The 72,089-nt window shown below is 43.6% G+C and overlaps 1 protein-coding gene across 1 annotated transcript; it reads left to right on the top strand.

Moving 5' to 3' along the window:
• Positions 1–12,647: 12,647 nt before the first annotated feature.
• On the top strand, positions 12,648–55,646 carry Klhl6 (kelch like family member 6). The gene is made up of 7 exons (XM_051150697.1): positions 12,648–13,015; positions 27,299–27,464; positions 38,627–39,076; positions 46,838–47,075; positions 51,672–51,874; positions 53,076–53,289; positions 54,702–55,646. The coding sequence occupies exons 1-7, from the start codon at positions 12,729–12,731 to the stop codon at positions 55,001–55,003; spliced, it is 1,860 nt and encodes a 619-aa protein (XP_051006654.1). The 5' UTR covers positions 12,648–12,728; the 3' UTR covers positions 55,004–55,646.
• Positions 55,647–72,089: the final 16,443 nt, after the last annotated feature.

Raw genomic sequence — 72,089 nt, 5'->3', positions numbered from 1 at the left:
CATCTACTGTAAGAGTAAGGTGTGCAGATAAGTGAAAGTCATCCGAGAGGAGGGAATCTCAATTTAGAAAATGTCTCCATAAAATCAGGCCGTAGGTAAGCTTGTAGGGCATTTTAAAAGTTAGTTATTTATGGGGAAGGGCCCAGCCCGTTATGGGTGGTACCACCCCTGCACTGGTCGTCCTGTGTTTTATAAGAAAGCAGCCCAGCAAGCCATGATAAGAAAGCAGCAAGCGGTGCCCTGCTCCTGCCTGACTTCCTGCCTCCAGGGTCCTACTATGATTGAATTCCTGTCCTGACTTCCTTTGATGATGATCAGCGATGCAGAAGAATAAGTCAAATAAATTGCTTCCTCCCCAAGTTTCTTTGGATCATAGTGTTTCATCACAGCACTAGTAACCCTAACTAAGGCAGGAAGTTTCCTGATGATGGCTGAGCAAGACACTGATTTATGAGTGTAATAGAATGCTGTTAGGAATCATCTTATTGCCATGCTCATTTTGCAGAACAGTAGTATTTTGCTTTTCTCTAGAGCCATGATCTATCCAGGGTAGGTTCTTGGCTTCGTGAGCAGTGTCAAGAATGGGTTCCATCTCATGAAGTGGGACTTAAATCCAACCAGACAATGATTGGTTACTCCCACAACCTTTGTGCCACTATTGCAGCAGGTGTGTCTTTACAGAGAGGTCACAATTATAGATTGCTGGCTTTGCAGCTGTGATGGCATTCATGTCTCTTCTCTGGTGCCATGCAAACTAGTCAGTAGGGGTGAAAACTCTAGTTAGGTAGCGACTCAACTGCTCCATGGTCAATGAGTTGTGTAGGCACTGGCTTCAGCAGTAAGGCTTTTCCACTAATTTTTCGAGAGCAATCAATAGCTTTGGTAATTACTTGGGCTCTTTGGTGGGGGTGCGGGGTTACATGGGACTCTTTTGGCCAACAGGTCAATTAGATGTAACACATTCCTAGAGCTTTCATTTGGTAGCAAGAGATGTCTAGTTGGGCTTTGTCTCCTCATCATTTGGTGATTCCATGTAGATTTCTTGATAAATAGCAGCATCAGATGTTCCCATGCTGTTATATCATGTAATCTTAAGCAAAAAACCCAACAGTAATTATCCTCCATAAATTGTCCATTGGACTAAAATTTGTCAAGTGTATACTATGAAGGAAAAGGACTAATCTCACATTTATGGGAAAGTATTTCTTTGATGAGTATGTCAGCTATATGAAGTGGGTACAATTACCATTAGCTCTATCTTATAAATGAGAAAGCCAAGATGTGTAGAGTTTCACTGACTTGTTGAAGGTTGTACTAACAAGTGATAAAAATGAGTTTCAAACTTAGGCATTCTATCTCCAAGTGCTTCTCTGACCCATTGTACTTTATTATATCTCATAGGAACTGATATGTGTGCGTGCGTGTGTGTGTGTGTTGGGGGAGGGGGTTCTGTGGATAACTGAACACACTCACGGGATTATAATTGTCCTCAGAAAGATTGCTGTTTTCCCTCTGTGACCCAACTTCCTTGTAGGAATCCCCCAGTTTGTCTTCCTGAGGATTTTCTCACAGGCTAACTCAGCAGCTCTCTGCTAATTGTGTTGCTGCTCCGAGTGTTCACTTGCTGAATTTTTATTGTTCTGGAAAAGAACTAAACTGAAGAACAGTATAAAATGTTAAAAATATATCATTAAAAATCGTGCCTAAAAAGGATTATAGAAGTTTGAACTTTATTCCCCCCTGTGTTGTTTGCACATTCCACATGCAAAGATTTTTTTGTCCACATGTTTGTTTTGTGAGGCTGGAAGCCTCCTTCAGTGAGAGGCTTGGGGAAAACGGTGGTTCATTTCTGTGTCTGTGTCTGCACTGCAGAAAGCACACCCTTGACGTTTTGTATATATGAATTAAGCTTAAATTTTGGAAAAAGACCAACTTGAAAATCCCCTTTGTTAGTATCCCCTTGGACATGACATTAACCCAGAAAAGATGACAAAGATGAAAACAGGGGCCGTGTGGTAAGAAAGTTGTATTGTCAAATTTAGACACAGAAATGACTTTCTATACTGATCTCTCCTCGGGGCTATTAAGTGAGAAGTTGTTATAGAGTGTCCTTGGCACCTGGCATAGTAACAATAAATAGCAACTACAGTTAAATAATGAAATTTCTTAGTCATATGCAAAGAAAAGCAGAGCTAGAAAATCCCTCCAGATACACTGAAAACCATTTTTGGTGCTGGCTGATCGACATGTAAATCACTTTTAACTGTCTTAAAATAATTTTCTTTAACAGAAAATCACACAGACCAGAAAAACCAAGCATTAAAAAAAGTTTAGCAAATCACCAAAGGCCACAGCCAAAAATCTCAATTATCCCTCTGAAAAGATAATAGCTACGTTTTCCAATCCCAGTTAGAACTGGAAGATATACCTTTTACCCACCCCCTGGCCCCACTTCACTGAAGAAACAATTTGTAAAATATCCATGGAGTGTTTAATGTTTAAGTCTCACCACCCTCAACTTGTATTGTGGAATTTGTACTTGAAACAAAAAAAATCAATGTGATGATGAACTAGCCTGGCTAATGAGCACAGTTTCATTTAGGTATATCCAAGATGCTAAGCATTGACACAAATTGGAGCTTATCTAAAAGACCTTCTTCTTTGTATCTGGGATGTGTTAAATATTTCTACATGTTTTTAAGGAGCCGCACAAGATTAGAATTACTGTATCATATTCGCTGTATTGGTAAGGTATCAAGTCTAGAAAGACTTTTAGTTAATTCAAATTCAGTCTCTCAGTAAAGTAGATCATAGCCCCGTAGATACATGTGGCGCGGAGAAGTAGGAAAGCACATCTTACTTGTTTCTCAGCTCTTATCTGAAGGTGTGCTGACATTCTGCAGCTTGAGATTAAATGGACTTGATCATCTTTCTTTGCTGATGTATTTTAAGGGAGAAAGGCCACCGTCTGTTTCACAGTGAAACTGGGTGGAAGTCCCCACGCCCCAGCTCCCAACTCTCTCCAGTGCCCTGGTCTTATCTTCAGCTGAGCATCACTTCTGACGCTACACCCAGAGGTAACCATTTCTGGCGGCTTTTGTGCTTAGTTGGGCCTTTTGGTAAGACTGACTAATTGGAGGTGACACCAAGCACTCCGTGTTGGCAATTTTGGGAGCCTTCATTGCTTTGGGTCAGTTTTTATGCTACTAAAGTACTAAAGTCTTAGGCTACTCCAGCATTACTAAAGGACTTTGGGTAATTTGTAAAGAAACAAGAATTACTTGGTTTGTAGTTCTGGAGGTTCAAGAGGATGATATTGGCGTCTGCCTTGCTCTCATTGGCCTCATGGCAGGTGCTATTGCTCTGGGGAAAAGACAAGCGAGAGTGGTGAGCAGTGCATCTGGAAGAGATTAGGGGCAGTACAAGACTCGCATAGAACAACTTCCCTTTGGGGCATCCTGAGAGAGTGTGAACACATTCTCGCAAGAAAAATACTACTCTTTCACAAAGACCTAATCGCCATACACTAAGACCCACCTGTTTATTTTTTAATTGTTTAAATTTTAAATATTTATTTATTTACTTTTACATCCTCACCACAGTTTTCCCTCCTTCCTCTCCTCCCAGTCCCTCCCCCAAACCTCCCTTCTTCCCCTCCTCCTCATCTACTCTTCCTCCATTTCTCTTCAGAAGAGGGCAGGCCTCTCATGGATAACAGCCACATGGCCTGTCAAGTTGCAGTAAGACTAGGCACCTCTTCTCCTATTAAGGCTAGATGAGGCAACACAGTAGGAGGAAAGGGAAGACCCACTTCTTTTTTTATTTTTATTTTTATTTTATAGGCATTGCTGTTTGCATGTATATCTGTGTGGGGATATCGGATCCCCTGGAACTGGAGTCACAGACAGTTGTGAACTGCCATGTGGGTGCTGGGAATTGAACCAGGGTCCTCTGGAAGAGCAGCCAGTGAGTGCTCTTAACCGCTGAGCCATCTCTCCAGCTCCCGGAAGACCCACTTCTTAAAGATTCCCTCCCTCTCAACACTGCTGGCCTATGACCAGTGCTCATTGGACTTTTGGGGGTAGAATTATACCCAAACCATGTTATTGTCCATGCTGGAGGTTTCCTTTGACCCTTACGCCACTCCCCAAACATTTTAAGTTTGAAATACTAAAGAAGAGTACAACGAATTTCCATTTATCTGCTGCCTTTTCCATCTATGTAACATATTTTCATTTGCTAAACCACTTGGAAATAAGGGGCGGTTGTCACGGTGCTTCCCCTCTGTGAGAATGTGCATCTTCCAAGAGGAAGGACACAAAGCACTATGCCATCATCACATGTTGGAAACACAAGACTGGCTAATATCATGGAATATAGTGCACATTCAAGTTTCCCATGGTGGTAAATGTCCTTACTAGCTACTACCTAGGCAATGTAATTAAACCTCTATGGCCACTTTCATTCATAAAACCATCTTCGGTGGCTTTAAATGTTCCAAGATTCAACTTTACCAATTTTTCTATTTCAAATCTAAGTCAAACACTATGTTATCTAAGGATATTTTCTTTTCTTTTTGGTTGGTTTTTTTTTTTTTTTTTTTTTTTTTTTTTTTTTTTTGAGACAGGGTTTCTCTGTGTACCCTTGGCTGTCCTAGACTCACCTTGTAGACAAGGCTGGCCTCGAACTCACAGCAATCTGCCTGCCTCTGCCTCCCGAGTGCTGGGATTAAAGGTGTGCGCCATCACGCTCAGCTCTAAGGATATTTTCAATGATACAACATTGGATGTTAATACTTTTGGAACTTTTGAATACCCCTACTTAACACTAAATATAATTAACCTAGAAAGATCCATTCTTTAGCTGCTTTGTTTTGTTTTGTTGTTAAAATATCAGCATTTTGACGTGTGTATTTTAGTAGTGTTAATTAGTTTCACATTGTTGAATAGCCAATCTCCAGAATTCTCTACATCTTGTGGAACTTAAACTCTGTACCCATTAAGTGAGAGTTCCCATGTCTTCCTCCTCTCAGCATCTGGTAGCCAACACTCTCTAAGAACTAAGAATGTTCTGTCTCAGGTGCCTCATATGAAGAGAATCATACAGCATTTGCCATTTTGTGAAGGGATCATCTTTCTAGGCATAATGTCCTCAAGGTTTATTATCTTAAAGCATATGTCAAAATTTTGTTCTTTGAAGAGGTCTAGCAATATTCCATTCCATGCATATGTTAATTTTATTTATCCATGCACCTGTTAGTTATCACCTGCTTGCTTCTACCATCTGGCAACTGTAAACAACGCTGCCATGAACATGAGTATTGTTTCCCTTTTAAAACTCACGCTTCAAGTAAGAATTACACATCCAATATTCAAGTAAGAATTACACATCCAATATTCAAATAAAAATTACATATCCAATATTCAAATAAGAATTACACATCCAATATTCAAATTCAAATGTGTACTCAAATTACACATCCAATATAAGCACCATTCCTGCTAAAAATCAGTTGGTGATGAATTTTGTGGGTTACTAGAGACTCAGCCACTATTCACAGCACAGTGCTGCAGCTTGTGCACAGTTGAGTTTGAGGAGCAAACAACATGAACTACATTAACTGAGGGCAGGCGTTGCTGAGCACAACTGCTGCCTCCTATAAGAACGCAGCCTCCCCTTGTGTTTCCATCCTTTCTGCATCTTTGAATGAGGGTTGGTGGGACAACAAAGTATAGCTGCAGGTCCAACTTCTCCCATTCCTCTTCCTATGTGAGCTCTTCCTGGGGAAACATGAACAAATGTCTATTCGCCTCAGATAGGGAACCACTACAGACCAAAGTAAGGATCCCACCAAAGTCTAATTGGTGAGCTAATGAGCTTAATTTAGGAGAGGAGTTACTCACAGGAGCAGGAATGACTCAAAGACAGGTGCACCACCAAAGCCCACTCCAGCGTGGGTGACAGCTCACAGAAACGGGAAAGCTGGAGCCCACTGAACAACCTTCACTCTGCTGAGCAGGCTGGAGAGTAAATTTTTCCAGGCAGCTTGATGGATTCCTGTGTCTGCCAGGTCACTCGGCTGGTCTGAGAGTCTGTCTCCTAGGAAACTTGGCCAATATGAAAGTGTATCTCAGCTATCAGGGACACAGAGGTGGTGCCCAAAATCAATTATGAATAGGGGTCTATCAATGACCTTCTAGATTGCCAATTTCTAACCAACTATCTGATACCACTGCCATCAATACAAGGCAATTTATGTGGATTGTAGATCAGGGTTCCATGTTTGTTTTGTGTATACTAATGTCTATAATTATTCTCTTCAGGGTTTCTCTGTATAGAGCTCTGGATTTCCCAGAACTCACTTTGTAGACCAGGCTGGCCTCGAACTCACAGAAATCCATCTCCTTCTGCCTTCCAAGCACTGGGATTAAAGGTGTGCACTACCATGTCTATAGAGTGCCTCTCTCAAAAGCCAACTACAACAAAGAAAGGCTGATACTTGAAATGGTGAGTGTCAAGCCAAAGCTGAAACAGAAATCACAGGATGTTGGAGATGACAGGAATATGGGGGATTTATGGAGGAATGTGCTGACAAAAACTGTGGCTAGTCCAAGAAAGAGATCAAAGGTACCATATTGGAAATAGCAAGCCCGTAGAAGCAGAAATGCTCAAGTCTATTGGGGTCCAGAAGATGCCACTGTATGCCTGGATCCTGAACACGGAACTATAGGGTTTAACATTGCTCTGCTGGTATTCTTTTCTTTCTTTCTTTTTTTTCTTTTTGGCCTTGCTTTTATTCATTTAATTGCTTTCTTGCTCTTCCTCTTTGAGATGATAATGTTTACTCTGTGCCATTTTATTTTGGAAATAGTAACTATTCTTTGCCATTTTTCAGGTGCTCATAGCTAAGAGATTTTTTTGAACCTCAGAAGGCATTGGACTTGGACTTTTGAGCAAACAAGTTAAAGAAGAAGAAGAAGAAGAAGAAGAAGAAGAAGAAGAAGAAGAAGAAGAAGAAGAAGAAGAAGAAGAAGAAATGGCTATGAGCCTTTGGGACCAAAGGTAGAACATTATGGTTTAAATTAATATCCTCCATGGGGCTCACGCTATCAGTACTTACCACCTAGTGGTGGTGCTATTTCGGGAGGCTATGGGACCTTAGGAGGTGGGACCTAACTGGCAGAATGAGGTCTTATGGGAAGCCTTTGAAGATTATAGCTCAGCCCCTGGTTCTGTTGTCGTCAATTGCTTCATGGCCCCCATTGTCCCATGCTTCTACCACTACAGAAAACATACCATGCCCTCTGTGCTATGACAGACCGAAACCTTTGAAAACTATGAGTCCACATCAATCTTTGTTTCTGTCAGATATTGTGAACAGAGTGATGCAAAAGCAGCTACTACAGACCTGTAGGCAGAAGCCAGCCCCCCAGAAGTACCTTCTGGGGGTGTGAGCATGGTGGGCACTCTTAGGCAGGTATAGAAGGCTAGGTGAGCAAAAGCTGTGTCCCTTCTTGTGTGTTACTAGAATTCAACTTGGTTCAGATATCAGATGGCTCTTCCTTGATCTTGGGAAAGGTAGCTTAATGGCAAGAAAAAAAAAAAAAGAATCAAAGTTTGCCTAAGCCAGTTATGGCAATTCATTCATATACTTCTATTTTCTAGTGATTGGTCTGGGATGGTCATATAACCAAGAGAATTCTGATAAAGATATCTGGAAATATAATCTTTTAAAAAATATATTCAAAAAAAGTCTGGAATATCCATTTTAATTAAATTGTGCTACTGGACTTGAATACACAGGATAACATCAATCCATTAATAATAGGTGATTTCAATACATTACTTTATCTAAGAGATAGGCCAACCAGACACATAATACAGAAACATTAGAATTTTTGACATACATCAAGTATCTTTAACAAATATCTCTAGAGTATTCTACCCAAACACCCAATAATACACATTCTACTCAGTAGTAGTAGCTTTTCTAAAACAGACAACATCCTGAAACACAAAACAAATCTTTACAAAATCAAAAAGATTAAAATCATCCCTCATATCCTAGATGACCATAATTCAATAAAATAAAATTGACAGCAAAATATCTCTGGCAAATACACAAATTTATGGAGATTAAACAACTCATATGATGAACGAGTCAAAGAAGAAATTAAGAATTAAATAAAAACTTCTTGAATGAAATGAAAATAAAAACACAACACAAACAAACATCTGGACACATTGAAAGCAATGCTGTGAAGTAAATTTACAGCTTTATGTATGTATATTAAAAATAAGAAAGAACGCAAATAAATGGTTTAATGACACAACTGAAAACTTGAAGAAAAAAAATCAAACCCAGACCCAAAGGCAAGAATTATAAAACTCAAAGTAGAAATCACCAATACAAACAAACAACACAACACAAAGAATCAGTGAATTGAATATCTGGTTCTTTGAGAAGATAAACAAGATTCATAGTCTGTTGGCCTAATTAACCAAGATAAACAAGGGAGGACAAAATTAACGAATCAGGAATGAACAGGGAAGCATTATACCATGCACCTAAGAAATTCATACTGTTATGAGGGGTATTCTTAACCCTGAGCACCTATGTTCTTTAGGGATATTGGCCTATGGCATCTTTATCTGTTTTTTATATTAAAGTGATACTGGCTTTGTTAGAAGAAGGATGGAAGTGCTCATCCAGTTTCTTTTCTTTTTAATGATTTAAGAAGGAATGGACTTTAAAAGGATCTGACGGATTAAAAGTCTAGTAGAGTTATGGTGTGATCATGGTGTGACAATTCTGGCCCTCCCTGGACTTTTTAGGCTAAAGAATTTTTATTACTATTGTAATATTATTTGTTATGGTTTCATTTAGATTGTTGACTTCTGCTTGATTTAAGTTTTGTGGGTTAGCATAATCTGAAAATTTACCTTTTGAAAACTTTTCCAGACTGATGGAAATATAGTCTTTACAGTAAAAAGAGAGATGGGGAAAATGTGTTTTTGAGTTTATCCATGATATCATTGCGTTTCTCCATGAAATGTGTACTCTATCTGATCTATGGTGGCTCCCCCATCTTACCTCAGTGATGTCACAAGTAACTTCCATGGCATCAAACATCATGTCGTCTCATGTCCCCAACCCCAAATCAAAGTTAATACCCAGAAACCTCTTGTTTCCTCCATCTCTCTTTTTACTGTAAAGATTATATTTCCTAGTCCAAGGAATCTGATGCCTTCTTGTGCACTGCATGTATGTGGTACACAGACATAATACAGGCCAAAACATTCATTCGCATAAAAAAAAAATAAATACATCTTTAAAAATATTTTAAAGCCATTGTCTCAGGAGGATCAAAGACACGCCCAATGTAATATAGGCTGTTGCCATTGCTCTTGGTTGCTCCACAGAACTTGAAGTTAAGACCGTCTTACTAAAGACACAACAGATTTCAGATCTAGGACTTGGAGGAATAAATCTAGAACTAATATGCAAGTCTTCCCCTTGAAGGGTAATTTTCATAGTACTCAATGGTGCTATGCAAAGTGCCAATTAAGAATAGCAACCGGTCTTAACCAGATGTAAAGCCTACAATGACTAGCATAGCAAGATGTCAAGGCATAGTGGCACTTGTGTCTTAGAAGTAACCAACGACCATCTAATTGGAGTTAAGACCTGATCAATAGATAGAAATTCATGCTTGGTACTATAAACCTAGCTAACTACCTGTAGGTGGTGACATCATAACTCCTAGGAGAACTTATTACTATCATCTTTCTAAATTTAAAAATACTTAACTTTATAGTTACAGATTAAGTGTAACTTTCACCTTTCATCAGAAAAGCTTCTTTTTGCTGTAGATGTGGACCATCACATAAATTTGTAACTGGGAAAAATGCAGAAAACAACTGACAGTGGAGTGTCCGATGCTACATCCTCAACATAGCCCCCATTTCTCAGGATCAGGAAACATCTCGGAAGCAGGGGCAGGAATTGTTAAGAGCCAGAGGATCAGGACATCTGTTGAAAAATGGTGTCTTCTAATATGGCAGGGAAGCTGCACCCATGAAACCGTATGGGCTCCTGAACCAAACCAGGACAATGACAACCCCAGTGGCCGTGCCAATGTGAGTGGGGGAAGTCTAACAGGACTTCTTTTTTTTATTTTTTATTTGGTTTTTTTGAGACAGGGTTTCTCTGTTTAGTCTTGGCTGTCCTGGACTCACTTTGTAGACCAGGCTGGCCTTGAACTCACAGCGATCCGCCTGCCTCTGCCTCCCGAGTGCTGGGATTAAAGGCGTGCGCCACCACGCCCGGCTAACAGGACTTCCATCTTAGTTACTTCTCTATTGCCGTGATTACAGTGTGGCCAAGGGAAGTTATTGGGGAAAAATCAGTCTATTGGGGCCTTACAGTTTCATAGGGTTCAAGTCTGTACCTGTCATGGAGGAGGACATGGCAGCAGGCAGGCACGGCACTGGAGCTGGAGCTGAAAGCACAAGGCAGAGAAGAAGAAAGAAGCTACCTGGGAATGGCATGGGTTTTTGAAGCTTCAAAGCCCTTCCCCCATTATATACCTCCTCCATCAAGGCCACACCTCCCAATCCTTCTCAATCGATTACACCAACTGGGACCAAGCATTCAAATATATGAGCCCATGGGTGTCATTCTTATTCAAACCACCACAGCTCCACCCCTAGATGAAGAGCTAAAAACACCTAATGGCTACTGAAAGAGAATAGTCTTCCCTAGGGACAGGATCCTTGATAGCTATCCAATCCCAAGCCATCAGCCCTAAGTACATATACATATAAACATCTATAAATGGATTCAGCAGGGTATACTTATATGTACGTGTGTGTGTACATATACGTGTACATACATTCATAACAGTAATAATTAAAGAAGAAGTCATAAATTTGAGGTGGAGGAGACAAGAGGAGGTTGGTATGGGCAAAGGGAAGAGTGAAAATGATATAAATATAGTTCATGTGCATGAAATTCTAAAAAGAAAAAAAAGTAAGCTAAAGCCAACAGTAGCAACAGCAGCAAGAGTAAGACTCCTCGCTTCTTTTCCTTCACTGAGGTTCTTGCTGCTTAAGCCATGGAAGCCAAAAAACCATTGCTACTATGAGAGCTCCAGGTAAAGAACTAGCTTTGAGGGACTATCAAAGGCCTCATGTTAGGATCAGTGGTCCAAAGATGACAGAGATGGCTCAGCAGAACTGGAATTCCTGAAGAAGGCTCCAGACACCATGCACTAGGACGGAGGGACACGTAGAGGCTACTTTGGTCAAGTGCACAGAACCACGGTGTCTATGGGAGGCAATCTCTGCAGTTCTCTCTGTGGGAGACACAGATTTAAAGTCAACATAGTATTTCAACCCTGGTAGTCTCCTGCATCGGAGGAAAGAGTTTTATTTTGCTTTTTATCACTAAGAAATTTGTTTCGAAACAATTCTTTAGCATGCATACAATTTTTTTTAACACTTATTGAAGACGACAGCAAAGTTGCATAGTGATATTGATATTTTTATCATATTTAAAAACATTCTTTTTAAATCTGGAGTGGGAGCACATATGTGTCCCATATGTGTCACATATGTGTCCTTGTGAGGGTTAGAGACCAGGTTGTAGGAGTCAGTTCTCTTTGAGGAAACGGGCTTTGGAGGCTTGCAGCGCGGGCCCCGCCAAGGCTTGCAGCGCGGGCCCCGCCAAGGCTTGCAGTGCGGGCCCCGCCACTCCTCTCAGCAGAACCTTCGTTTTCTTAGCTATAAATCAAGAAGTGCCTACCTAATGCCACTGCATTTTGGTAAAGGTTAAAATGCATCAAGCCATGTAAAACCCTAGGATAGTGGGATTTTAATAAATTACAATTTTTTTTTATGGTTTTTTTGAGACAGGGTTTCTCTGTGTAGCCTTGACTGTCCTGGACTTTAAATTACTGTCCTGGCTTTAAATTACAATTATTTCTAATTAATGCAGACCTGCAAAGACAGTGAAGTACATGGTTGGTCAATGTTGGGTAAGAGCAGGCCGAATTGAGACTTTCTAGGGCAAGTAGGTGCTGACCCACCCTGAGGTCAGAGATGAGACCCTAGGGATGGGTTTCTGGAAACCATTTTCCCTCTTTCTTTCATAGAGGCTTGTTCAAACGAGGAGATGCTCCTTGGGGTGGGGGCATTGATGACTGTCATGACTGGAAAGATGACAGGAGATGGGCAGTGCTGATGGAAGGGAGGTTGTTGGGCTCCAGAAGTGTCTCAGACGGTAGGAGATTGTTGGGCTCCAAAAATGGCTCAGCCAGTAGGAGATGGAGAAGTCTCCTTGCCCACTGTCTCCCTGACATCTTGGGTTGTTGAATCAGGCAGGTGAGGAAAGAGGTCATAACCAGAAGGAGAGGCTTGCTGCCCAGGGATGTGAGGCAGGAGACGACTAAATTGTACTCCCTGAAGATTCTGAGGAGCCACCCTCTCTCTCCCCAATCATTGTTCTACACTCCCACTGGGAGACATTCTTAAGCCCCTGACAATTCGCAGAAAGAAGAAGAGGAGGAGCGGCTGGCGTTTGTAGTAACAGGATGAGAAAGTGTGAGACTTCCTGTTATGTACGTGTGACAGCTGGTGATAAGTGGAAGGGCCTGTGCAGGAAATCCGCTCAGCTTCTGCAGTGGGACCTGCCCCAAAACTTGGCAGCTCCTTTAGTCTGGACGTTGATGGCGGCACAAAGAGGTGCCTGTGCCATGAGCGATGTGGTGGAGAGAAGTTTGGAAGGACCCTTAGCACCCACTACAGACACATCCTCCCAGAAAAGAGAAGACTTGGTGGAAATATTAAATGGGGAGAAGGTAAAGTTTGATGACGCGAGACTCTCCTTAATTCTTCAGAACGGCCTGGAGACCCTCCGAGAGGAAAACGCTTTGACAGATGTCATCTTGTGTGTGGACGTTCAGGAGTTCTCTTGCCATCGTGTGGTGCTTGCTGCGGCCAGCAACTATTTCAGGTCAGCCTGCCTTGACTCAGAGTCAAACTGCGTGCACATTGCAAAGACAGTGTCTGTATATGTCAGAGCTCAATCTAGTTTGTTTTGCAGATACATTTATGGCTATATACATTCTTATATATAATATATAGTTATATATATTTATAATATATATTTAGTATATATATGTTATATATTATATTATGTTTATATGTTACATATAACTATGAACTTAAAATATAAGAAAAGAAACTGTCAAACCTTAGATTTTTTTATTTAGGCAAAGAAAAGCTGGGATCATTTAGAAGCTAGGCTTAGTCATTGCAGTAAACTTTACATGTATAACTATGCCCTGGATTTTAAGGATGTGAAATTACTTTAGTCAGGGGGATGTTTTCCCCCCTTGCTTTCCTTAGTTTAGCTAATGTGTTAGAAAAATGATTCATCAGTGGAAGTAGAGAAAAAGAATGTGGCCTTGCTCTTGGAGTTACCAGATGACTAGCTGAAAATTAGGGGGTTTCTCTTTCGCAAGGAGAGCAAACAATACAAGAAGGCTCTGTATGTGGAAGGCTCCTGGGGTGTCACAGTGGAATGACCTGGGATCAGACACCCGCTTCCATTTCATTTGGGCCCTTCCTGGCCATGAGGTTTTAGGCGAGTTTCCTGGTACTCTGAGGTTCTGTTTGGTCAACTGGAAAATGGGGATGGTGATCGTTTTCTCTCATCACCATTGTAAAGATCCTCTTAATGAAAAGGTCGTGCATGGTGCTTGGCAGACACATTTGCTCAAAGCATCTTTATTGAAATCTCCTATGAATACAGCTGGACAAGCATTGTCCATATCAGTGTGGACGTGTCAAGAAACCAGTGTGTAAGGACGGTGCAGCTGAGGGAGGTATTTTGGAAGCTAGAAAAAAAAAATTACTGTCATTCTATTTTTAATGAGATTTTCCTACCTACCTCTCAGTTATGGTTGAGGATTTAAAGAAAGTATCATAAGAAAAATGTGTGGGAGTGTGTGTGCATGTGTGTGTGAGTGCATGTGTGTGTGTGTTTGTGTGTGCATGCGTGCGTGTGTGTGTGTCTGTGTGTGTGTGTGTGTATGTGTGTGAAATTATATTTTATTTGGAGTGGCTAGGAGAAAAGTTTTCTTTGGGATTCAAAGAACAGGGTCAGCAGGTTGTTTTGGGTAAAAATCTCCCATATGTTGACAAGGCCAGGGGCTACGTGAGTGTGAAGGAAGTCACGCCTGCTCTATACCACAAACAACGGTCGCTAGTTTCACTCTGCCCTGGCATGATGAAGGTGACAGACACCCCTTTTTCAGATGAGGAAATGAAAGCGACACATAACATACCTGCCCTTTGCTAGAGCACGGATTCCACACATTCCAAAAGCCCTTGTTTTAACTGCTGTACAAGCTGTCACTGTGTTTGGAGCCTCACTCTATCGGCAGCATATCTAGGTAAAATGTAAGCATGGTCATAAAACTGCGTTGATACAAACAAACTGCTAATCTTGCCACTCTACTGGCCACTAGCTTTCCCATTCAAGAGTGAATGAAAGCCAGTTTGCCCAAGGGCCCTGGGCACTTGTTTTCAGTTTATGTTTTGAGTGAGGCATTGGAGAGCTGCTATCACTAGCTGGTAGTTTTATAAGTGTGTTTGCCTGCTTATCAGACAGGCCATTTCTTTGTTCCTTTGGTTTCTCCTCATAAACAGAAGGCACCTTAGCTCAGATCTTCTTTCCTTGCTGACGTAGAAAACACTGCTCATCCTCAGGGCAGGAGGTGGCCGTGAGAAGCTGGTGCACACATGGGTGCAAGTGTCTGCCTGTGATGTAGACTTTCTTGACAGATTGCCTGGTCTTATACTTCCTTTAAATTTACATCTAGGTATTTACAACATAGTTTCCCTCTTATAATGGATACAGTTCTGGAGATAGGACTCTATTTCTGTTTGTTGAGCAAATTTGTGTGGGATAGGCCCTGTGCCATAGGTACCTAGCCCATTAAAAATTTTGTGTACATCAATATTGTGCTCATCTTCATCCTATAAATGAGAGGCTGAAGTCTAGGATGCCAGTTAACTTAAATTAAAAAATAAAAGCTAACTTATGTCCTAAGGCCAATGACCAATACTAGGTCTGACAGTGACTCACTGCCTCTTTGCTTCGTCTCTTTTGTTTTGGAAGGTATGGGACATCTGCCATCATATCACCCTGTGGCAGATTGAAATCAGCAATCTCTGTCGATGGCACAGAGGAGACATGATTTCCCTCAGACTCAGCCCCTTGCCTTGTCAGTGTAGGGGAGCTGTTGAACCCACAACAACCCGCTGATCCTGCTCTTCACACAACATAGAAAAGCACTTGCAAGAATTATTTGTACACTAGAAGAGTGATAGGAATTAGGGTAGGAATTAGGAATGTGTCAGCCAAACAGGGACAGCATTAGTCACGCAGACAGTGAGTTTCCCTTTGTGGGTCTATTTTAAAGTCTTGGGAGGAATGAGGAAGTTGGAGAAAAATATATTGTTTTGTGTGTGTGTGTGTGTGAAGTCTTAGAAAGGAACACAGGGTAGTCAGCCTTAAAAGTTAGCTTCTTGGCTTCGTAAACCCAGGAGTAACTGACTTCTCTCAGGCCCAGTACCCGTAGCTGCAGCCAAAGGCTTGCGGGTATACATTTACAAGTAATTTGTCATGGAGTGCAGATCGTAAAACAGTTCATTTATTAATCTGTGCCTAAAACCACGTTGTGTGTGACAGTAAGTCAGATCTCTTAGGGTTTGTGATCAGAAATTCCCTCTGGCTTATTTGTGAAGAGACCCTTATGTGCGCAGGAGTTGGATTCCCAAAGTCTCCTCCCCGAGATGTGTAAAGAAGAGAAGAACTAAGAAAAGATACAGGGACAAGGAGGTCAGGCAGTGGTCCAGATGGCGGCCGCTCAGCCTGTGTCAGGAGGAGCCCAGCTGAAGGCGAACCAATAGAGCAGGGGTTCTTAACCCGTGGGCTGCGACCCCCTTGGCAAACCTCTGCCTCCCAAAATGTTACGTAACAATTCATAACAGTAGCAAAAGTACAGTCCTGAAGTAGCAATGAAAATAATTTTGTGGTTGGGGGGCGGTCACCACAGCATGAGGAACTATATGAAAGAATTGCAGCATTAGGAAGACTGAGAACCACTGCCCTCGAGTTTTCTGCTCAGTCACTCCTCTCAGTCACTCACTGTTCCATGGCCATTTCTCAGGACTGGAAGCCACAGTTGCCTTGGTTCTTCTACACAGGCAGTCTCTCATGTGTGCTTGTCTCTCTGACACGCACACACACACACACACACACACACACACACACACACAAACGAGCGCGCGCGCGTGCATTCACACACAGTTCATGCACTGGCTGAGGTCTATCTAGTGATGCCTGGCCAGAGAAAGCATAAGACCTCTGGACCTACTGGAGTGAAAATGGCTTCAGTCACTATGTCCCACTCAAAGGGAGGGAGGATTTGCTGTACTGAGGGAGGGCCCCGATGCTGAGGAATGACTTACATGGGCCAGGCCTGGATTAGATGAAGAATGGGTGTTCTGGCATCTTGAAAGGTCCACAGACTTAGAAGATGCCTTGTCTCACAGGCATTGGATGCGTGTCTTAAGGTCCTAGCAGGCAAGGGACAATCATTGACACTATCATTCTCCCTGGCCCTGTCTTCTGTGAATCTGTGGCCCGAAGGCATCGTCCAGATGGATGAACTCAACACAGACTGAGCTGCCTATGGTGGCTTACACCTTTAATCCCAGCACTTGGGAGCCAGAGGTTGGCAAACTATCTGTGAGTTCAAGGCCACCCTGGCCTACAGAGTGAGTTCCAGGCCAGTCAGGGCCAGATAATGAGCTATGTGAAAGCAGTGACTTTATTACTCACGCCTTTGTCCTTGGTGCCATTTGCAATAGCAAGGTCTTTAGCCTCACGTGTTCAAAGTCAGTAAAACCTTGATGGACCTCCTACAGTTCACATTACTGATTGAGTAGAGGCTCTCACAAGGTAGGGAAGCTGTTGTATATTTTAGAAAAGAGGAGAATAGTGACGTTCAGTCATTATAGGAAAAATCGGAAGGAGCACTTGAATTCCAAAATGAAGGCTCGGGAGATGGCTCGGTGGTCAACTGTTGTGCAAGCAGAAGAAGTCAAGTTCCGAGTCTCATGTAAATAGCTAGGCATGGCAGTGCAAACCTGTAATCCCGGTCCTGGCAGAGATGGCCTAGTCACTCAGTCAGCTCCGGGTGCAGAGAGAGACTATCTCAAAACGTATGATGGAACAACAGAGAAAGACACCGCACATCCACCTCTGGCCTCCATACATGCACACATAGGTCTATATACCACACACACACACACACACACACACACACACACACACACACACAGAGGCATGCACACACACCAAATCCGAAATGCTTCAGAAAGTTGTAGAATCAATAGATCACTCATATGACCATGTGGACACAGGTGTGCTATGCCCATACAGTGGTTCTTGCAGCACTAGTTTAACACTGGTGTGTGTGTGTGTGTGTGTGTGTGTGTGTGTGTGTGTGTGTGTGTGTGTATCTGTGTGCCTGTGTGTGTGTGTGTACGTGCACACACTCCAGGAGAAAGGAGTAATAAGTTCCTTTGGTTTTTTAAAAATAAAATATACTCTCTGTCACATGTATACCTGGTGTCTACAGCAGATGGATCTTTTTTTTAGTCAACAACAGCTGACTGGCCTGAAGGCTCAGTAAAGGAGCCAATTGCTCAACACATACATTAACGGGCACTGCTGAAACTTTGTCTTCAAAAATGGGGGAAGGGAAGGGATATCATTGTCCCATGGGACAATGTGGTTGGCCCATTGGCTGTGGTTGGTTGGCCCATTGGCTGTGGTTGGTTGACCTCTCAATCCAGTCAGGTGATTTAAATAACGACCTAGCAGATCTAGAAGCTTCCTTCCCATAAACAACTTTCTTTTTTCTATTGTCTTTAAATACCAATGGTGTTTCTATGTCAGGAAGAGTACTGTTGTGGCTAAGAAAATGCTCCTTTAAATATCAATGGTGTTTCTATGTCAGGAAGAGTACTGTTGTGGTTAAGAAAATGCTCCTTTCATTTTACTAGCATCCCTCTGCTCTGCCATCTCCCTTCTTCCACAATGTTACTACTTAGCTGTTTTAGTTTATAGTTACCCAGAATCCTCCTGTACAGAAGCCTGCCTTTATATTTATAGATTTTCTTATACCTACCACAGTAAGTAATCCTATTGTTGTTTTTAATGCCTGGGTTCTATTACACAAGTAGGCCACATTTGTTAAGGCAAATTTGGGAGAAAGGAGAAATATTAAAGACTAATAAATACGAGCTGAATGTTCTTATGTATTGACCTATACATTTACAGAAAATTATCCAGAAGTCTTTTATTAACATTTAAATGTGCTGTCCGTTCTTCTAGGCACAGACATTAAGAAGTTATTGTCCTTGGACCACAGGAGTTCTCCACCAGGGAGGAGAGGCAGGACCAACTGGAAGTAGAGATTCTTTCCCTGGGTACTGATTCAGGGAATGTGGCCTGGCAAGTGTCATAGATGCTGGTCAGAGCCCCAGCCTTGGCATCTGTGCACAAAGGAAACCTACACAACTTTCCCTCTTCCTCCTCTTCCTCTCCCCTCCTCCTCTTCCTCTCACTCTGCTGTTGCTCTCTGGCAGAAGTGCCCAGTGGCCAGCAGTGCCTCTTACCCGCTGGCTTCTGTACCACAGAAACCAAATCCCAGGCTTGTGGTCCAGATCAGTCTGGAAGCTAGCAGAGGGAGCACTCTAGAACACACATATGACCAGCACTGTGTTCCGCAGTAGGGGCAATGTGACTGTCTTACAATGAAGATGGAGAGCAAAGTCTGTGTGCAGGACTCTAAGCGGTTAGAACCAGGGAATGTTCAGTCAAGTTAGAGAGGCTGACCTGTAACTGCGAGATAATGATGTGGCCATCAGAGTGAGCAGCTGGGGGTCCCAGATGAATTGGGATGGAACATGCTCAGAAGAGAAAAAAAAAATGATATGGGATGCCTAGGGTCAGAGTGTGGCTGTGGGCATTAAGCGCCAACGCTCACCCTGCTTCTGACCTAATACGGAAGTGACACTCAAAGACAGACCTCAAGGAAACAGTCTGGGAGGCACATGGTATTTGGTTAGGGCAGTGTTTCTCAGCCGTCCTAAGGCCGTGACCCTTTAATACAGTTCCTCATGTAGTGGTGGCCCCCAGCCATAAAATTCATAGCTGTAACGTTGCTGCTATTACGAACCATGATGTAAAACACCTGTTTTTTTTTTCTATTGCTTTAGGCAACCCCTGTGAAAAGATCATTTGATTCCTGCAAGGGGCTGAACCCACATGTTGAAAACCACTGATTTAAGGGCAGCCAGGCTTCATTTCCAGGGGGGGGGGGAGTGTGGGATGCATAAACCTAAAGGCAAATCGAGTTAAGTGATAACCACCATATGCATAACATCGTAGCTCAGGCAGGAGGGCACAGGGTCAGCGGCAGCACGTGCAGGTCTGATGGCACACATTGTTAGACAGTATGTCCTCATCACATGTACCAGTGCGAGGTCATATGGTGGTTCGGGGTTACTTATGCTCATAGCAGTTAGAGTGTAGGTCTGAGTGTGGAGTGGAGTAGGTAGATCTTCTTGGCCTAGACTGTCAGTGTGGGTATCAATTTCAATGGGAAGCCAACGTCTCATAGTAGGAGTTCCAGAGAAAGTTCTGCCACTGGTGCTGCTTAGACTCACTTTGTCCTGAGCTCGTCCCTAACTGATCACTAAGGCTTGGGGGATGTACCATATGACTTGGGTCATGTTCGCCTCTGGCCCAACAAGTGAGGCTAGTTTCACACAGACATTTAATACAGTGTAGCAGGAGAGGTGGCTCACAACGGGAGGCCTGGGTGTTCCTTAACAGCCACTTTAAGAATAATACTGAGCAAGGAAACAAGAACGGCCATTACATCTGTGTCTGGATCATCACAGAGTCAGGACGCTGTATTTGTTGTTATGTTTCATTGGGTCTGATCTTGTAGGATAGAACAAGCCTTTCTGCCACAGAGTTGAGTGACCAGAGTCTCATGGCTTGCTGAATTACCAGTAATGCCCTAGTGGGGTTTTGAGGGTTCTGGGTGCACAGCAAGCAAACCAACTTCTGCTTCCTCAAAGCCATGTTTGGTGACTTGAGGAGGGGTCAACACAAGCCAGAGGTTGGCAAACAGATACGCTTTTAGGGCCGGATGCTGTTTAAAGTCAGTGGAGAGAACACTCAGTTTATAGCTCCTCTATAACTTTAACTCAAATGCTTGTTCATTGGCTGACGGTGTTAAACAACTTGACTTCAAGCTCAAGAGAAAAATGTGGAGTGTTGTCCAATGTATATGTAAAAAAAAATGTATATGTCTGTAATAGAAAGAAAGATGCCTGTGAACTTCCAAATGATACTCTGAAGATTTGTTAGTTTTATTACTATAACAATATCTGAGCCTGGGAACTAGAAGAAGAAGAAGAAGAAGAAGAAGAAGAAGAAGAAGAAGAAGAAGAAGAAGAGAGAAGAGAGGAGGAGGAGAGGAGGGGAGGAGGAGAAGGAGGAGGAGAAGAGAAGAGGAGAGAAAAGAAGAAGAGGAGGAAGAGGAGGAGAAGGAAGAGGAGGAGAAGAAGAGAAGAAGAAGAGGAGGAGGAAGAGAAGGAGAAGGAAGAAGAGAAGGAGGAGGAGGAGGAGGAGGAGAAGAAGAAGAAGAAGAAGAAGAAGAAAGGGTTTTGTAGTTCTCAAGGTTAAAAGGCATGATGCTAGCATTGTCCTGGTTCTCACCTTAACAGCCACTTAATAGATGCTACGACGGTGGGAGTGTGTGGGAAGCAAGGTCCCATGGTGAGACAAGAAACCAGAGAGCTGTGGGGGATGGGGCCAGTCTTCCTCTTTCACATAACCCTTTTTTTGACAACTGAGCAGTGTCCCTGAGAACCAAGTTGGTTCTTTCGATGGTGGCACCCTAAGAGGCCAGCTGCCTTGTGCTTGGTTTTTGAACGGTCCCAGCACTGCAACATTAAGGACCAAGCTTAGAACACACAAACCCTTGGGCGGGGTGGGGGGGGGGGGGGGGAACCATAGCAGAAGGCACTCTTCCAGGTGTGAGAGATTTGCATGCACACAACAGACAAGAACAAAATATCACATTGCTTATTATTAATAATGTTTCTATGTCAGGCTGTCTATGGAAACTCTGAGGTCCACTGAACTGTGCTACCTGAGTGCAGGCTGCAGTGCCTCTTGTGAGACTATCAGCTGGAGACGTAAGAGGCCGAGGCACAAGTTTTCCAGGCTGGGAAGAAGAGGTGGCTGTCTCTCTTTCTTTGTGAAGTATCCCTAGGCCAGATGGGTTCCTGGGAGCGCTGGGCTCAAAAGATAGAAGGGAACTTCCACAGGAAAAACAAACACGGATTTCCAGGCACATACCTGTCCTAGTCCTAGCCCTAGCCCTTCTTAACCTTGATCTTGATTATGTTTTCTTGTTAGGTGGGAGCCGAAGGGGCCTGCGTTAGGAGATTTTTTTTCCAAACAGCTTCTCACTATGTACCTGTGGTAGTTTGAATGAGAATATTCCCATAGGCTCAAATATTTGAATGCTTTATCTCCACTTGATGGGACTGTTTTGGGAAGAATTAGGAGCTGTGGCCTTATTGGAGAGCTTAGGTCACCGGGGTTGGCTCTGAGATGTCAAAAGCCCATACCATTCCTCTCTCCATTTCATGCTTGCTAATTACGATGTAGGCTCTCAATACTGCTGTCCTGTGCCATGCCTGTGGGTTTGCTGCCGTGCTCCCTGCCGTAATGGCTATGGACTCACCTTCTAAGCCCCCGATAAACTTATATCCATTGCTTTGGTCATGGGGTTTATAACACATCAATGGAAAAGTAACCACGACAGTAGCCCAGGCTTGCCTTAAATGTATGCCCCTCCAGCTTCAGTCTCTTGGTGCTGGGATTATAGATATGTGCTATCATGCTTGGATTAGGGAAGGATTTTTTTTTTTTTAATTTTGGTTTGCTAAAGAATCATGAGAGCCAGCATAAAGTCTAATAAGATGCTTCTAATTGTCTCCATTGCCAAAGATTTGTAACTCATTTGATTGAGGCTTGGTGAAATTCAGTGTTCTGTGAGCTTAGCAGGCACACACAGTATTCAGATGTGGGCTAGCCTTGGAGCTTACATTGTGACTCATGCCATGAGCGTGCTGTACTTGAGGCTGAGCATGTAAGCATGACTCTAGTTATGGTGAGAGGTGATATAATAGGATTTGGAGAATGACTAGAGACCAGAACCTGGACTGATGAATGTGTGCATGCTTTCTTTGATTCCAATTGGCTTGGGGGAGGGGCTGAAGAGATGGCTCAGCAGGTAAGAGCACTGGCTGCTCTTTCCAAGAACCTGAGTTCAATTCCCAGTACCCAGATGGCAGCTCTCAGACAGTTCCAGGGCATCTGATGTTCTTCTGCCCTCCTTGGGCAACAAGTGCATATAGTGCACATCATACGTATAGACAAAACACCCACATATTAAAATAAATAAATGGATTAACTTATAAAGAAATAAACAACAAGAATTAGCTTGGGAAATGGAAGGTGGAAGTTTTTGGTGCCTGCAGCTTAGAGTTTTTGGCTGCCATAGACTGCAAAGCCATGCTGTCTTTCATCACATTTGGATTTGCCGACTCCCTGATCTTTTGCAATGGAAACCCCTTTGAATAACTACACTGGAACCATAACTTTCTTACTAACCCTTCTTATTATGTATCACATGATGAAATTGAAAAGAATGTCTTCACCTAATTGCATACATGTGAACACACACACACACACACACACACACACACACACACAGAGAGAGAGAGAGAGAGAGAGAGAGAGAGAGAGAGAGAGAGAGAGAGAGAGAGAGAGAGAGAAATAGATTCTTGATAGTTATCTCAGGTTGATGTTGATCTTCAAATCCTCCTGCTTCTATTTCCTGAGCACTGGAATTGCTGGCTGTAATTCTGTGCCATCTGCAGACAGATCCTTGTATTCTAGAGTTGAATTTTACTCACTTCGCAGTTAGCATTAGTGCCGTAACACAGAATATCTTAGTGAAAGAGACAATTTAATTCTTGGTGTGAAGAGGATGGGGAAGGGATGAGCAGGGAACTAAATAGGGACAGGCACAGGTTAAAAGGCTAGAAAGGAGCTCCACAGGGAGACCAACAAAGCCAACTAACTGGAACCCAGAGGGGCTTGCAGAGACTGAATCACCTAACCAAGGACCACACATGAACTGGACCTAGGCTCTCTACACAGATGCAGTTGATGGCCAGCTCCGGCTTCATGTGGGTCTCCCAGTAAGGGGAGTAGGGGCTGTCTCTGACATGGACTCTGTTGCCTGCTTTTTGATTTATTCCCCCTGGTAGGGCTGCCTTGGTAGGCCACAGGGGAAGATGATTGCTCAGTCCTGGTGTGACTTGATGAGGTGGGGTGGGTTGGTAGCGGGAGGAGCTCCCCTTTTCTGAAGAATAAAGGACAATAGAGGGAGAGGGGGATATGGGGAGAGGAAGAGAGAGTGGGACCTGCAGAAGGGGAGGGAGGGGGCTAGATTGGGATGTAAAGTGAATACATAAATAAATTAAAAATGCACATGACAGTAGAGGTGGATTGGTCTTGAGGCAGAGAGCTCTGAGGCAGGGGTGTTGTAGGAGAGAGTAAATCATAGGTCAGTTGGAATGGGTGAAAGCTTGTAGAGATTCATCTTTTTCAAATTCCAGGCCCTGCATTTATGATAGGAATTTTTTTTAGTGGGAAGCAGGGCTCCTCCTCATCCTCTACAGGATGTCTGACAATTTTTTGGAGTGACAGATGACCAACAAGAAGCAATTGTAAGGATTTCTAAAAGACCATCTGCTCCCTGGTTCACTCACTTACTCGTCTTCTCTAGAGACAGACTTTCCAGTGCATCTGAAGCATTGCTCTAGGCACTGGGGGCCCAGGGACTGGGACAGTCAGTTCGTTTTGTTCATTTGGTATAGGGTCAGGTTGTGAGAGCTCTACAAGGGAGAGTAAAGGAAGTAAATGTGGAGTGGTGACTTCAGTCTGGCTACAGACTGAGGGATAGCATCTTTGAATAAATGACATTTGAGGAGGGACCTCTATCAAGGGACCCCCCCCCCCCACGGACACTGGAGAGCTGTGTGGCCCCGGCAGAATGTTTTCATCTGGGCATCATCTAGGCTAGTCGTGGGCCTGTGGCTATGTCCATGGCTATGGTGAGAGGAGTGCTGAGTGACTCAGGCTTTGCACTGAGGAATCATTGATTCACTGTATTGGGCAACTGGCTTTACCGCTCTGATACGGGTTTTGTTTTAAAATAAGGATCTTATGCAAAGTTTGTCTATATCTTTCTACTTTTTACTATGTAACATTTCACATATGCTAAAGGGTAAGTTTTTTATTCTTTTTATTTTTATTTTTTTTATTGAGAGAGGTGAAAGCATGGGAGAAGATGTGTGTGGGTGCATGTATGGAGGTCATAGGACAAGTTCTGGGAGTTGGTTATCTCTTTCTACCATATGGGTCCTGGGGACTGAACTCCTGCCATCATATTTGGTGATAGGCATCTTTACCCACTGAGTCATCTCACCAGTCGTCAGTCCTCTTTCCTCCTCCTCCTCCTCTTCTTCTCTTTTTTCATTTATTTTCTTCGTGTGTGTGTGTGTGTGTGTGTGTGTATGTGTGTATGTTTATGTGTGTGTATATGTTTATGTGTGTGTATGTGTGTGTGTGATAGGCAAGCATCAAACTCACAGAGATTTGCCTGCCTCTGCCTCTCAAAGGCAAATGCCATCACTAAAAACATATGCCATCACATCTAGCCTAAAAACCCAGAAACATGTGTATCCTGGGCTGGCCTTGGACTCCCAATCCTCTTACCTCTGCTTGTTTGGCATATCCTACTTGCAGGTACCCCCCCCCCCCACAACTGGTTATTATTTTTAATTATTCTTATTACTTGAAGTGAACATACAAAGAGTGGCTTTCATTATGGCGTTTCCATCCATCCCTTTTGTCTTTTTTTTTTTGAGATGGCCTTGTTTAGCGCAGGCTGACTTTGAATTTGCTGTATAGTGGAGGGTGCTTATTCTTGAGCTCCTCATCTTCCTGCCTTCACCTGTGTGCTGGGATGGCAGACGTGTGCCACCACCGCACCAAACTAATATTTTCATATGCTCGTGCCATTATACTTTGTTCCTACACACCTCCACCCCTACCTCACCCCCTCGTATCCCCATTACCCCCACTAAGAGGTGAATTGCCAAGGACCAAACCAGCTGTGCAGTCAGAGAACAGAACCTGGTCTAGTGCACTCAATGTTGATGCTGAGTCAATCCCCCAGAGTCAGACTTTGTATCCCACTGATTTTCATGAGTATTATATTTTGTTAGGCTCCAGGGCCCTAGGTCCTAGCTTATAGTATCTCTTCTGTGGCTGATCATCCATGGAGACCAAAATGTGTCCATGTGTATCTATGGGTCTCAGAGGATAGCAACAGCTGCTTGGGAATTCAGCCAATGAAGATTTTGTAGGCTTAGCTTTAATTACACCTTATTTGTGTTCAACATGGTGCTCATGGCCAAGGGCAGTGACAACATGTCAGAGGAGAGCAAGGAAATGCTGGGACTTTGGGAGCCAAATGTGCACAGAGCCCTGGAGGGAAATATATTTCTCTTAAGCGCCCCCATCCTCTTATATAAACAGTTATGGAGTGATTGTTCTTAGATCACTGTTAATGGAATCCTAGCTCTGCCTTTGCTGTAGATGAAGGGTGGGCAACATGCAGAAATCTGACCCAGGGGACCTGATGGAGACCAGGACACAGCTGGCAAGCTAAAGGCTGAGGTGGTGTATGACCTACCCTCCGAGTTTGGATGTAAATTGTCCCTAGCATGCTCGTGTGTTTGAACACTTAGGTCCTAGTTGGTGGTGCTCTGTGGGGAGGATGTGGGACCTAGCTGAGGAAGTGAGTCTCTGGGAGCAGGGCTCGATGCTTTCAGCCCAGCTCTGCTTCCTGTCCTAGCTCTGCTTTCTGATGTGAAAATGCAAGGAAGCTGTCTCACTCCAGCTGCCACAGCTGTCCTTGCTGCTGTGCCTTTCCCCCTCCTCGTGGCCTGTGCCTCTTTCCTTAAGGGCCTTCGGTTAAGTGTTTGGTGGTAGCAACAAGAAATGTAACTAATTCATCCACCCATCCCCATGTCTCTCACCAGTTAAAATTCCCCTGATCTGGTCTTGGAATATCTCACTTGTATGAGTTTTTCTGGTATATATTATCTTATTTATTTATTTATTATGTATGCAATGCTCTGCCTGCATGTACACCTGCAGACCAGAAGAGGAAATCAAATCGCCTCAGAGATGGTTGTGAGCCACCATGTGGTTGCTGGGAATTGAACTCATGACCTCTGCAAGAGCAGTCAGTGCTTTTAACCTCTGAGCCATCTTTCCAGCCTCCTATTATCTTATTCCTTAAACAGAATTATTTGGGAGGAGGAAGGTAGGGATTTACCAATAGCCATTAAATGTGGCTTGATTTGTGTTTTCTCATTTACGCTATGGAGTGAGTGAGTCCAAGCCTTGTCTGGACTCCAGCCTTGCTTCTGCCTGCCATGGCCATCATCCAGTGCTTCCTGTCGGCTTTCTCCCGGGCTCCTGGGTAACCAGGCTGTCTGTGGTACCATGTCCCCACAGGGCTGGGCTGAGCGACTTTCCCTATCATGCTCTTATGTGGCTTTGTCTCTGCCATGTACTGCTCTCGGCTTCCCTAACTCTCCTACTTCCTAGGGGGACTCCAGATGTGGCCTAAGCCGGCCTAGACGTCATCCACTGCATGTGAGTCTGCACGAGAATTCAGAAGCCACATCTAGAAGTGACAGCTCAGTTAAGAGTGCAGAGGATCTCAGAGAGACTAATAATGTGCCCCCTTGAAATACAGTGGCTTCGTTTAAGAACTTTTCTTCGTGTCACACATTGAGTTAGTATATTCGAGGAGGGACAAAGAACAAAAGGGGGAAGATTGCAAGAAGCCAGCAAGTCAAATGATTCTGTTTCTATGTTGGCACTCAGTTCAGGTCCTGACCTTGGGACTTCACTGTTGCAGGGGGCAGATGACGCCAGAAGGGGATCTGGAAGGACTCACATCACAGGTCTCTCTTCCAGGGCAATGTTCTGCAATGACTTGAAGGAGAAGTACGAGAAAAGGATCGTTATCAAAGGGGTGGACGCTGAGACCATGCACACTCTGCTGAACTACACATACACAAGCAAGGCTCTGATCACCAAGCAGAATGTGCAGCGGGTTCTGGAGGCTGCCAATCTTTTCCAGGTATGTGAACAAACATGTTTTGTGCCCTTGGAAGTGAGTGAAGGCAGGGAGCCCCCAGAGGCCTGCTTAGGGTGGCTTCCAGAGGTGTATCTGGGACACACACACACACACACACACACACACAGAGACAGAGAGAGAGAGAGAGAGAGACAGACAGACAGACAGACAGACAGACACAGACAGAGAGACAGAGATAGAAACTCAGAGACAGAGACTCAAAGACAGAGAGATAAAGAGATACGGATAAAAATAGGGTAGAGAAAAAGTCAATTTTAAAGTTGACCGACAGGTTGATTGTGTTGATAGTTATTCAGTGTCAACTAGAGATTATTGATTCAATGTTGCAGTGAAGTAGAATGATTAGAGGTGCTAGACTAATTAAGAATGCATGTTTAATACACGAGGTTACATAGTTAGGAAAGTTGATATGTTTTGTTAAATGTGTTAAGGATAATAGAGTCGGTAGTGTGAGGGTTAAAAGAGTTAGAAGGATTAAGGGGGCAATAAAATTTATTACTTTTATTTGGAGTTGCACCAAGTTTTTGGTTCCTAAGACCAATGGATTTCTACTATCCTATAAAAGTAAGAAAGCCATATGTTTAGATATGGTTACATGAATTAGCAGTTCTTGTTTTCTTTCTCGGTAGATAAGAAGGGTTTGGATCTTCTATTGTTAGATTCACAGTCTAAGGTTTTTTTAAACTATATCTACATATGTTTCCTAAAATTAGCTGAGGTTTAATGGTTAGGAGAATTAGTGGTGTGATGTGTAGAGATATCAGGGTGAGTTCTCGAGTATGTGAGGGTTGGAGATTTATGATGTGATAATTAAGTTTTCCTCGTTGGGTCATGATAATTATGTAAAGTGAGTATAGGGCTGTAATAATAATATTGACTCCTACAAGAATTATTGATAGGTTGGATCAGGAAAATAGTGATATGGTAATTAGTAGTTCTCCGATGAGGTTGATTGAGGGGGATAGGGCTAGGTTTGCTAGGCTTGCTAGGATTCATCAGACTGCCGTAAGTGGGAAGATTGCTTGGAGGCTTCGAGCTAGTATTAGAGTTCGACTGTGAGTTCGTTCGTAGTTTGAGTTTGCTAGGCAGAACATGAGTGATGAGGTTAATCCGTGGGCAATTATAAGGGTTATTGCTCCTATGAAGCTTCATGGTGTTTGAATTATAATTGATGCGATGACTAGTGCTACGTGGCTGACTGAGGAGTAAGCAATTAGGGATTTTAAGTCTGTTTGTCGTAAGCCGATTGAGCTAGTTATGATTATTCCTCATAAGGACAAGATGATAAATGGGTATGACATAGATTTTGTTACGGGATCTAGTAGGATGGAGATACGTATCATGCCGTAGCCTCCTAGCTTTAGTAAGATGGCTGCCAGTACTATAGACCGTGCGATAGGGACCTCTACGTGGGCTTTGGGGAGTCAGAGGTGCACGCCGTATAGTGGTATTTTAATTAGGAATGCTAATATGCATGCTAGTCATAAAATGTCACTTGACCATGTGGCATGAAGGGTTTGGCTGTTGAGTGTTAAGATGATGAAGGTCAGGGTTCCTATTGAGTTGTGAATTATGATTAGAGCGATGAGGAGTGGGATGGAGCCTACTAGGGTATAAAAAAGAAAGTATGATTCTGCGTTCAGTCGTTCTGTTTGATTCCCCCATCGTGTGATAATAATAAGTGTTGGAATTAGTGTGGCTTCAAACATAATGTAGAATATAATTATTTCGGTTGCAGAAAATGTAATGACTAAAAAGATTTGTAGGAGGCTAAGTATAGAGATAAATAGTTTTTTGTGCTCTGGTTTTTCTCCTTTTATATGATTTTGGCTGGCTATGAGTATTAAACATAGACAGACATATACACAAAGACATAGAGAGACAAAGATACACAGACAGATAGACAGATACACACACACACACACACACACACACACACACACACACATACACACACGTCTACAAGGACACAAAGAGGCACACATGCCGAGCAAGCTTACCTGAAGGGCAGAAGATGCTCCTTTGGACATTTAGTGGCAGGTGATGAGATGAAGCACTGCCCACTTTGCCGGATGAGGCAGGGAGTGTGGTGCCTGGTTCTACACTTGTTATCTGACTGCAGCACAGTGGCCGTCAGGTGTAGCAGCCCACTTAGAGCCAGTGGTGCAGCTCGTGCTTCCTCCACACAACATTTGATCTGAGTATGACCAGGGCAAGAAACTAAGGCAACAGAGAGCATGACCGAAAGTGCTGTGATTTGAAACTGGGTTTTCTGATTGGAGAAACTACTGCTTGCCATCACACCACTCAGCTTTCAGGTGATGCTGTCTAAATGGGGGTGGGGGATCAAGATATTGTGTGACAAGCACTTTGTGCTGGCTGTGAAAGGAGAGCACTGAGAGGTAAGCAGTGTCTCAGAGGAGAGAGGACTTCAGAGCTGTGCTTTATTTTAAAGTAGTGTATTATCTTTATTCAATAGTGTTTCCTTCAGTATGATTGCAACAATTACACTGGCTCCATAAAATAATTAGAATATGGATAATGTCAGTTGCATCAATAATTATAACAAGAACCCCATCTAGGTTACCATCTTTGCCCAGGTCAATCACATTGTTAAACTTGAACCATTGGGTTAATGTTGTCTCATTGCCTAGATGTGTAAGAGACTGAATTCAGGGATAGGCCAGGTCATTCCTAGGGACCAGGAATAAGCGTCAAATCTTGTGCATAGCTTGGCTCTTGTGGAAGTGGTGTCTGCTTGTGTGACAGTTGGTTTGGTAACTGAAGGAACCAAGCCCAGTGTCTGAGAAGGTAAGCATCTCTGAGGGGTTCAGCATTCAAGACTGTTGGTAGGGGGATTAGCTCTGCTGAGGCTGGAGTCATGGGGTGCTCTATAGGGTCTCGAAAGACAGGAGTATGGAAAAGAAATAGATAATTCACTTCAAAGCATCCTTGATGAATTCTGAGTGACAGATTGCCACCAGTTTAGTCAATTTCATTCATTCAGTTCCGTGGGCATCCTGAAGATGCCAGACCAATCATTTTTAGAAGGGTTAATTTTTCTGGTGATGTCTCCAAGTCACTTACCACTCCCCTGATTCTGTCTCTGTGATCACGTTCAGCCCCTTTGATTGGCAGGAAACCATCCCTCCTTATGGCAGGGAGGGGCTCACTAACTTCATGCCCTTTTGTCGCTCATCCCCTCTTGCCCACTACTTTAGCAATATGACCTCAGAGCAATTCTTCCACGTCACAGAGTTCTTAACTTATGAGTCAACAACCTTGAACAGAGTGACCCTATTCACCTTTGGTCAGGCAAGCTTCAGTGGTCTGTGTTATTTTCATGCTAATTTCCTTTACTGGGATCCTGGAAAGGTCCAAAAGGCCAGAAGAGGATGTCAGATTCCCTGCAGTAGAGAGTTACTGGCAGTCGTGAGCTGATTGGTGTGGCTGCTGGAAATCAAATCAGCCATCCTGTTGAGCCAACTTTCTAATTCTCCCTAAACACTCAGGTTCCGTTCTGTTATGTGTCAGGGGAGTTGCAGTGTCGCAGCTGCTTTGTATGTGATCTTCAGAGCTGCAGTTGATAGAAGTAGGAGTGCATGGCGTAAGTATGCATCTGAGTGGGGCATCCTGCAGCCTCTAACTGGACTAGCTGGTCGGGGTGGTGGTGGTGGTGGTGGTGGTGGTAGGGGTGGTGGGGATGGTGGGGGAGTGGTGGGGGAGGGTGCGGTGGTGGTGGTGGCGATGGCGGTGGGGGGAGGGGTGGTGGCGGGGGAGGGGTGGGGGAGGGTGGGAGCAGTGGGGGAGGGTGGGAGTCGTGGGGGAGGGTGGGATGTAGTGGTGATGGTGGTGGTGGTGGTAGGGGTGGTGGGGATGGTGGGGGAGGGTGCGGTGGTGGTGGTGGTAGTGGTGGTGGTGGGGAGGGGTGGTGGTGGTGGGGGAGGGGTGGGGGAGGGTGGGAGTGGTGGGGGAGGGTGGGATGTAGTGGTGATGGTGGTGGAGGTGGTGGTGGTGGTGGTAGGGGTGGTGGGGATGGTGGGGGAGTGGTGGGGGAGGGTGCGGTGGTGGTGGTGGTAGTGGTGGTGGTGGGGAGGGGTGGTGGTGGTGGGGAGGGGTGGGGGAGGGTGGGAGTTGTGGGGGAGGGTGGGATGTGGTGGTGATGGTGGTGGAGGTGGTGCTGGTGCTTGTGGTGCTGGTGGTGGTTGTGGTGTAAGAAGCTCTGGGTATGCTCCAGCTGTCAGCAAGTCACAGCCTCCTCCTTTCTGGGTCAGAAAGTGTGCCCAGCAGCAAATGTGTGTGTTAAGGATGGAGGGGTGTTGTCGCACTCTTCTTGCTTCACAACCTGGGTACACCCAAGTAAGGGAAGTTGCAGAGAGCTAGGGGGATCCAGAGACCTGTGGTCTCAGGGTTAGTTTGTTTTTCTCTTCAGTCTGAAGGATTCCTTCTAGAAATTTCTTAGAACTAGCTAAATGGTCATAGATTCTTTTACCTTCTTTGGTTTTTATCCTGGATGTCATAGACTTACTCTGTAGACCAGGCTGGCCTTGAACTCAGAGTGATCCACCTGCCTCTGACTCCCGAGTGCTGGATTAAAGGCATGCGCCACCTTGCCCAGCTCCTTTTAGCTTATTTTTATCATGGAAAAGTTTTTACTTTTTCTCCAATTATGGCAGATAGCTTTTCTGTAGTAGTCTGAATTGGCCCTGGTCTATGAGAACTTGAAATATATATTTTCCAGGCTCTTCTAGCTTTTAAATTTTCATTTGAAAAATCTGTGGGATTGATGGAATTGCCTTTATATGTGATTTCTTGTTTTCTCTCTTGCCACTTTCAATACCTTTTCTTTGTTCTGTACATTTAGTGTTTTAATTATAATACGATGAGAGGAGCTCTTTTCTGGCTTTGTCTGATGCCCTAAATCCTTCATATCTTTTTGTTTGTTTGTTTGTTGTTTGAGACAGGGTTTCTCTGTGTAGCCTTTGGCTGTCCTGGACTCGCTCTGTAGACCTGGCTGGCCTTGAACTCACAGAGATCCGCCTGCCTCTGCCTCCCCAAGTGCTGGGATTGCAGGCGTGCGCCACCACGCCCGGCTCCCTGTCCTTCATATCTCAGTTGGTATTTTTGTCCCTAACTCTGGTAACCTTTCAGTTTGGATTCTCTTTTTCTTTATCCTTTAGAATGATATTATATTTATTTAGCAATCCCTCGCTTCAACTTCCTTCATGTTCTCACGTCACAGCCTTCCCAGCTTTCTACTCTTCCTTCTTTTATTTTTATAAGTCACTAAGTCCAGTCAGTACTGCCCATGTGTGTATAGGTGTGGGGCCATCCACTTAAGGGTGGCAATCCTACTACCCTACTAGTGGCCATGTCAGCTGTCAGCAGCTCCCCAGAAAGGGGTGGGGTTTGGAGACCATTCACCACAGCTAATCACCACCACAGCTGCCACGTCATGCACAGAAGATGGTACTTTATGGTGTTTCTCCTCATTCTTCAGCTCTTACAGCCTTTTTGCCTCTTCTCTCGCATTTTCCCTGAGCCTTGGTGGTGGTGTGGTTAACACAGGTGCCCCATTCAGGGCCGAGCACCCGGTCACTCATTCTGAGCACTCTGCCCAGTTACACATCTCTCCACCGACTGCTGCCCACCACAAAAAGAAGGCTCTCGGACCAAGGCTGCAAGCTTCCCACATTCATGTATATAAGAAAAACTATGTAGAAGGAAACTAGACACCATTCGCATTTAAAATAAATAAAAATAGAAGGTTCAGCCCTGGGACTCATGACTTCCCGAGTATGGGCTTTTGACCCAGGCATGAATCCTCTCCTGTGGAACAGGCCTAAAGTTTTTTTCTCATTTAAAAAAAAAAGTGGTTTTCTCATAAAAGCCATTCCCCTAGGTACCAGTAAGCCTATCTTGTCTGCCAGGTTGGTATTGCAGCACGTAGGATCCAGGGCTAGGTAAGAGCATTGATGTCTTTTCTCCCCCAGCATCCTGCATAGCAGGTTCCCAATCTTTTTGTTGGTTTCTCTACATCTCACAGCCAAAGTATATGAAGTTTTCAGCACTATGGTCTTACCATGGAGTTATGGTGGGCAACCATAACTGTTTTGTAGACCTATGATACTTAACTGAGCTAGAACTCCAGGGAGGCATCCCACTCCTGTACTTCTGCAATTAAAAAAAAAACTGTATCCTATGTCTTCAGAACTATATTCTCCTGTGCCTGTTATCCCTAGGTTTACCATTCCAGAGTGTCACCTGCATCCCACTGATACTTTATAATTTTATTCGGTCCCTGCTTAATTGTTCTACTTCTTCTATGTTGCCCCTGGAGATCTGTTCTATTGATGTGACATTCATAGAGTTTTTTTTATTTGACGATGTTTTTCATTTCCAGCAATTCAAACTCGTGTTTCTTTATTATTTCTCTCTTTGTTGAATTCCTCTTTCATAATTTGCATCATTTTCCTTATTTCATCCAACTGTTTATATTCAAAACCAGGTGCTTCTTTGAACATACTTATAATCATTCTCTATCTGGGAATTTATTTAACTCACTCTCTCTCTAGGTGCCATTACTATGGAATTAGTAATCTTTGGAGCAGTTACGTTATTTTGGCTTTTCATAAGTTACCTCATTGGGCTATATGTACCTGTTGCTATTTCTTTGCTTGGTTTATTTATTTTTTCATCAGCTATTAGCTGAAGTATTTGTAATGTTCACATGAAACTTAGATGTGATAGAGCTGAGTGTTCAGAAAATAGTTCAGTACTCCAGCATCTCCATGACAACAGAATGTCTGGTGTCAAATATATATATATATATATATATATATATATATATATATATATATATATATATTTTTTTTTTTTTTTTTTGCATAGGCTAAGAGGGAGAGCAATCACATTGACATTTTGATGTTTGACATTAGTACTATGCAAAGGTTGTAACACACACATACACATACACTGAAAAGTTTTTAGAATGAGAATGAATCTGAGTAGATACTCTTCAAAGAAGGCTTACAAATTGGCCTCTTTATGGCAGACACTTCCTTGGGAACTGTGGCTGTGTCTCTTTGATGATATTTTAGGAGTTCCTGTGTGGCCATGTCTCTTTGGTGCTATTTCAGGAGTTCCTGTCAAAGAGTCAGGTGCTTACTGCAACCTTTTAGTGACTTATCCCTCTGAACAGCAAGTTGGCTACCTGTTGCCGTTATTTGCCATCTCTCAGTTCATGGAACAGTCTGCTGAACACTTATCCAAAGGCAAATATATGAAAAACAATGACTTGTTCTCATGACTGACAGCATTCTGGCTGGATCACTCACAAAGACTGGTTGACACCTATTTTGGGAGAACATAGGCAGTCAGAGAAACCCACCTTCTCTTGTGGTCAAAAGGTCTCTTAAGATGCTTTGGCTTTTTGTTAGCTCAAGAGTACCAGCCGGCAGCTAAAATTAGCAAGCAAGGATGCTAAAGGTCATCTTCCCACTTGCTAGGTGACTTCAGGCAATGTCACTTACTCCGAGCTCTCTAGTTCCTCCTCAATCCAAATGTAATTTGAATATTTTCTTTTCACTAATTAAGTGCAATGGATTTGTGAAAAAATAGTTCATTACATGCAACGACAGATGAAAAAGTACACAGGTCTTAACACATTCCAGATGCCTAGTAGGTATTTTCTTCCTCTTTCTGTCATTTCCAACTTCCTTTTCTGTTGTCAGACTTTTGTAGTAGAGAGTGATGGAAATAAAAAGAAAACTTCTACCTAGCAACCCTTTGGGTTGCTAGACTTGGCTGGGCAGAGCATGGAGTGTAGCTGTTACCGGTACCGCCTGCAGTGGGGCAGGGGAGTGGGTGGCAAGCCCTCCACAGTGGGGAACTTGAGAAGCCGGGAGAGAAGTGGCTCCTTAGAAGGAGCTTCATGGGGAGGTGGGGCTTCTCCACTTTCCCTACTCATCGTTTTCTCTATTCACAGTTATTTACGCAGAACTCACATGTCCGTGGTGAGGTGGATACGGCATTACATTGCCAATAAGTAGCTCACAGAGTTTTGCAGAGCTGTGCATTGTGAGTGGCACAAGCCTGTCATCCCAGTGTTTGGAAGACTGAGGCAGGAGGATTAAGAGTTTGAGGCCACATTGGGCTACAAACAAAAACAAAACAAAACAAACCCAGACCCAAAACAAAAACAAAAACAAAAAAACTTAAAAAAAAAAAAAAATCAAACATCTTGGTTTAGGATTCTCAGCTTGACCATTTTCACAGCTCATCAAGCAGGGAGCTGAGCTGTAGGGACTGGGCTCACACACCGGGCTGAAGGAGGCACCATCAACTCCATCTTTCTTCAACTTTGTCTTGACTCTCAAAGAAACATTTTCTATATAATCAGTTGGGAGATGCGCTTTGATAGGGAACAATCATATTTTGTAATTGAAAACGGCCCTGAAGGTGGGGGGATGTGTGCCACAGGGTACTCTAAGTGTAAAGATCAAAGTCCGTTCAACTCAGTCCACTAGTTCAAAGCCAGTCCTAAGACCGACCACTCCCACTCCACCCACTCCTTTTACCCCAACAGCTCTGCCCCACTCCCCTTCCCTTGTCACCAGCACCCGTGCTTTGCATATCACACTGCCCTTGTCAGGACTGTCCCCACATCTATCAGTACCTGACTTCAGCTGGGCCTTCTCTCCTGGTCCTTCCTTGTGATCTCCTTTCTCCTTCCTCTTCAATAGTCAACGCCAGCACACTGAGAGTTTGACCTTGTGAGGCCCAGTGGACGAGGAGAGGTCAAGGAGGTTGGACTTGTTGAGAGCAAAGCTCCAGAGGAGAAGAGAGTGAGAGAACTGTCAATGCATGGGAAATAATATCTGTGAAATGAGCATTTATCACAATGGCTATTACAGTCCCTTGTAATTTGTAAAATGCCATCCAAACATTAAGCTCCTATTTTCTTGAGGAAGATGATAGAGTTAAAGTGGGTACGAGAGCCAATCAATGCTTTTTACAAACTACATTTCTCAATGATAAAAATGATAGTAACTTATTGCAGGGGCAGGAGGAAGGGGGAGTAAATAAGACATAGATATTAACAAAGATAGAGAAAACCTCCCATAGCGTTATTAGTGAGTGTGACGCCTTGGGGAACCAGCTTCTGTGGCGATCTATTGTCCTTTGGTGACAGAGTTTGCATCATGAGTAACTCTGGTTAGCTAAGTATGAATGACAACTGCATGGGCTACCTCTGAAGCTCTGGGGGGGCCGGGGCCGGGGAGGAGGGGGCAGGCAGCGGTCAGCCAGGGTGGCTTTGTGTGGTCCTGCCATGCTTGTTTCCTCTTCTATTTTGGGCCAGTAGGTTTCAGTCAGGGCTTTCCGCACTGCCCTGAATCCTGGAATAGAAAGCCCTGTGGAGGTCAGTAGGAGACGGATGCTAATTCTAAGTTCCTGAGGCTTGGGCTCTGCAGTTTATGCCGGTTTAATTTGCCACGAGATACGTGGTACACAGAGATTTAGACAATACTTTACTTCGTAACCTTTTAGCTCTTTGATAATGCTTGTATAAATATATAATAGTTTTTCTTTGCTTACAGCAAGCTACTTTTCTCATTTCATTTTACAAATATTTTGGGTATATCTTTAAAAGGCAAAGATTCCCTTTTTAAAAAGTACGTGTACGTGTGAGAAAAAAAGGAAGGGGCAGGAAGGGAGGGAGGAATGGGAGCAAAGTGTATATATATATATATATATATGTCCTTGTGTGTGGGTGCAGGTGCTTGCATGCCATAACCTGAGTGTGGAGTCAGAGGACAACCTTTCCGTCTGGTCCTCTTCTTCCACACTGTTTGTTTGAGACAAGGTGTATTCCCTGATACATGAACCAGGATGACTGACCCGTGTGCTGTCATCCATCTTTCTGTCTTAGTCTCCCGTAGGGAGTGCTGGGGCAGCAGATGCTTACAGCACTGAGCCTGGCTTTGTATGTGGGTTCTGTTGATCAGAACCTGGGTCATCAGGCTTGCTCAACAAGTGCGTTTATCTGCTAGCCATCTCCTTAACTCAAAAGACAAACATTCTTATTAAAAATAAGCATAAGACCGTTATCATCTCTAAAATTAATGATAGCTTTTATGCCACCAAAGATTAGTGCTTATAAACATTTCTCTGACTTATTTTGTTGCTTAAATCAGTGATCCAAATATGGTCCATATATTGTAGTAAGTTGATACATCTCCTGAATCGTTCATCTTTAATATAATATTTTTATTCTTTGAGAATTTATACATAAATATAATATCTCTTGATCTCATTTATACTTCACTCCTTTGACTCCTCCAAGACCCACACTGACCCTTCATCCCTTCTGTGAACTTCACGATCCTTCCCCCTATTAAAAATAACCCACCAGATTCAGCTTGTGCTGTCACAGACTCAAGAATGTAGACAGAGCTTGTTTTTACATTCTCTTCCTCCCTCTCTCCTTCTTCATACTTGTAGCAATATTTACAGAAGAAATTAATCAGTTGTTCCATGGAGTTTCCCACCATCTAGCTGTGGCTTCTTCTGCGTGTGTTTATATTTTTTAATTAAAAAACAAACGTAATTAACATGTATTTAAATTAAAATATAATTATATTATTTCCCCTCTTCCTTTTCCGCCCTTCAACTCTTTTCCTTTATCCCTGTTACAATCAATTCCTGGCCTCTGTTTCTTTACGGTCTTATGTAACAGATATTTACTTCTATATCTTTTCTGTAAATTAATGATTAAATCTAGAGGCTTAAATTTAGGAAATATAGCTTGATGGCAGAGCACTTAGCACATGCGATGCTGTGTGTCCACCCCCGGTCAGCACTACATAAAAACAAAACAAACAAACAAATACTAGGCATTTGATCAGCTTTAACGAACAGATTTGAAAACCCAATACATTACATTTTCCATGTGACTTAATGTAATCTTAAAACGTTTTAAAAATTATTCATAGACTTATTGCTATGTGAATGTGTTATTTTAGCCTCTCCCCTTATTGTTGGATATTTGGGGTATTTCTAAGTTTTGCTGGCATGCATAACTCCCTGATAAATGTTCTTGAAGGACTAATCACTTTCTGGCCTGACCCTTTACTCTCTGTTAGTTTCTGCAGCTGGTGGATGCCTGTGCCAGCTTTCTCACAGAAGCCTTGAACCCTGAAAATTGTATTGGAATACTGAGGCTGGCGGACACTCACTCCTTGGACAGTTTAAAGATGCAAGTTCAGAGTTACATCATTCAAAACTTTGTTCAGATTCTGAACTCTGAGGAGTTCCTTGAGCTTCCTGTGGACACCTTGTACCATATCTTGAAGAGTGATGACCTTTGTGTGACTGAGGAGGCTCAAGTGTTTGAGACGGTGATGAGCTGGGTCCGGCACAAACAGTCAGAGCGGCTCTGTCTGCTCCCCTGCATCCTCGAGAACGTGCGCTTACCGCTTCTGGACCCGTGGTACTTTGTGGAGATGGTCGAGGCAGATCCTCTCATTAGACAGTGCCCTGAAGTCTTTCCCCTGCTTCAGGAAGCCAGGATGTACCACCTTTCCGGTAATGAGGTGAGTTGGTTGGGGGAGAGATGTTGCATTTCATGAGGAGTGTAAGTCATTAGCCAGGGGCGCTCAGAGATGCGAGGGGCTCTTGCCCACAAATCCATCATTCCTGAAGCTACGGGTCCCTGATCTGTATGAGGACATGATATCACATTTTCTCACAGCTGTAGGGAGGATTACATGACAAATGGAAACCCCTTGGCACTGTGCCTGTCACATCCTCCCCAGTTATGTGTAGTCTCATCAAATCACCATTCTTGAAGGGGTTCTACTTCCTAACACTTTCCCTCTCCTGTGAGAATTTGTTTCTGTCGTTCTATTCTGACATTGCCTAAGCTCAGTGGGTCATCATTTCTCTCCCGAATTTCTGGAAACTCCTTAGAACTCATCACCGTGCTCCCAGTCTGGCTTTGCTCCAAGTCATCCCAGTTCCTGGGATGATGGAAGATGCAGGTGTGAACTTTGCTCCTGGCCTGACCTTTTCATTGGCTCTCCATCACTTCCACTCTTTCTGCTAAAGCTCCCTGAGCTCTGCTTTACTGCAATTCCTCTTGCGAGGTTTCTGGCATCATTTACTACCCACTTCTGCATATGTTTATATATATATTTTTCTTTCTATGATTTTTTTTAAAATTTTATTTTATTAATTTATTCTTGTTACATCTCAATGATTATCCCATCCATTGTATCCTCCCATTCTTCCCTCCCTCCCATTTTCCCCTTACTCCCCTCCCCTATGACTGTGACTGAGGGGGACCTCCTCCCCCTGTATATGCTCATAGGGTAGCAAGTCTCTTCTTGGTAGCCTGCTATCCTTCCTTTGAGTGCCACCAGTGTTTATATTTTTAATTAAACAAACAAACAAACAAACATAATTACCATGTATTTAAATTAAAATGTAATTATACCATTTCCCCTCTTCCTTTCCCCCCCTCACAACTCTTCTCCTTTATCCTTGTTACAATCAATTCATGGCCTCTGTTTCTTTAATTGTTGATGTATACATTCTGCTATGGTTTTTACATACAGTCCAGTTCCCCCAAAAGCTATGTTTTCTAACCTTTGGTATACAGTAGGTGCTGTATAAATGCCTTCTTCTTTTCCTTCCTCTACCTAACTTCTGCTTCTACTTCAGAACTGAATCCAAGGTCACTTGTGGAACTTGTGTTCTTATGGCCATTGGTTCAATCCTTGGTCATGACACCAGATGCCACATTGCAACCATATCTTGTGAGTATTCCTAGGAAGTATACCTTGTCTTGTAAGTATTCTCAGCTTGCAACTTGTTACAGTAGGCACCCAGTCCTACTGGACTTTTCGTCTCCAGGTCTCAGGCGAAATCTCTGGTGTGTTGTAAATGGTCAATGATTAGTCGGGCACCAAGAAAGCACTTGACCCCACTGATCTCTTTTGCAATTCCTGAAGCTGTCTTTTACTCAGAATCTTTTAAAGACAAGATGTGGTTTAGTGAAGGAGCAAGCTAACCAGGAAGCTATAATACAGGGAGAGCTTGCTATTGATTTACACGTATGAAACTTCCTGTATGCAAAAGTTCCAAGATTAGCCAGCAAACCTTATCTGCAGGTGATGGTGGAAACCTCAACTCAAAGTTGGTTGGTAATCTTTTTTTAAAAAATATTTTATTAATTTATTCATATTACATCTCAATTGTTAGCCCACCCCTTGAATCCTCTCATTCCTCCCTCCTTCCTGCGTTCTCGCTACTCCCCTCCTCTATGACTGTGACTAAGGGGGACCTCCTCCCCCTGTATATGCTCATAGGGTATCAAATATATTGGTAGCCTGCTATCCTTCCTCTGAGTGCCACCAGGCCTCCTCATCTAGGGGACGTGGTAAAAAATGGGGCACCAGTGTTTATGTGAAAGTCAGTCCCCACTCTCTACTCAACTGTGGAGAATGTCCTGTCCATTGGTTAGATCTGGGTAGGGGTTTGAAGTTTACTACACATATTGTCCTTGGCTGGTGCCCTAATTTGAGCAGGACCCCTGGGCCCAGATCCGCCCCTTATAATGTTCTTCTTGTAGGTTTCTAGGACCCTCTGGATCCTTCTATTTCCTCATTCTCACAAGCTTCTCTCACCTAAAGTCCCAATAGGATGTCCTCCCCTCTGACCCACTTTCCTGGTAAGTGAAGACTTTTATGGGACATGCCCCTGGGGCTAGTGTCTAGATATAAGTGAGTATATACCATTTGAGTCTTTCTGATTCTGGGTGAACTCACTCATTATGATCATTTCTAGTTCAATTCATTTGTCCACAAATTTCGGTAATTCCTTGTTTTTAATAGCTGAATAGTATTCCATAGTGTAAATGTACCACAGTTTCTTTATCTATTCTTCTACTGAGGGACACTTAGGCTGTTTCCAGGTTCTGGCTATTATGAGTAAAGCTGCTATGAACATGGTTGAGTATATGTCCCTGTTGTGTGGTAGGGCATTTTCTGGGTATATTCCAAGGAGTGGAATAGCTGGGTCTTGAGGAAGCCCTGTTCCCAGTTTTCTGAGAAAGTGCCAGATAGATTTCCAAAGTGGTTGTACCAGTTTGCATTCCCACTAGCAATGAAGGAGTGTTACTCTTTCTCCACATCCTTGCCAACATGTGGTGTCACTTGAATTTTTGATTTTAGCCATTCTGATGGGTGTAAGATGGAATCTCAGTGTCCTTTTGATTTGCATTTCTCTGATGACTAATGACGTTAAGCATTTCTTTAAGTGTTTCTCAGCCATTTGATATTCCTCTGTTGAGAACTCTCTGTTTAGTTCTGAGCCCCATTTCTTAATTGGGTTATTTGGTTTGGTGGTGTTTAATTTCTTGAGTTCTTTATATATTTTGGATATTAGAGCTTTGTCAGATGTAGGGTTGGTGAAGATCTTTTCCCAGTCTGTAGGCTGTCGCTTTGTTCTGTTGACAGTGTCTCCAGCCTTACAGAAGCTTCTCAGCCTCATGAGGTCCCATTTGTTAATTGTTGACCTTAAGATCTGGGCTGTTGCTGTTCTGTTCTGGAAGTTGTCTCCTGTGCCAATGTGTTCCAGGCTCTTCCCCACTTTTTTCCTCTAACTGATGTAATGTCTCTGGTTTTATGTTGAGGTCTTTGATCTGTCTGCATCCCCTTTAGAGGACGTTCCCTTACTTGTGTAGACCTCTGCACTTCTTAGTTGTTCTTAGATCAGACACTTGTCTATTTGCCACATGTATCCTGGGTGTTTGGTATTTTAGGGTTTTTGTTGTTGTTTGAGAGACGAGGTTTTCACTTTAGATCACAGCATGCTAATGAATGCAGTGCTGCTGCTTGTCGGCTTCTTTTCCAATTGAGTTACGGAGAGCTTTTCTATCTATACAAGTGTCTGAATTTGTTGGCGTAAAGCTATTCACAACTTCCCCTCGTTATCTGGACTATCTATAGAGTGTGTATTGATGTGGATCTACACTATCTGTAGTGAACTGGCATCTTGAATTCCAGATAGTGGCTCTTTGTGTTTCCTCCATCCCCACCATTAGTCCCCCTCGCTGTATCATTCATTTTATTGATTTTTCTCAATAACTTCTGATATCTTTTAATTAGTTTTAAAATTTGTTTTGTTGCTTTTTCTTTCTTTCTTTTTTTTTTTTGGGGGGGGGCTGGTTTTCGAGACAGGGTTTCTCTGTTTAGCCTTGGCTGTCCTGGACTCACTTTGTAGACCAAGCTGGCCTCGAACTCAGAGATCTGCCTGCCTCTGCCTGCTGAGGGCTGGGATCAGAGGTGTGCACCACCACTGCCCGACTTGTTGCTTTTTCTATTTACCTTTCTTTCTATTGTGATCCTGATAGATTTTTTTCTGTTTACTTTATGAATTTACTTTTTTTTCTAGTTTCTTTTGTCTTTTTTTAAATTATTTAAGTAATTTATTCAGATTACATCTCAATTGTTATCCCCTCACTTGTTTCTTCCCACTCCCTTTCCCTCCCTCTTTCATCCTGTTCCCCTCCCCTAGGTCTGTGACCGAAGAGTACCTCATCCCCTACTATAAGATCACAGCCTATCAGGTCTCTTCCTGGTAGCCTGCTTACTCTTCCTCTGAGTGTCACCAGGTCTCCCCAAACAATGGGAAGTGGTCAGATGGGGGGCACCAGAGTTCATGTCAGAATCAGTCCCTGCTCTCCACACAATTGTGGAGAATGTGGTGTCCATTGGCTAGATCTAGTTCTGGTTCCAGCTTTACTGCATGCATTGTCCGTGGTTGGTACAGTAGTTTGAGCTGACCCTCCTGGGTCCAGATCTGCCAGCCTTCATGGTCTTCTTGTAGGTTTCTAGGACTCTCTGGATCCTTCTAGTTCCCCATTCTTTCTTAAGTCTCTCACCTGGAGTCCCAATAGAAAGTCCCAGTATCTATCTCAATCTCCTGCCAAGTGAAGACTTTGAAGGGACATCTCTGTTGGGCTAGTGTCCAATTATAAGTGAGTATATACCGTCTTTCTCTAGTTCCTTAAAGAAGTTGAGGCCATTGATTTGAGGTCTTTCTTTCTCCTATCATTATTATCCCATATGGAATCACCACATAATGTATTACCCTACAACGTCACAGTTCAAAGCAGCAGACAGAGATGTGGATCAATGGAGTTCTTGACTAACATGCATGATGCTCACTCTGTTTTCAATCCTATACTGCAAAAGGAAAAGAAAAGTGAAATGTCTTGGTTTAGTTGGGTAGCTCTAACTTAAAACTCTCTTACTAGATATCAATCTGTTATCCATCAGCTTGCGCCTCCGCAATCTCGAAGCTCAAATGAGATCACAGCATTCTCATGACACTGACTCACAGCATTGCAGGCAGGCGCCAGTTCGCTGGCTGTTGGCTTGAAGCTATGCTTTCTTGCCATGTGGGCATTTCCATAACAGATGACATTCTTCCAGAGCAAGTTGTCTAAGAGAGACTAAGAAAGCAACCACTATGGAAGCTTTAGTGCCTTTAGTAGTCTGATGGAATACCACTTCTGCTATAATCTTTTGATTAGAGAGACTGATTCTGGACAGTATGGAAGGAACTACCGGACTCTGAGTTCTGGGAGGAAGACATAACTTGAGGCCAATGTGAAGACTGGATACCAGAGTGATTTGGATTGTAAAAAGTAGTTCATACTATGGGCCTTAGTTTCCTGTCTTGCCCATCCATCCATCCATCTATCTATCCATCCATCCATCCATCCATCCACCCATCCATCCATTCATTCATCCATCCATCCATCCATCCATCCATCCATCCATCCATCCATCCATCCATCCATTGACTCATAAAAGCTCATAAGCTCCATTAATGCTCTTGGTGTTGAGGATCCACTAGAGAAAAAGGGCTGTCCTCATAAAAAATTACAAGAGTGTCCTTAAGCATTGCCTATAGTATCAAAATCCTCACTGAACAAGGTTTGTGTTTGGGGTTGTGCCCCAGCTGCAGGGAGGGAAGGTTTGGGGACAGAAACAGACTGGTGTTGGAAGGAAAGGTGCAGAGAAGCAACGTCTGCCTTTGGCACCAAACTCATTGCTCAATACTTTCAAGTGTCTCCAAGTTCTTTGTCCTGCTGCTCCCATCCTTACTCCATGGACTTTCTGCTGTTTATGTACTTAGGCTCAGTACATTAACGAGGATTTATCCTGTCACATATCTCCCCATTCTTTCCTTGAACTCATAACTAGGAGGCCTGGCACAGATGTTATAGCCACAGTCTAAACTCAAAAACTGGGGATGCGAAGTGTTCTGGCTTTGGCTCTTTGGCACGTAAAAACAAATAGCAAACAAAATTAATAGAAAAGCAAAGGTAGGATGTTCGCTGATATTTTGTTAACTTTTCTGGAGGGAGATTCACTCTTGATAGGGCACTAATGACAGACCTAAACTGATGATGCCACTAAAGTTCAAATTGGTGGTGCAAAGGGTCTATTGTACTTACTTATAGAACACGAGTAAGATGTTACTTACAGTAGCATAGGTGATTCCCCCCACCCCCCAAACAGCTGCATCTCTGAAAAGTTGATGATGTCATGCAACCTGCACCATGGAGCTCCATGTTCACTTAACCATTGACTTCCTATTTACTGTAGCTTTTCCCAAGACTGCTTGCAGCTGGAGGAGAGCAGGAGACAAATGACGGGTGGATTCTCAGATAAAGTCCCCTTTTCCTTCTGCTAGGGAATGGCAGTAGCATCAATAGCATCAATGACCATTACCACAGGCCCATCACTGCAATCTTATACAGTGTGCTTGACCCAGGGCTTAGTGTATAATAACTATTAACTGTGCCTTTACCCCAAATGAGCCCCATCCTGCCTCCCACAACGCTCTCTCTGTGGATAAGCAGATGGCGAGAAAAGAAAGCATGCTGCGCTATGGCTTTGAGGCCCCTCCTTTTTGCAACAGAAAGATAACCTCTGGTCCTTCCCACCCCCTGATCCGTGCTCCTTGGCAGATAGGGTAGGTCAGAGGGAAGCACCTGCGTGAAGCTTGCCCATCTCCTCAAAACCACGAGTCAGAAACATCCTTTCCTCTCAGGATATGCAACAAAGGCTCTCTCTGTGTCTGTGTCTCTGTCTATCTCTCTTTCTTGTGTACACATACACACAAATGTAAACACATACGCATGCAAATATGCACACCCTGCAAACCAACTCTCTGTGTCTCTGTCTCTCTCTTTCTCTCTCTCATGTGTACACACCGACACACACACACGTGTGTAAATGCACACACGTGCATGCACACTCACACACACACACACACACACACATTTTGGCTCTCTATGGTAAGGAAGCTCCTCTTTGGAACTGAAGGCCTGCTGTCCCCTGCAGGGTCCTTTCTGCTAATAAGGCTCCTCTCAAGGACTATTTGTGTCAGCCCCTTCCCATGAGCCTGCCACCTGTTCTTTCTTTTTTACATTATGGCAACAGGTATTGAATAAATGTTAATTTTGACTTTCATTCCAGGAGTTCAGGTGTCAGACCAGGTAGGAAAGGAGAGACAGGAAGTGCATATCATGGTAAACACACTCTTATTCTCTTAAAATAGCAACAGAAATGACAGGTAACATCTATTCAGTGCCGATCACACAGCATTCCATATATTATGCCATTTAATACAACAAACTTCCTGGATAGTTAAGATCACGTAGCCACTAGACACATGATGACATCATGGTCAAGGAGGTGAAGTCACGTGGCTGACAATGGTGGAGGTAGAAGTTGTGACATGACTTTAGTGGTTCCACACTCTGGACGCGACACTGTCATACTGTATTCCCTCTGCCTCCGCATCTGTTGCAGGATTATTTGATCACACTGTGAAACTGGAAAAATCTGTTTCTAGTTGTAGTGTGGCTCAGCCTTAGCACACACATTTAATCCAAGAGCTTTCTATAAACAGGATTAAATAAAGTCAACCCTAGGTCAAGAGATGGAGCAAACAACCAGTTGACAGAGAGTGCACACAGGAAAAAACCATAGAGAGTGAGAGGAAGTCTGGAGGATGGATAGAGAGATGCACAGGAAGTAGAAAGGAGGGACATTCAGTTTGAAGAGTTTTTAAGCCAATGAGGAGAAGAAGGGGCTTTTTCCTTCTGGGATGTCAGCTGACTAGGAAGCTGACTAGGAAGGTCATCTGGATGCTTTCTCTGCCTCAGCTAGCAGCTTTTCACCCCAGCATTTGGCTCCTGAGTCTTTGTTAGTAAAATCAAATGCTTGGGATTATGTTTTTAAAACAACACACATTTTCCCATTCATTTCTAGATTATTTCAGAGCGCACCAAGCCCAGGATGCATGAGTTCCAGTCTGAGGTGTTCATGATCATTGGCGGTTGTACAAAGGATGAACGATTTGTGGCAGAAGTCACCTGCCTGGACCCACTGAGGCGCAGCCGCCTGGAGGTGGCCAAGCTCCCACTGACAGAACATGAGCTGGAGAGTGAGAACAAGAAGTGGGTGGAGTTTGCATGTGTGACACTAAAAAATGAGGTCTACATCTCTGGTAAGCAAGAGGCCGCTGCCCAAGCAGTTCCCCCGATAGCGTCATACCCTCTCCTAAGTGAAAAACCAAGCAAGCAACCTGTACGAACGTCTGTGAGTTCGCAGTGCTGCAGCTCTGGCTAGCTGAGGGTATGGACCCAGGAGCTCAGGCAGTCTTATCCTGGAGCAAACATGATCACTTAACAAATACCGGATGGGACTAGCACTGTCTTAAGCTATATGAGGACAGATGAGAGCAAAAACGAAAGTCATGCTCGGGCTTGCTTAGTCTGCTCCAGGCACAGGGCACTGATCTGAGTTTAGGACCACAGTAGTGAAATGTCCTCAAACCTGACCTTCCCAAACTCCTCAGACATTCTGTGAGACACTTCTACTGAAGTACAGATGAACACTGTACTTTTTAATTACTAAGTTGTTGCTTGGTCACTAACGATTATTTGTTCTTTCCTTCTCCTTAGACTTGAAGTTCCATGAAAGTTAATACTGTCTCTCTTACACTTAGCAATGCCCTTGCTCAATAAATATGTTTGAGTGACAGACTCTGCGCCATCTCTACTGCATAGTAAATAATTTGCTTTTAACAACACGTAACTACCAGTCATCATCCATTCTGTCTTGCTGTCTCCCACACATGGTCTGAATGAGAAGATGCATCCATTCCATAAAGCCTTACCTGGAAAGGCCACAGATAGTCTACTGGCAAAAGCCAGCAGTGTGCCCTTCTTTCCCAGAATAGATGTGGGGTTGGCCGTGTCGTTTAGTTATGCATCCAGGAAGGACGAGCAAGTTTGGTAATCAGAATTGGTCTTTGCCACTTATACTGCACATGTACTTGATGCTTGAATCTACTTGAAAAAAAGCATAGACAATAGTTTATGAATTTGTGGAAAGGCTTTTAGAAGTGGTCTTAGGATAAGTTAATTGAAAGTTTGTCAATTACTAAACTGTCCTCTACAAAGATTATACACTTTGTAGTTTAACCAGTGCCCACTTTCTACATCCTTGCTAACAATTATTTTTTTAAAAAGATTTATAAATTTATTTATATTTACAGTGTTTCACCTGCAGGCCAGAAGAGGGCACCAGATTTCATTATAGATGGTTGTGAGTCACCAAGTGGCTGCTGGGAATTGAACTCAGGACCTTTGGAAGAGCAACCAGTGCTTTTAACCTCTGAGCCAACAATTATTGTTACTAATCACTTCTGACTTAATAGACTAGGATACTTCCATTTACACTCTTGTGCCTTTGTGATGTTGAGTATATTTTTAATGTAATTATTGGCTAATTAATTGTATTTATTTTAAAATATGTCTGTTCACACCCGTTGGTTCTTTTGTGTTTATTTTGCATTTGTTTTTTTGCATCCCTTGTTAAATATTCTTTGCTTTGTGGTATACATACTTTCCCCCTAGATTGTGCATGTCTTTTAGCTTTGATTTAAAATTACACAACCATTTTTCTATGTGATTCTGAATTTCATGTCATATTCTCCAAGTCACTGAATTAGCATCCTACATTTTCTAGTTACTTCTCCATGTCACATTTGGAAGTTGTTTTACATGTAAGGTAAAATAGCTATCAAACTTGTCTTCAAATAGACGATTGCTAAATAACATTTATTTCATAATTTCTATATATTTGTTGGTATTTGCTTCTAGTCGGTTAGCTTATCTAATGATATTTACACTGTCTTTTTCACACTATTTATTTTCCTATAATATTTTCATATTTGGTAAAGGTAGCGCCTTTCTTTATTCTTCTTTTTCCAAAAGTGCTCTGGCAGCAGAAGGCTTGCCTGGTGTGTGCTCCATCACCAGGAGCACAGAAAGGTTTTCCCAGTGAATATTAGGATTATCCAATAGGGTCATTAAGTACTCCTTAAAAGAACTGAGGGCCTAGACACCTGAGGGAGGTCAGACATCTGCACTAGCAGGTCTTCCCATCTGCAATATGCTTTCCAAGCTAACTAGGTGTTAAGTACATACATAAAACATAACATTTGTTTTCTTTTAATAAAGATCTCATTGAAAGTTTTCATGGTGTTTCATCTTTAGTACTACCCGAAATGGGATCAGTAGCTCGATGTCTTGAATAAAAACCTCTAAAAGGAATAAAGGAAAGACAGATGCTCAGAACACATGGACACAGCACTAGGAAAAGGAAGCTCAACCCTTCATAGTCTTGGGACCAACCAACCTCAGGGTCGCCGTCTGAACACCAGAGAGCCAGGCTTGACTACACTTATGCTCAATTAAAACAACCACCTTAATAACAAAAAGCAGAAAGAGGAGAGTTATTCAATGTGGCCACATTGCAAAGAGGAATGAAGGGATCTGATCCTGCGACTTTGTTCAAGTTCATCTTTGGGGCCACAAAATGAAATTACAGGTTTTTGATTTGTTTTTGTTTTGTTGAGACAATGTCTCACTATGTAGCCCTGGCTACCTCAAAATTCTCTGTGTAGACTAGGTTGGCCTCCAGTTCATAGTGACTTCACATCTGCCTCCAGAGTGCTAGGATTAAAGACATAGCACCCATGCCTAGTGAGATTAATACGTGAAGGTCAAGGACCAAGCAGGCCTGATCAAGATGTGGGGCTGTGCATCACTAGCCCATCCTCAGCTGGGCTCTTGTCTTATGTGACCAGAAGGTCTGACAAGTTGTTAGAATCCTGTGAAATCTCTTTCTGGCAGACAAACTCTCCCCATGGCTGGTGCTAGGCTCTCAGCGTCTTTCTTCTCACAACACGAGGCTCCTGGAGAGATTCTCATTTCTTGGGGTCCATGGTCTCATTTAGTAGTAAGCCTGACTGAGGGACACGAGCATCTCTTCAGCCTGTCTTCCGTCCTGCCATGCAGGGTACAGCACTGTAACAAGGGGTGGGCAGGTGGCGGTAGGGGAGCAAGCATTGTGGGTGCAGTCTTGAAGGACTATTGGAAGCACTTATAAAAATTCAGAAGCATGTGCCTTTGACCTAGATATCATAAATTTGTGTTCTAAGACAGTTGTAAAGAAAATACTGGGGGCTGGGCGTGGTGGCACACGCCTTTAATCCCAGCACTCGAGAGGCAGAGGCAGGTGGATCGCTGTGAGTTCGAGGCCAGCCTGGTCTACAAAGTGAGTCCAGGGCAGGCAAGGCTACACAGAGACACCCTGTCTCAAAAAAGAAAAATGACAAAATAAAAACAAAACAAAACAAAGCAAAACGAGAGAGAGAGAGAGAGAGAGAGAGAGAGAGAGAGAGAGAGAGAGAGAGAGAGAGAGAATATTGATATTGGCCATTTCGCTCTCAAATGATCAAGTGTAAGCGTTTTATGTTTTCATAATAAAAATTACTTTAAAAATAGGATAAGTCCCACTGCTGTCCAGCGGTACAGGAATGGCTTCCTTTGTTCTGCCAGCTAAAGAAGTAAAAGATGGGAAAGGAGTGCTGCTGGAAATCTTAGGGAGCCCAGAAAAGCCACCAGATGGCACCCAGGAAGCCAGTATTCTCTCTTTGGGGTTCTTGGTCTTATGAATAAACAATTTTAAGAATAGACTCACATGGAAGCTAAGGACAATTTATTGGGGCTTAAAAGAAAAGCCCCAATGAGAGGGAAGCTACAGCTCTCACAGCTGCCTAGAAGGGAGGAGAGAAACAAAAGCCACGGAAGGCAGTCTGGAGATTGGCCAGCAAGGCCCGGGCAGCTCCCAGGCAAGTAAGGGAGCTTTAGAAAGAGTACAGAGCCCCTAGGCATTGCTTAGGGATTTTAAATCCTTGGCCAGCATCTGAAAGAACAGGGCAGAAGAGAAGAGCTGGAACTTGTCAGGCCTCAGAAAGGAGGGCAGATGCAGCCCCACCTAATGGTGGCTCAGATGCTGCCTAACTCAGGGAGGGCACTAGGGTGGGAAATTCTGGAAAGGAAAAAGCACATTGTCTTAAGGTGGACCTGCCTTCCTGTGAGTCTCCCCTGGCCAGATTCCTGACCAGCCCCACTGGATTAACCCTTGTGAGGAGGCACAGGCTTGTCTCCTCCTGGAGCTACGTTCCATTCTTTGTGCTACTTACTCTTTTATATAGATGGAAGACGTAAGCTCAAATAATTTTGTAAAATCTCTTGATAATTCCTGTTTTTTCTTCCTTTTCCTTTTCTTTCTTTCTTTCTTTCTTTTTTTTTTTTTTAAATAAATAAGTACACTTAGAACAAAAGCTACCTTCCAACTTTCTGGCTGTCAAGGTCCTACCACCCCTGCCCAACCTTGTTCCCTGCTTCTTGGGGCCACAAACACTGGATGAGCGGGGACCTAGCTACCAAAAGACTGACCTCACTGAAGCCTTCCCTGGATTCTCTCAGTTCCCCTCCCTGAGCTGTAGGGGTACTGTCCACCACCCCAGCCTTTAAGGCACAGCTCACCACCCCTCGGCTTTGTGGCTTCTTATTCTTTTGAGCTTGTCTTTCCTATCAGACCATCAGTAGACTGTCAATATCTCCCTCATCTCCCCTAGCTGGGACACAGCTGAAGACTCAGCACTTTTAGGGTTTGGGGAATGCTGAGGGAAGCTGTATTTTGAGACATCTGGTTGGTGTTTTCAAATGCTTTGTATTTCTCGTAGGTGGCAAAGAAACACAGCACGATGTGTGGAAATATAATTCTTCAATCAACAAGTGGATTCAGATTGAATACTTAAACATAGGCCGCTGGAGGCATAAGATGGTCGTATTGGGTGGCAAGGTCTATGTAATTGGGGGTTTTGATGGCTTACAAAGGATCAACAATGTCGAGACTTATGACCCCTTCCACAACTGCTGGTCAGAGGTATGGGAGATTGTCTCTGTGAGTAATTTCAAAGCACAAACAGCAGCAACATCAACAAAAATACTGCCTGTGGTGGAGGCAGGCTATTTGGCCACTTTGCTCCCATAGACAGCATCTTGGCTCCGGACTTCTCTCTTCTTAGGAGTCATGGCATCCACATAACTGACCCAGTCTTAGTGATAACATCCTTCCAGGTGGCAGGGCTCTGGATGGGAGTTGTCCTGTGCTTGTCCTGTGCTACCCAGAGCCCCATCTATAGAGGGAAGGCAGAGCCTATCTCTAAGATGGTCAGCTCTGTTGGTGACACTACCTGGACCAGAGTCTGTCTCCTCAGATGCCTTCTTTCCTGTTCCTCTTCATCCCAGAAACCCCAGGGTCCATTTATTACACCACTTGTGCACACAGGGTTGTTTGGACATGGCTAGAAGTCAGCCATATTTGTTTCCTCATTAATGATGAACCATTCACAGGCCTTTGTATAAAGTGTCCGCAAAGCCATCTCTGGTTAAAACTGCCCCAGGACAAGAAAAACAACCTTATCTGCAGTGTTTCCACATTATTCTCAGGTGCAGATTTTCTTTCTTATTATCAGAGCGTGTTCCAGCTTCAGAAAGTTTAAAACATGCTCACTGCAGGCACAAGGAAAGGTTGTTATTATGTTGCCATGACATCTAGCTAAGGATGGAGAACCTGCTGGGCATTGGCCCAAGATCTTCTCTACCCATTAAGTCCCATCACTCAGTCCCTCATGCAAATCGACAAGAGGATCTTGGAAGTCTCTTTTCATGTCCTAGGGTTTACAAGCTGCACAAACACAAATCTGGCCTAATCCCCAAATCTGCAGTGTTTCCCACAGAAGGGGAGCCATCTACATATGTGCATGACATTAAACTGACATTGGCACCTAGTAATTGACCATCGAATGAATGTGGATATGCTGGCTTCCTGTATATGGACATTTAGTCTTGCCTGCATCAGTCCTTCCCTAAAAGCTGGACTCTGGCATAAACAAGCAGGAACCAGCCAAAACACAACTTGTTCCAGGCTGCCTAGAGACTCTAGAGACCATGGGCTTTGCATCTCTCTGCATGTGACTGGGAGCCAGGCGCTTTGTCAATTCAGTCAGAGCATGTGTCTTGTGACTTCCTCCAGCAATCTGAGCTGCCAGCTCACAATGCCTCCCGTGCCTCTGTCTCTGCAGGCAGCGCCCCTCCTTGTCCATGTCAGCTCCTTTGCAGCCACCAGCCACAAGAAGAAGCTCTATGTTATCGGAGGAGGACCCAATGGGAAGCTGGCCACAGACAAGACTCAGTGCTATGATCCTTCAACCAATAAGTGGGTTTTGAAGACGGCCATGCCAGTAGAGGCTAAATGCATCAATGCAGTCAGTTTCCAGGATCACATCTATGTTGTTGGTGAGTCAGTGATGGCTTCTTACTTATTTGTAGCTCCTCACCCGTGTGCCTGGATGATGTGGATGGGGCTGAAAAGGAAGAGAAGATGCTTTTCGGCCTGGGCCTTAGTGGACTTTCCCTTAAAGTCCTGGAGGTGGTAACACAAAGCATGGATGACACTGTAGCCCAGTGGAGGAAGTCAGAGGTCACTGCAGGAGTAAAGTTGTATTGTGAACACAGCAAATACACAGAAATCGAAAGAGGCAGTGTAGCGAGTACTCAACAAACAGGAAACATTTATATGTTTTAGTCTGTGATATGGGAATATTCCTCTCCTGCTTGATTTTTAGGGACTTGAAAAAATATACTTAGCGGAGAGGAAGCCTGGCCAGCCAGACCACAGTTGGCATCTAATTGTTAAAAATGGTAATTCTTAGTCCTGACCATTCCTTAGGGTTACTAGGGAGCCTTTTTAATAAAAATACGATAGGCATGCCGTACGTCAGACATGTGACACGAGAAGGGAAGAGAGTGCTTTGGAATAGTACAACTGTAATTTTTTTTTTTTTTTAAATTTCAGCGGATTTTAATGTGGAACTGCAGCAGAGAACTACTGATTAAACAGGTGCCAGAATAAATAGCTTCAGCGGTTTATCAGGGCTAGTCAGAGAAGGCACTGGGAGGTAAAACACTGGAATACATTAAGGAAACCACAGCTCACCCTTGCTTCAGGTCTCTTGGGGTTTTGCTTGTGGTCAGGCTCCTGGAGGTTTCAAAGGTCCTGTATCAAGATGAGCAACTCAGGCTGGTGTCTTAGAAAAGATGTAATCTGTGAACAGATGCTATTTCCAGCTACTGCTGGGTTGATGACTTTTATGAACTGCCTCTGTGCATGGCCCTCTTGGTACATTACAATCAGTGGGCTTTTAGTGCTTAGGGCCATGGATCAAAATGTAGCCAGGCTGGGGTACCTAAAGGTCTACCTGGAAGCCAGTGTTAGGGTACGTTTTGTAGCTGTGCTAAGTCAGGTGTCTTTTAGGAACAGATTCCTACCTAGTCAGAATTTAAAGGAGATGAAGTTTCTCCATGTTAGTAGCCTGCAGATCCACTCTGGCTTTATTATTATGTATACAGTGCTCTGTCTGCATGTACACCTGCAGGCCAGAAGAGGGCATGGCATCAGATCACATCATAGATGGTTGTGAGCCACCATGTAGTTGCTGGGAATTGAACTCATGACCTCTGGAAGAACTGCCAGTGCTCTTAAGCGCTGAGCCATCTCTCCAGCCCCACTCTGGCTCTCTTAAAAGAAAGCCATCAGTCTACTGTTTGTCTGGTAAGATGACAGATTTGGCCTAATCAGAAGTAGCATTCTTGTGATCCATGAGAAAAGACCCAGAAAGATGCCCTGCATGCATGTTCTTTCTTTGCAGGTGGTGCCATGAGAGCGCTCTATGCCTACAGTCCTCTGGAAGACAGCTGGTGTCTGGTGACACAGCTCAGTCACGAGCGAGCCAGCTGTGGCATTGCACCCTGCAACAACAGGCTTTATATCACTGGCGGGAGGGACGAGAAGAACGAGGTCATTGCCACCGTGCTCTGCTGGGACCCTGAGGCTCAGAAGCTGACAGAGGAGTGTGTCCTGCCGCGAGGAGTGTCCCACCACGGCAGTGTCACCATCAGGAAGTCATATACTCACATCCGGAGGGTTGTGCCTGGAGCGGTGTCTGTGTGACTGCAAAGGGGGGGGGGGTCAAGAATCTTTCGGCACTGATTCTAAACCCCAACTTGCTGAGGTTCCTTGTGAGCCTTAGGCTTGGCTCGGGTTAAAGGCTCATTATAGGGTATCTAGGAAGCTGTGGGGTGTATGAGAGCAGACAGGAATGCTTGTGCGACCTACCCCGGGTTGAAGGGCAATGTTTCAGATTCCATACATGCCTGTGCAGGCACTTATCCATGGTAATTCACTTAACTATGGCAATGGCCTGCTCCCGGATAGTGTCCTGCCAGTCTTAGAGGCAGGGAGAAGGGGTTTCAGACAGGGCAACGTTCATGGGTCACTCAGGGAGCAAGTAGCTAATCCAGGAAAAACTCAGGTCTTTCCATGTCAGTGTCTCTCCCACCACACTCTTTAACTCAGATCGGAAAGCAGAAAGCATACCCCAACCTTGGGTTTGTATCTCTTTCTGTCAAGTTCGCTAAAGACAAGGGAATAAAGGCGTTTGTCTGAGCAGTTTTCCTTTTATTTCTTGTATATAGACCACAAGGGATTCTGGTCTTGGAGCCTTTCAGGCCACTTGTGTCAAGAGCATCTTGTATGAACCCACTACTGGACAAGTCTGTTGGGACTAGTCTGGGCAGGCCCATTTGTTTTGAAAAAGGTGGACGATGTGTCTTGTTTCACTCCCACATTTGTAACTGTCAATTTTGATTATAGGATATGTCATTTTGGACTAGAATGCTCGCTGCCAGTTAGTGGCTGGGGGTGGCTAGTTGGATAAAGCACGTGTCCAAGCCTGATGACCAGCGTCAAGAGCCCTGGAGTCCACGGAAACGCTGAGCAAGCATGGTAGCTGCCTGCAGTCCCAGTGCGTGAGAAGCAGAGACAGGGCTTCCACAGGACATGCTGGGCAGTTGTCAGAGTTGGTGACTACGGTTCCGCGGGAGACTCTACCTCGGTAAATGAAAATGGGGGGGCAACTGCTGGAAGAGTGAGGGCTCAGCAGTTACAAGTGGACGATGACTGAGGAAGTCCTTTGGCATCGACTTTGGGCCTTCGCACTCGTGAACATGCACACATACCCATGCCACATACACCTTAAAAAACAATAATAAAATTGAGTTAAAACTAAAAAAAAAAAAAATGTTTTCAAAGTATTACTTTTGGTGTCCTGGCCTCTCAGTGTGCAATTGTTGCTTTGTTTTTGTGTTTCTCCCTCCGCTCTCCTCGTCCCCCTGCTCTCTTGAACACCTTTATACTACTTGCCATGCCTTCTAGGAGTGTTCTTCTAGAATAGATCCCTCTGGATGGCATTCAGGAATCTGAATCTATAGTCCCGGGACTCGACTTTTACAGACCTCAGTTTTTCAGGCTCTTTGGAAAGCCTTTGTGTGGATTTAAGATCAGCTTGGCCCACTTTTTGACTCAAAAAACCAAGAGTCAGTCCTTCACTAAAGTAAAGCTATTTCAAATGACCTTAGTGGAGATGTGTTTTCGTTCCTGAGATGGAGAGACAGACCATGAGTTCTTGTTTCCTATGCTGCAGTAAAGGATGTAGTGACTGCGTCATCCGAGATGCTTTATTCTTATTGTACAATTTCTCGGTTCCCTTTGTAGAGTTGCACTTCATGTCAGAGGATCATACTGTGCTTAAGTATCTCAGGAATTTGAGAAGTTAGAGGAATTCCAGTTGATAATGAATTTAATGCTCATTAAAAAGTCATGTCTGGAAGAAAATTACTGTTCAAACTAGATTTTAAAACCTTGGAAATTTTAGATATTCCTACTTCTATCTAGTTTTTTTTTTTTTTTTTTTGACAAAGTTTCTCTGTGTAACAGCCCTGCCTGTCCTGGACCTCATTCTGTAGACCAGGCTGGCCTTGAACTCACATCGATATACCTGCCTCTGCCTCTGAGTGCTGGGATTACAAGCACGCACCACCATGCCTGGCCTATCTAGATTTTATAAAGGATAAATAGAAATACACCTTGGTGAGAGCTGTTATCAGGCACCAGGACAGTTCTGTTCCTGCTACGGGATGTGATTTGGGACAATACATTTGTACATTTTCTCTCGACTTCCATACATTTAGAACACGCTGTCACCCATGAACACTAGCCCCATTCACAACACTCTCAAGTGAAAAAGTTCTTATAGTTCAACTCATCAACTCTTTGTGGAGTCCTCTGTGCTGTAGAGACTAGTGATTGACAGATCCCTACCCTAAAGACACTCAAGAAATAAACAGGTCAGAAGACAATACTCTAGTTCAACTTTTCAAGTTAGCTCAAAGTGAGAGGCACGTGAACTCACGCGGCTGCATCCACGTTTTGCCTGCCTTCCAAAGAGTCCCTACTGGAATCACTTATGTGATTCTCTCTGAGCTTGCGGGTAGAATCCATCTGTGAGCACTGAAAAGTCAGACCAGTCTAAAGGCTGCTTAAGAGCAAAGGCCATGACAACATCATTTGCATTTACAGAGAGTTTGCCCTGCTCAGTGCTTGTGGATAGCTGGCTGCTGCCTTTTGATGAGTTTAATCAATAAGTATCTCTCAGTGTGTGACTTGCTGAGAATGCAGTAAGGACTTTGAATCTAACTTACAGACCTGATTTAAAATGCACGTCTTGGCTTTCAAGACTAGTTCAGAATTCATAGGAACACACAGGAAGGTGTCTATGGTTTTTATAACACCAGATGAGCATGTAAATTGTAGCAAAGTCACAAGTACTTGTACTCAAAAAGCAGGGGTCCTGAGGAATGCAGGGGAGTGGGGACAGAAGTCCTTTGAAAAAGATTTAACATTCTACCTTTGAAGCTGCCCATCTGTGGCACTTAGAGAAAAAAACCAAAAAACCTAGTTTGCTATTTTTGGTACAATTTGTAGAAGAGTAATCAGGCTTTGGGCTTCCAGATGTCAGAGGTGTGGACGTGGGCCTCAAGGGCAGATACTGAGGTTTCCAGGTTCTTGTGCCTCTTTACAGTGAATTGTACTGAGATGCATGGATGGTGGACGGAAATGGGGTGGTTTATTAAGGAGACCACTCGACCAAACTCTACCAAAACCAACATCAAATTAACTATTCTATTAACTATTACCACTATGGGGGAGTTGGGACTAACTCAGAGCCAGGGTATCCCAGGACTCGGGTACACTGCCACAGGACATTCAACTATAGCAGGCTACCTGTTGAGGAAGATCCCCTGAGTAGCAAAGCATCCTTGGCAGCCAGGAGGTGAAGGTCAGCTGCTGAGGATGAGGATATGAAAAATGCAAGGGTTTTGGAGTTGTGAGTGTGCTTGCATGAGGAAAAGGGACTAAGGAATAAGGAGCGTCTAAGCTCAGTGGCTTGGGAAACAATCATGCATGTTGACTCAATTTTCTTTTTTTTAAATTTTATTTTATTAATTTATTTATATTACATCTCAATGGTTATCCCCTCCCTTGTATCCTCCCATTCCTCCCTCCTTCCCATTTTCCCCTTACTCCCCTCCCCTATGACTGTGACTGAGGGGGACTTCCTCCCCCTGTATATGCTCATAGGGTATCAAGTCTCTTCTTGGTAGTCTGTTATCCTTCCTCTGAGGGCCACCAGGTCTTCAGATCCAGGAGACATGGTCAAATGAGGCACCAGAGTACGTGTGAAAGTCAGACCCCACTCTGAACTCAACTGTGGAGAATGTCCTGTCCATTGGCTAGATCTGGGTAGGGTTTGAAGTTTTTATATTGCATACTAGCGCAAGGGGCATGTCCCATGAAAGTCTTCACTAACCAGGAACCTGGACAGAGGGCAGGACATCCTATTGGGACTCTAGGTGAGAGAAGCATGGGAGAATGGCGAAGCTGAAGGATCCAGAGGGTCCTAGAAACCTACAAGAAGAAAATTATGATAGGCAGATTTGGACCCAGTGGTCCTGCTCAAACTATGGCACCAGCCAAGGACAATACAGGACTCAATTTTCTTAACCAAAATATTTTATTAACAACTTATTGACCGAGTCTACGTCAATTATAACCTGATTAACCAAAACAGTAGGAAATGAAGATTAATTGACATAACAACAAAACCTAGGGATATCAGTCCCGAGGAACGATTCTCTGATCAGGAGCCACAGGATTTCTTCCACTGGAACAGGGAGTAACAAGACCCCAGAGCCTCAGCAGGAGCCAGAGCTCTGAAGCCTTCCCTCAAGCAGTTTTCTCTAGGAGTGTCTTGAAGGGCAGCAATGAACAGCCAAATCTATCCCAAGTTTCCAATCCCCACCGCCACCAGTTCTGGGCTCATTTATACAGCTCCTCCCAGAGTCTGTTCACAGGATCTTTTTCATCTGGTAGCAATTAAGCTCCTGCACGAGGTGGTTGCCCTGCTAGTGAATTAACATCACCTGTTCTCTTACTAGACCGTTCGACCCCACACTTGGGATCCTAAAGAACAGGTTTCTCTCCTTCACATGCACACAAAAAAGCTCATCTGGAGTAGTTCCATATACATACACATATAAACATATACAGACACAGACACAGACACACACACACATACACACAGACACAGACACATACACACATATGCAGACACACACAGACACACAGATACACACAGACATATACAGACACACACAGACATACACAGACCCACACACACAGACACACACAGACCCATACACAGACACACAGACAGACACACAGACACACAGACAGACACATAGACACACACAGACACACACACACAGACACACATGTATATTTCTGAGACAGGGTTTTTCTGTGTAGTCTTGGCTGTCCTAGACTCACTTTGTAGAGCAGGCTGGCCTCGAACTCACAGCAATTTGCCTGCCTCTGCCTCCCTGAGTGCTGGGATTACAGGCGTGTGCCATTGCAGCCAGCTTAGATTGGTATATGTAGTGGATCAAGAGTAAGGCTGGGTTTTTAGAGTCTTGGTGGTTTCTCTAACCCTATGATAATTGGCAGTGATATAATTTTTTTTTTTTTTGCACAGTCTCTAAACTACTCCAGATGGGATTTTCTTCCCCACGTCCAATTCATTAGCCAATCTGCTCCTGACATCACCAAAGTCTCAGACAGAAAAAGGGTCTGAGACTGTGCAAAAGGACCCCCTAGGTACACCTTTTTAGATATTTAACAACAGAGAGGATGAGGGAAAGAAAGAAGAAGAGAAAAAGGTCAGGGATCGTAGAATACCAGAGAGATTAGAGAGCTCATCTTCAGTTCCTGGCCTCACTTCTTCAGAACCGCCTTCTGCCAGCCTCTCACCTGCCTGCAGCCTACCCAGGTCTCTCCTGCTTGTTCTTGGCCCACCCGACTCATGTGAGCATAGGACTGCCCCAAGTACATCCTGCCTGACACCGAGAGGGAACTTATGGCCTTTGTGGGGCTCTTCAAATTTTCTAAATTTGGATCCCTAACTTCTCTTTTGTTGCCCATACCCACCAAAGGCTCCACCAAGAAACCCATCTCTCCCCCTATGCTTTTCTTAATGCCACCAACAGTTTAAATAGTTTCTATCCAGAGTTTGTATCCTCATACTCCCAGGCCCTTCCTGGCCATTCTTTATCTTCCTTCACATTACCCTGGGTCCCTGCTGTCCTCTTCAAAATATGTGCTGAGTTGCCAAGTTGATTTTGGGATGGGGTGGAGCTATTGCCTTGTCGCCATCTTGGCTGAGGCTGCCATCTTTGTTTTGGGGAAATTGTTGCTATGCCTGCCATCTTTACTAAGGACTCTCAGCCCCATTCAAATCCTTGCTAAACTCCAAATACAACTTCTGTCTTTTAAGCTTCTGCTGGTGCAATTAATTACAGGATTAAGCATTACCTAGTCTCTGATTTTACATTTTCAAGGTTATATTTCTACAATAAGCTACAAAATATTTTTATATGTTTTGTTTCAAGGTTATACAGGTATATTCCGATAAATAAGCTAATTTACCTTTGTCTTTATTAATACCTAGACAAATAAACAAATGCTGTTCCTCCTGTCGCCAGATGTTCTGTATTAAACTACAGTCTTCCTGGCTAGTGGGTTTGATATAGTGAATTCAAATACAGTTTCAAATTGTTCTGAAATGTTCTTCTGTATTAACACATTGAAACATATTAATTCTGAGAACATTCATTTGCTTACAATGATAGAACTTGATTGCTATGCTCTACTTTCATTCTCAAAAGCTTAAAAATCACTGCCTTACACCAACCAAAGACAATACATGTAGTAAACATTGAACCCCTACCCAGATCTAGCCAAGGGACAGGACATTCTCCACAGTTGAGTTGAGAGTCGGGACTGACTTTCACACGACCTCTAGTGCCCCATATTTGACCACGTCCCTTTGATGGGGAGGCCCAGTGGCACTCAAAGGAAGGATAGCAGGCTACCAAGAAGAGACTTGACACCCTATGATCATATACAGGGGGAGGAGGTCCCCCTTAGTCACAGTCATAGGGGAGGGGAGTAGGATGAAAGTGGGAGGGAAGGAGGAATGGGAGGATACAAGGGATGGGATAACAATTGAGATGTAATATGAATGAATTAATAAAAAAATGAAAAAATTTACTGCCTTAGAAATACATTTAGCCTTTTCTAATCTATAATATAGCTTTAGATTTTTTAAATAAGCTAAACTAAATCATACAGGAAACTGTTATGTCTGCTTATGAACTATGTTTATTATTTTTACAACCTCAACAGGAAAAAAACCCTACAGTCCTAGTCTTTAATCATTAAGATCTTAGAAATGATCAAATCTTTTTTACATGTTCAAAAATATTTTTAGTTATGCTAAAAACTAATGTGATTAATTAGGATCGTAACATTCTGCTTTATGTTTGCAAAATGTAGTTTAAAGGAGATAACTAAATATTGACAAAGATTGCTTAACTCAAATGTTGGCCCTCAAGCTTGTCAGAGATCTACTGACTATTGCATTGAATATGTGTAAACTTATTGTAATAAACAGAGAGTCCCCAAATCCTACCAGTAGTTCCCAAGGTTCAGAAGATTTAATGACTTCAACTTTGGATTATTTGTATGCAAACCACTGGGCAAGAATGCCCCCAGTGTCTCGCCCTCTGCTAGAGCCAGGCATGAACTGTAAACAAACTGGACACCTGGAGAATTAGTGTCTCACATTGCTGAAAACAAGGTAAGGTCAGTCTCTCTCATGCCCTCCTTCCACAGGAACAGCCTCTTGTCCTCTGTGCCTGATGGCCAGACTGTTTCTGTCCACGGTGCCACAGAAGACAACTGGGCCAATTGTGTAGGTACTGGGATATGACTAAGTAGTCATCTCTGTCATTTTTATTAATATATAGATTCATTTAGGTTACAATTTATCCTTCTCATGTCTTTAGTCACACTGACAGCTAAGCTGATGTTGGTTTCATAGCTAGAAAATAGACAATTAGCTCTTTATCCCATGGTAATCTGCCATGTTAGTTCATTGGTCAGTTTATTAGCTAGTTAAAACTGCTAGATGCTAGATCTCTTATTTAAAAAGGCAACCAGTTTTGCCTTACAGACCTCAGGTTAAAGATAAACAGGCTTCAAATACCTTCCTAATCTTTGTAATATACAAAAAACCAGTCCTTATATCTCACTCCTAGAACTGTTACTGCCAGATCTAAGTACAGTCTACCTTGCTACCAGACTTAAAAAGACAGGTCTCAGATACAACTTTTTATCATTTTTTAAAAAAAAGATTTATTTATTGTGTATGAGTGCTTTATCTGCAGAAGAGGGCATCAGATAACATTATAGATGGTTGTGAGCCACTATGTGGTTTCTGGGAATTGAACTCAGGACCTCTGGAAGAGCAGGCTGTGCCCTTAACCACTGAGCCATTTCTCTAGCCCCCATTTTTTTTTAAGCTAAAGGACAGTGATTGCTCATAGCAATTTCACCTATGTCTTAAAGCTTCCAAGATGTTTTGTGAATATCGGAAAGTCTAGAAAGGTGTTTTAAGGTTGATACATGCAAATTAAGAATGTTAAAGGCCTGAGAAGGTGTTCTAGATTGGTCAATGCAAGTGATGAAGGTCAGAATGTCGAAAAGGATGTCTTATTTCTTGTTGCTATGCTACTGCTGCACTGAGACTGTTCAGAGCCTTAACACCAATCACCAGAGCTCTGATTTATTAATCTGTTGGTGGTAGGACATTCCACTGTACGATCTGCTGTCGTATTTCCAAGCTCAAGATTTGGAATTTCCTTTGGTTTTTCTTTTACTTAAAATGCTTCTCATTCAGTCTTCTGGACAGAGGGAAGAAGCCCCTCTTTCATGATGTGTACTGATGCTGAAAATTAAAAGATCAAGTGAGCTTCTTACGCACACCAGAAAAGATTTTGACCTTGTTTTCAGATAAAGTGAGCGTTTGTCCTTCTGTTCCTCGGGAGGTTTCTGTCCTCTTCAGATTACGATTCCACAGGTGCCAGAAAGATCCACAAGGCTTCTGCCTTTCCTAAGTTCATCTCAAAGAGTATTCATGCTTTCAACCCAAAGATGTTTCCCAAGCCTCTGCTATGCTATAACACAAAAGGGATGTCTACCACCTTTTCCTACAATGTGTATTTCACTGCAAAGTACGAACAATGGTGATTCTAACATGTCTAAAATTTATCTCGTTTTGCAAACTTAAAAGGATTCTTGTAAGCTATGGGAAATCCACCTCTCAGGTGAAATGGAATCCATATGAGTACCGCCAATCAACAGCCTAAGTTTCCCACCTATCGCCTATCTCAGGGGGTGGGGCTCCTCCCCCTTTTCCTGGTTTTGGGACTCCCCTAACTACCTGATTGCTACATTCTTGTACGCAACACTGGATAATTGCTGGATCTTCCCTTCTGGTTGATGTAAATGTTTCCTGTCATTCTTGCCAACACATCCAAACCCTTCATCTAGGACCTTCTCTTCCCTTGAGTGAGAGCTTCCTCTAGCAGGATGGTTTGATCTCCTTCCCTCTCCATTCATGTTCAAAATCTCAGCACAGGTGGCCATGTCTGTCAGGCCATGCCCTTGGCCTCTGACCAGTGCTGACAGAGCTGCTGGAACAGATTGCAGAACCAATCTTGTCAAGTCAAACCTTGCTATCGAGGATGCCCCAATGGGTCACTGACTTCTACTCTCCCCATGGGAACAGTCCATTCGCCATCCCCTCAGTCTCCTCCAGGATGCTTTCTGGAGAATTTCAAACCCCTGTGCCTGCATTAATGGTGGCTAAGCTTACACACCTCTACAGCCAAACTTGGACAGATCCAAAGATCCAAAATGAAACTTTTAGGTACCACCCAGCAATCAGTAAAATGGAAGAGGGTACTTATTTTCAAGCCTTTTCTCTTATCTGCTTTCCCAAAAGTTTCAGGTAAAGTGAAAGGAAGTTTCCTATATTCAAGCTTTTCTCTTCTTTGCTCCAAAACTTCCTTCCTTCTCTACTCACTCTGAAAGTTTCAAATATACACCAAAAGAAAACTTCTCCCTAACCTACTAACTTTGTCTTCTGCCCGTATATATGTTCCAGTACTCTGCAAAATTTCCTACATGTAAGACAGTGCCAAAGCAGCTACCTACAGTTGCTCCAGTTCCACCTCACACATTGTGCCACCTGACTCTGCATTGTCCCTCCTAGCCACAGGCGTTCTTAGACCCTGAACAGTAAGTACAACAGCCTGCTCCTCCTGGACTTGGCCAACATTTCAGCCTTTTGACCTCCTGCTGCAGTCCCACTGTCAGCAGGAAGCAGCTGAAGATGATTGATTTCTTCACCCCTTATCTATTTACTTAAAAAAAAAAAAAAAAAAAAAAAAAAAAAGCTGGCATGATGTGCTTCCGACCTGGGACAATTATCTCCAGATTCTTCCGGTACTCCTTGGACTCTATCTACTGCAGGACATGCTTGACATACCCTGCTCTCTGCCCTGAACTTTCCAGGGCAGAGTTTTTCTTTCCCCTTCACCATTTAACCTGGACATTTTGTTGCTCTCTCTCTCCCTCTCTCCCTGGGGTGCCCCCCTCTTTCTCTTCCCATATTTCTACAATAAATCTTATAGTATGTATGTTGTGTGGCTCATATTTAACAATATGGATTCTCACAACCAGACAGTTTCAATCCCTACAGCAATTTCTGTTAAATCTATACTTTCAATCAAGGAGAGTACTCTACTTTGCGCCCATGCTGGTGGGGGCTAGGCATCTCATACACCTTGGGGATAGGCCTAGCGGTGTTATCTATCACCACTTATTATTTTCAACAACTATCAACGGCATTTTCCGATGCCCTGGCTGAGATAGCAGCCAGCATCAGTCCTCTCCCAAACTAAGTAGACGCTCTTGTGTAGTCTGTTCTCCAAAACAGGTGAGCCATAGATCTAGTAGAAGAAGAAAGGGGTGGGGCACATGCCTCTTTCTCCAAGAGGACAGCTGAGTCTACACCAGCCACTCAAGGATCATGTGAGACACCACAAAAACTCCAAGGCCAAGCATAGGATTTACACGAAACAAAGGGAGCTTGGCTCACAGCAGGACAGTGGCTATCTTGGGTAGGCCTCTTATTGGACACCTTAATCTGGAGTCTTATTTTTCTTACTATAACCCCTATTTAATTAACTTTTTTCAAAGGCTTTTCCATCAGGACATGATGGCAATTACAAAAGCCACCACACCTAATCAAGTTAAAACTCTCCTTTTGCTACATAAAATCAACCCATATGTTCCCTTAGATCCCAAAGACAGACCCTACAAACCCAACTCTGACCCCACTCAGCAGGAAGCAGACAGATTAACACAATGTCATTTTCCTTTTTATGCTGTCAGGATCAGGAATAAAGGTCTATAACCTGCCCCACACTGAAGGTTTCTGGGGTGGGAGAAAAGGAAGAAGTCTGTAAGTGGAATGTTGACCCTGTTCCCTGCAGAATCTTATACCTCCAAGTACCTCTCAGTTTACATTTCTTTCCTCTGCAGGGACAATCCCAAATGGCAACAAGAGTTTAAGGTCTGGGGTCTTATCTCGATGGATTCAGATTAAAGAAGATGTCACAGTGACACAGCCTAAAAGGACAAAAGGCCAGACTGAATGCTGCACTCCCCTCTTTAAAGGCTAACAGCACATCCCTGCGTAATAAAAGATTCAGTCAGACTGAAGCAATAGGGTCTTTCTTTCTTTCTTTCTTTCTTTCTTTCTTTCTTTCTTTCTTTTTTTCTTTCTTTCTAATAGGGTTTTTCTTATCCTAGTTGCTTTTGAAAGGTAAACAGAGAAAGTAAAAGTAGGCTCCCTGAGATGGCTGCTTTTTGTTCCCAGAAGACACTGTGAAGAGAAGACATAGGGCTGGGTGTGGGTATCCAAACAGGACCAAGAGGTGAGACAGAACCCAGAGCTATATAAAACTTCCACAAGAGAGCTTATTTGGTGGACTTCCAGCATCAGGACTCTCCAATCCTGAAGGGTTAAAGTTGCTCCTTTGGTGCTTGGTCTTCTGTCTTTCCCAGATATTTAGGTTTTCGTCTGTGCCAGAGAACAAAATTGGCAACCCATTAGACAACCGCTTGAGCTTTAATCCTTGGTCATTCATTACTGTAGACAATTCTTTACCTATTGGTACAGAGATAATGCACCCCCCCCCCCCCGCCGATAATAAGGCGTTCCTGTTAGGTCCCCACCTGCTGTGGGGTGTGGCTGGCATGCCCTGCCCTCTTCACTGATGCCCTACCTAGCCCAAGCTTGGGGTTTCCCCTCTCCCAGAGACTCCTCACTATATAATCCAGACATTTTGGTTCCCCCTCTTTCTCCTCCTCTCTCTCCCTTCTTTCCTGTTGCTCTCCTCTCTCTCTCTCTCTGCAGGTGCACTTCTTTCTTCCTCCCCCTCTCCTGCTGCTCCCAATAAACCCGATATAAATTCCGTTATTTCGCTATGACCTATCAATTTCCTTGAGCAATATGTCCAAATGAGGCAATATTTTAGTTTAAAAAGTTATTGGGTCATGAAAGGAACTTACTTTATCTTGTGCTTCAACACATTGTGGCCAGAATCTCAAACATCTAATGGCATATCTGAAAGAGGCAATCATATAGTTTCTACGAGGGAGGGAACCGGGTCGATCTTGACACCTGGTGATCAAGGCTGGTTGTAGTCTTGGCTGATTAATGGAACTCTGGAATTGTGGGAAGAACATGCTATTCCAGTCCCAGTACGATTTTGAATCAGTTCTTTTCACTAGCATGCGGGCTGTGGATTTCCCCAAGCTGGCCAGGACACCACGTGCAACTAAAGTAACTCTGGATTCCTTTTGATTGGCCTTTCAAATGCACTCTTGGTAACAGCCTTCTTAGCACAACCGAGGTGGGGAGGGGAGGCAGTGCAAGACCTTGTATAAACACCGGTGGACAGGAGAGGGAGCCTTAGAAGACGCAGACCACAAACCAGTGTTTGCAGTTGTTTCGGGGCTGCGTTCAGGAGTCTTCCTTGAAGGATACCAGGAGTAACGGAAGACACGAAGGAAGAAACTCTGTCTAGTCTCAGGCCCAGGGTTGGTATTGAAATTATTATGGATAATTTTAATGTCAAGTTGCTACAAAGTAGAATCACCCAAGAATGGAACCTCACCTGGGAAACGATCCCAATTGTGGCAGCAGTTTTGACAGCGGCAGAGATAAGAAGAGTACGGCAGGAGGAGGATGTCCTCACCTTTTCATAACGTGGCACCAAAATCATTTGCTGTTGATTCCTTCCCAGATAACAGAACCACTGTTTCCCAGTTTTCTTTCTGGCCTGAGGACACTGCTCTCTGGGAAGCTCTGTCCTCAGAGTGGGGCTGCTGAGGCTCAATGGGCTGAGTAACTGTTGGTTTTCCCGCCCCTCCCTTCCCCCACTTCCATGAGAGCTAGCCGTGGTAGAACCACGCCAGCAGCTGTGCCTCAGTGTTGAAGTGTGAGTCTGCTCCTGTCGGCTGTTTTAACGCTGACGGTGGTTAAGTTCATCCTAACAGTTGCGTTCTCTTGAGACGCTGACTCACATGGGGTTGCCCTAGTCCGCTGCCAGGGCTCGAGAGTGTGTCTCTCTGCCCTTAGGGTCATCACTGACATGTGCTTAGTCTTGCTGCTATGACGTAGCCTCAAGAGTTAGGATAAGTCAGATCCTGTGAATCTTAAAAAAAAAGGAAGAAAGAAAGAAAGAAAAAGAGGCTACTTTTTTTTTTTTTTTCTACAATACTTTCTCGCTTCAATGCAGGCTGGGTGATAGAAAAGTTTGGGAATAGAAAATATTAACCTCTAGTACTGTCCAACAGCTGGACTTATTTTGTAACTCAAGGGAAATGATCCGAGGTGCCTTATACACAGACTTTTTTTTTGGCTTTCTACCAGGATGGGCAAAAATCTAAGCTCGATAGGGCACACTGGCAATAAAACTTCACATAATTACTCAATCCCATGTCTCCAGCACTCTCCTGGAGGGAAAAGCCTGGCTTCTCAGGAATATCTAGAACCCAGGCTCCTGTTTAAGCACAGAACCTCATGGTGCAAGAAGCCCGGGGATTGCTCTGGAGTCTTCTGAAAGCACACAGGACAGCTAGTATCCACTTGGCTCCTATCTTGAGTCTCTGTGTTCTTGTGGGCTGCCATTCTGAGGGCTGACTCAGAAAGGTATATTTATTTCCTTTTTTTTTTTTTAATTTCTTTTCTGACTTTTTCTTTCAGAAATTAACCAGAGCTCATGGCTTCTAAACTCTGTAACTGATGCCTTGGGCTTCTTCTTCTTCTTCTTCTTCTTCTTCTTCTTCTTCTTCTTCTTCTTCTTCTTCTTCTTCTTCTTCTTCTTCTTCTTCTCTCTCTTCTCTCTCTCTCTCTCTCTCTCTCTCTCTCTCTCTCTCTCTCTCCTCTCTCTCTCTCTCTCCTTTTCGTTATGGAGACTCCTGAAACCCCAGTTCTCTGTCTCATTTCATACCAGAATCCTGTCTTATCCCTGTTCCTTTCCCAAACAAGTAAAACTTTTTTTTTTTGTCCCAGGATTGCTTTTCTTTTTACTGCTCAAAGACTATTCCTAAAAACTTAATAACAGAAATGACTATGTGAATCAACACAAGATTTGTCAATAATACAGACACTTCAGGCTCTACGTGCTTAACTGTTGAACACTGGGTTCTCCATGTTTCTTGATGTTAAATGTCGGAGACCTGAAGGACTGACCATCTTACAGAGCTGAAGGTACTTGAGGCACAGACGGACAGAAGACAGCCTCAGAAGAGTAGGCAGATTTAAGGGCGCTCAGCTCAGAGAGCTGCCCTGGCTCCAAAGTACTGTGCTGCTTAAGCGAGCCTGCCTTCCTGGGCGTGGCTCTTGGCAGATCCCCAACCTGCCCATCGGATTAACCCGCAAAGGAGTAGAAGAGAGCATGTCTCCATCTAGCGGTAGATCCCATTACTCACAGAATCTTGCTATGTACTCCAGGCTGGACTCAAACTTGTAATCCCTCTGCCTCAGACTCCTGAGCAGAGGTACGCAGGCTTTATAAATTCTTTGGCAGCCTTGACATATTCCAGGCAGTAATTAAACAAAGGAACAAAGGGCTGGGTCACTCTTGGCGCGTGGCCTTGAACTACTGAAAGATAAGCTGAAGTGTAGTTGTGTCTCTGGCTGAAGGGTTCGAGTGGGGCAGACATGCTGAGTGCTGCAGTACACAGCGGTACTTGCTTAATGAAGTAAAGAAAGCTGAAAACCAGGCGCGCTGACACTTGCCCTGATGTTGGAGCCACTAGTATGAAAATATTGGCCCATCTCTCCCACACACCACTTTCACACTTTAAAACCAGGTGTCAAAATAAAGTGCACATTTTTGCAGTTCCTTAATGCTCCATGCATAATCTGTCACAGTTCACATGTATCAAAATTTAGTGTATGTTTTTGCCTTTCCCTAAAGTGTTATTCATAATCCACCGCAACCCACCTGATTAGCTTCATTGCCAAACACTGGTCACAACTTACATCCTAAAACCAAGGCTGGAGGGTGTTGACTGTGCAAAGATGATGAAAAGAAGGAGGCCTGTGATTTAACCCCCACAGCAGCACCCCGTGAGAAACAGAGGGACATATATGCCTGCAGAGAAAAACACAAGTATGACTGTTGGCTCTGTTTTTTAACACTTAAACTTTATTATACAACCCAACTAGCTTACACAAAAGGGGAAAAATGTTAAAGGGAAACAAGAATGAACCTTCTGGTATCCGTTCCACAGGATGCGTCCCTAGGTATCTCTGGCCTGCGCGCTGGTCCAGCCTGTTCGCTGATCCCCTTCCCGACCCATGCGTGCTCAAGCCCGGTCTGAACCTGCTGCTCTCTCTGTCCTCCCTGTTTGCCTGTCTCTCACGTGCAAGGGGCGGTCTCCCTTCCTGAATTCCAGGCCCATGATGGCTCCACCCAGTCTATCTCAAGGTTAATCTCAGGGAGTATCCGTGGTGTGTCCAAGGGCAAAGCCTGCCAAGACTGCTTTCACCTGTGACAAAGCTTACAACCCTTCCCACATATGACCTTAGACATGAGTTCTGTGTTGTAATAGACATATTCATTGAGTAATTTCCCAGAAACACAAAACCAAGTGAGAACTAGTAAAAAGGATTAGTAGGTCAGGGCCAAAGGCAGAAAGAACATGAGATGTGACTATAGACTGCTACATGTGGTCCATGTCTCTAAGTACTAGGTTTGAGTGTTTTCAGCTGCTGAGGTGCATCCTGGTAGGATGCTGCTGCCATAGTCAGGGTTGCTATTACTATTATGAAACTCCATGGCCAAAACCAACTTGAGTAGGAAAGGGTTTATTTGGTTTACACTTCCGTATACATCCTTAAAGGAAGTCAGGGTAGAAACTCAAATGGGGCAGGAAACTGGAGGCAGGAGCTGATGCAGAGGTCATTGAGGGGTGCTGCTTGCTGGCTTGCTCCTTATGGCTTGCTTAGCCTGCTTTCTTATGGAACTCAGGGATTATGGATGGGAGGGAGTTATTAGAAACAGGTGGCATAGGATTGGGGCAGGTATGGGATATCTGCCCCACTATGGGAAGTAGTTTAGAGGATTAATGTCTGCCCTGCCCCAGGTTAACTAAAGCTATTTTAAAATACAACAGGTGTCTGTGTTTTGATTGCTTGCCAGTGGGTTATATTACAGTAATAATAGTTATAGGCCTGATAGTAAACAATTATTAGGCCCTACAGATAATTGAAAAACAACAGTGGATTATACTGTGGTTATCCTGTATTATATGGCTAATGTCCTCTTATAAGTGAGTATATCCTATCGATGCCTTTTCTGGGTCTGGGTTACCTCATTCAGGATGATCTTTTCCAGATCCATGCATGTGCCTGCAAATTTCACGATGTCCTTGTTTTAAGTAGATGAATAATATTCTGCTGTGTAGATGTACCACAGTTTCTTTAACCATTCTTCTGTTGAGGAACATCTGGGTTGTTTTGAGTTTCTGGCTATTATGAATAAAAACGCTATGAACATAGTTGAGCAAATGTCCTTGTTGTATGGTGGAGCATCTTTTATGTTTATGCCCAGGAGTGGTGCAGCTGGGTCTTTAGGTACAGCTGTTCTCGATTTTCCGGGAAAGCTCCAGATTGATTTTCAAAGTGGCTGTACAATATTGCACTACCACTAGCAAAAGGAGTGTTCGCTTTCTCCACATCCTCACCAGCATGAGCTGTCACTTGAGTTTTTGATCTTAGCCTTCTGATAGATGTAAGAACGCAAATCTCAGAGTTGCTTTCATTTGCATTTTCCTGATGACTAAGGATGTTGGGCATTTCTTTAAGTGCTTCTCATCCATTTGAGATTCCTCTGTTGAGAATTCTGTTTAGATCTGTGCCCCATTTTTTAATTGGATTGTTTGGTTTCTTGGTGTTTAATTTTTTGAGTTCTTTATGTATTCTGGATATTAGCCCTTTGTCAGATGCAGAGTTCATGAAGACCTTTTCCCAGTCTGTTGGCTCTTCTTTTGTTCTATTGAGAGTATCCCTTGCTTTACAGAGGCTTTTCAGTTTCATGAGGTCCCATTTATTAATTGTTGATCTTAGAGCCTGAGCTGTTCATGTTCTATTCAG

Source organism: Acomys russatus, chromosome 8 (assembly GCF_903995435.1).
Source record: "Acomys russatus chromosome 8, mAcoRus1.1, whole genome shotgun sequence".
Taxonomy (NCBI): domain Eukaryota; kingdom Metazoa; phylum Chordata; class Mammalia; order Rodentia; family Muridae; genus Acomys; species Acomys russatus.
This window is presented reverse-complemented; position numbering and strand designations above follow the sequence as displayed.

Coding starts and splice junctions, on each gene's coding strand:
- Klhl6 (XM_051150697.1), top strand. CDS start 12,729: ATGGCGGCACAAAGAGGTGCCTGTGCCATGAGCGATGTGGTGGAGAGA. Junction 13,016..27,298: donor GCGGCCAGCAACTATTTCAG/GTCAGCCTGCCT, acceptor TCTCTCTTCCAG/GGCAATGTTCTGCAATGACT. Junction 27,465..38,626: donor AGGCTGCCAATCTTTTCCAG/GTATGTGAACAA, acceptor ACTCTCTGTTAG/TTTCTGCAGCTGGTGGATGC.